Here is a 71718-nt window from a genome sequence, read left to right on the forward strand (position 1 = left end):
GATAGGGGTTGAGGGGGTCATTAGGCGTGAGGGGGTGAGGATGGGCGAGGTGGGGTCAGTGAGGGGGGGGGGGTCAGTGAGGGGGGGGGAGGGGGTCAGTGAGGAGGGGGGTCAGTGAGGGGGGGGCTCAGTGAGGGGGGGGCTCAGTGAGGGGGGGTCAGTGAGGGGGGGTCAGTGAGGGGAGGGTCAGTGGGTGGGGTCAGTGAGGGGGGATGTCAGTGAGATGGGGGTGTCAGTGAAGGGGGGTCAGAGGGGGGGGTGTCAGTGAGGGTGGGGTCAGTGAGGGGGGTCAGTGAGGGGCGGGGTGTCAGGGGGGGGTCAGTGAGGGAGCTGTCAGTGAGGGTGGTGTCAGTGGGGGGGGTCAGTGGGGGGGGTGTCAGTGAGGGGGGGGTCAGTGGGGGCGGGTGTCAGTGAGGGGGGGGTCAGTGAGGGGGGGGTCAGTGAGGGGGGGGGTCAGTGAGGGGGGGGTCAGTGGGGGGGGGGTGTCAGTGAGGGGGGGGTGTGTCAGTGAGGGGGGTGTCAGTGAGGGGGGGGTCAGTGAGGGGGGGGTCAGTGGGGGGGGTGTCAGTGAGGGGGGGTCAGTGAGGGTGGGGTCAGTGAGGGGGGGTCAGTGGGGGGGGGTGTCAGTGAGGGGGGGGTCAGTGAGGGGGGGATCAGTGAGGGGGGTCAGTGGGGGGGGGGTGGTCAGTGAGGGTGGGGTCAGTGAGGGGGATCAGTGAGGGGGGGGTCAGTGAGGGTGGGGTCAGTGAGGGGGGGGGTCAGTGAGGGGGGCATCAGTGAGGGGGGGGTCAGTGAGGGGGGGGAACGAACACCTTCTCCACCACCGCCAGACAGTGTAGTTGCGGCCCGGACCGGCCTCCGCTCCGCTCCAAGCGCCGACCCCAGTGGCATCGGGCGGGCGGCCAGTGAGTGAGTGTCTCCCGGTGCGAGGCCGGAGACTGGAGCCGCCGCCGGCTCCCGATCCCCAGCTCCGCCCGCGGCCCAAACCGCCCTGATCCACCGGAGCCTCTCACTCACTCAACGGGTAACGGATGGATCACCCCGCGCCCACGCCTGGAGGACCAGCGCCGCTCGGCTCACCCCGCCTGGAGGACCAGCGCCGCTCGGCTCACCCCGCCTGGAGGACCAGCGCCGCTCGGCTCACCCCGCCTGGAGGACCAGCGCCGCTCGGCTCACCCCGCCTGGAGGACCAGCGCCGCTCGGCTCACCCCGCCTGGACCAAAGATCCTATAGCGTTCACCCTCCCATTGGGAGACGAGGCCGAAGCAGGGCCACAGCCCGGAAATGACATCACAGCCGCGCTGCCTTCCACAAGATAGACCAATGGACTGACGTGTAGTGTGCAACGGAACGTCACTCCGCCATTTTAGGAATCAGACCCCGATCCCCGTTCTGCCTCTCGCAGTTTAATCCACGTCAGTCCATTGGATTTTGCAGTTTATCTTGGTCTATGATGCGACCATTATGATCTGTGTTTATAATAAATAAGATGCTTCTTTTAAAAAACGTTTTTTTAACTAAACTGCGTATAAAATGGGCGACAATGCGCAATGAAAGGTCTCTGGACCATATGCATTCTATAATCTTTGGTTTAATTAGTGTTGTGGGGGAACGGTATGTGTGTGTTTCTGTGTGTGAGGGGCAAGATAGAGATAATAGATTTCAAAGTTCCTCATGGATTAGAAGCAACTTTGATTTACAGCAACTCATGATGTACATAAGCCATAAAGGCAATTATATTTGCCTTTATATTTTGTTTTTGCCTATAAGATATAAGGAACATAAGCAATTAAGGCAAATATATTTGCCTATATTTATATATTAGAAACACGTATATAGATAATATTAGACTAAGTGGGACCCGTTGGGTCCCTGCATCACACGGGAGGGCTGGTCACCAACTGAATATTACACCTCTCCACCAATTCCAATATTGCTCGCCAGTGGGGGGGGGGGGGGGGGGGGGCTGTCTGTTGCGCTAGTATGGGTGTTGCGGGCCGAAGGTACTGGTTTCCAGAGGGCTAGTATAGACATTGTGGGCCAAATGGATTCTTGGGCTGGCAGCCAACTGTTGCAACGATTGTAAAAGCCAAGGCGAGGCAAACAATTGGGCTGCAGCCACCTGACAACCAACATTCATTTTGTGAACACAAACTTGTTAAAAGGGCGAGGCAAACAATTGGGCAGCAGCCACCTGACAACCAACATTCATTTTGTGAACACAAACTTTAAAAAAAGGCGAGGCAAACAATTGGGCAGCAGCCACCTGACAACCAAAATTCATTTTGTGAACACAATTTTTTTAAAAAGGCGAGGCAAACAATTGCGCAGCAGCCACCTGACAACCAACATTCATTTTGTAAACACAAACTTTTAAAAAAGGCGAGGCAAACAATTGGGCAGCTGCAACCTGACAACCAACATTCATTTTGTAAACACAAACTTGTTAAAAAGGCCAGGCAAACAATTGGGCAGCTGCCACCTGACAACCAACATTCATTTTGTGAACACACACTTTTTAAGGATTTAGTGTACCTTCACACACTTTTTAAGGATGCCTCATAATTTTACATGCTTCTATCATGTCATGTCAGCCTCCTTTACTCCAGAGCATATAGAATACAGCCTGTCCAATCTCTCCTGATAACTCAAGCCATCCCAAGCAGGCAACATCCTAGTGAATCTTTTCTTCACCCTCTCCAGCTTAATCACATGCTCTCTGTGGTGTGATGACCATCACTGCACACAATACTCCAAGTGCAGCCTAACGGACCATTAGTACAACTGTAACATGGCGTCCCAATCCTTGTACGGTGCCTCGGTTGATGAAGGTGTTCCTGCCCACTCTTTCAGCGAATCCTCTTCAGATCCTTCTCACTTCTCACATCCAGCCTTGATTCCCTTCATCTATTGAGCTGGGGTCAAGGAAAGAGCGTTCACGTCGCGGCCCTGTTTCCACCAATCTTTCCACCACCACGCACACGAAGCACAAGACAGACACCATTGTATGCAGTTACCTAGAATCACTACCAGGTAAGGAAGGCGAGAATTACACTCAGAACGTGGTTGCAATATGGGACATGGTGCCTGGGAATGTGGTGGATGCAAGAACACTCACACTAGTGAACAAGTATCTGGAAAAGCACTTGAAGCTTTGAAGTGTGGAAGGTTATGGACCAAGTGTTGATAAACTGGACTGGTACAGTGGGGCTCTTGATCGTCAGTATGGAGGGCCACATGGGCTGTCTCTGTACTGTACAATCCCATTACCGAGAGGTGTGTTCAGCTCTGGCTGAACAACTTCTAATCTTGTGTGTGGACTCGATAAGAAGATCTATTGAGCTGGGTTTCGAGTGACATCAGTGACAGAGCCTCCACACTCTCAAGGTGGACAGTCATAAAGATTGAAAGAGTCAAAGAATCATAAAAGAAACAGGCCCTTCAGCCCAACACGTCCATGCCGACCAAGATGCCCCTCCTGAGCTGGTCCCATATATCCACATTTGATCCATATCACTCTGAACTGTCCAGACCTACGTACCTGTCCAAGTGTCTTTTTAAAGTTGTTATTGTCCCTGACACTTCCTATGCAAGTACCCACCAACCTCTGTGGGGAAAATCAGTGCACTCCTGGTGAGGCGATTGTACACCAGTCCAAAATGCCTGCCCCTTACTCTGAACGTTGAATCCAGACATTTGACCTGGGGAAATGCTGGGTCTGCAGCTATTCACAATATACATCAATGATTTAGATGAAGGGATTCAAAGTAACATCAGCAAATTTGCAGATGACACAAAGCTGGGTGGCAGTGTGAACTGTGAGGAGGATGCTATGAGGATGCAGGGTGACTTGGACAGGTTGGGTGAGTGGGCGGATGCATGGCAGATGCAGTTTAATGTGGATAAATGTGAGGTTATCCACTTTGGTGGCAAAAACAGGAAGGCAGATTATTATCTGAATGGTGTCAAGTTGGGAAGAGGGGAAGTACAAGGAGATCTGGGGTTCAACACTCACTGAAAGCATGCAGGTACAGCAGGCAGTGAAGAAAGCTAATTGGCCTACATAACAATAGGAGTTGAAAATAGAAGCAAAGAGGTCCTTCTCCAGTTGTACAAGACCCTAGTGAGACCACACTTGAGGCAGGAAACTTGTTCCCAATGTTGGGGGAGTTCAGAACCAGGGCCACAGTTCACGAATAAGGGGTAGGCCAGTCGGATCGAAGATGAGGAAAAACTTTTTTACCCATAGAGTTGTGAATCTGTGGGGTTCTCTGCCTCAGAAGGCAGTGGAGGCCAATTTTCTGGATGCTTTCAAGAGAGAGTTAGATAGAGCTCTGAAAGATAGCGGAGTGGCGGCGGCGCGGGCACAAGAATGGGAAAAATAGCGACAATTCCCCTACCTGTTTCAAGGCTGCTCACACGGAGCAGTCTTGTATCCATTTCGTACAGCCGACAGGAACTTCTGTACTTCGATTCCTGCGGCTGCAACAACTTTCTGGGCGATCTCCGTCTTGCTCCTGAGCTCGTCAGAGCAACGGAGCACTGGAGCTGCGGGGCTGGAGACCGCCAGCAGAGCCGCGGGGCTGGAGATCGCCACCGGAGCCGTGGGGCTGGAGACCGCCAGCAGAGCCGCGGGGCTGGAGACCGCCAGCAAAGCCGCGGGGCTGGAGAACGGCAGCAGAGCCGCGGGACTGGAGATCGCCACCGGAGCCACGGAGCAACGGAACGGCAGAACACCAGCGCGCACCAAGCCAGTTCGGCCGACCGGAAGCACCAACAGACGGCGATGCATAGGAAAGCACCGCCGGGGACGCAGAGGTGGGTTAAAGGCCAGGTTAGAGCTAGCCCCACACAGGCTAGCGATTCCTAGCCTTTTCCTCGCCAACGTGCGCTCACTGGCAAACAAAATGGACGAACTTCGGCTAAGGATCACCTCCCAGAACTGGATCAAAGACTGCAACATCCTGATCTTCACGGAAACTTGGCTCAACATCGACGTTCTTGATAGCGCCATCCAGCTAACGTGGCGTCATTTACTCCGAGCGGACAGGACAACAGACTCCGGTAAGACCAGAGGTGGGGGTCTGTGCATTTATGTAAATAAAGCATGGTGCACGGACTCCACCATCATCGAGTGTCACTGCTCAGCTAACCTTGAGTTCCTCTTGGTTAGATACAGACCGTTCTATCTGCCCAGAGAGTTCACCTCCACTGTTGTGACTGCAGCCTATATCCCTCCTGATGCTAATGCCAAGCTTGCAATGAAAGAGCTGCATACTGCCATTAGCAAACAACAGACGCAAAACCCCGAGGCAGCCTTCATTGTTGCGGGTGGCTTCAATCACTCCAACCTGAAAACTGTACTCCCCAAATTCCACCAACATGTATCCTTCCCCACTAGAGTAGACAAGACACTGGACAAAGTCTACACTAACATGGCTGAAGCTTACAAAGCCGTCCCCCTCCCCCACCTTGGTCAGTCTGATTACCTCTCATTGTTCATGCTCCCTAAGTACTCCCCACTCATCAGATGGGTTAAACCCACTGTGAGGACAGTTAAAGTTTGGTCAGAGGAAGCGGACTCCACACTTCAGCAGTGTTTTGGAAACACTGACTGGAAGGCGTTTGCAGCCCAGGCCACCCTTGACTCCCACACGGATATTGATTCCTACACATCCTCTGTTCTGGACTTTATAAACTCCACCATCAATAGTGTCACCTCCCTCAAACGGGTGACCATATTCCCGAATCAGAAGCCATGGATGAACAGCGAGGTCAGGCTACTGCTGAAAGCACGGGACGCCGCTTTCAGGTCAGGCGATGCTCGAGCCTACAGTTCATCCAGGGCTAACCTGAAGAGGGGCATCAAGAAGGCCAAGCACTGCCATAAGCTCAGGATTGAGCTCTATTCCCTCTTCACCTACGACTGCACACCTGTACATGGTACTAACACCATCATCAAGTATGCAGATGATACAACGGTGATTGGCCTCATCAGCAACAACGATGAGTCGGCCTATAGGGAGGAGGTCCAGCTCCTAGCAGCATGGTGCGCTGACAACAACCTGGCCCTTAACTCCAAGAAGACCAAGGACCTCATTGTAGACTTCAGGAAGTCTAGGGGCGGCACGCACACCCCCATCCACATCAACGGGACGGAGGTGGAACGTGTTTCCAGCTTCAGGTTCCTGGGGGTCAACATCTCCGATGACCTCTCTTGGACCCACAATACCTCAACTCTGGTCAAGAAGGCTCACCAGCGTCTCTTCTTCCTGAGGAGACTGAAGAAGGTCCATCTGCCTCCTCAGATCCTGGTGAACTTTTACCGCTGCACCATCGAGAGCATCCTTACCAACTGTATCACAGTATGGTATGGCAACTGCTCTGTCTCCGACCGGAAAGCACTGCAGAGGGTGGTGAAAATTGCCCAACACATCACCGGTTCCTCGCTCCCCTCCATTGAGTCTGTCCAAAGCAAGCGTTGTCTGCGGAGGGCGCTCAGCATCACCAAGGTCTGCTCTCACCCCAACCATTGACTGTTTACCCTCCTACCATCCGGGAGGCGCTACAGGTCTCTCCGTTGCCGGACCAGCAGGTCCAGGAACAGCCTCTTCCCTGCGGCTGTCACACTACTCAACACTGTACCTCGGTGACTGCCAATCACCCCCCCCCCCCGGACACTCCTCCCACAGGAAAACCACTATGTCTGTATACATGTAAATAGTTTTATTTATTGAAATCATATTCTATGTCGCTCTTCCAGGGAGATGCTAACTGCATTTCGTTGTCTCTGTACTGTACACTGACAATGACAATTAAAGTTGAATCTGAATCTGAATCTGAATCTGAATCTGATCTGAGTCAGGGGACATGGTGAGAAGGCAGGAACGGGGGTACTGAATGTGGATGATCAGTCGATGTGGCTCGAAGGGCCGAATGGCCTTCTCCTGCACCTATTTTCTATTGAAACCCCTGGGTCCCTCAGAATATCGACATAGAATGATCCAGCTGGAAAACAGGCCCTTCGGCCCAACTCACCATGCTGATTAAGAATATCATCCAACCAAATCCCATTCCCTCTTATTTGACCCATATCCCTCTAAACCATTCCCATCCATGTACACATCCAAATACATAGATACATAGACAATAGATGCAGGATAATTTTATATGCTTCTATAACATCCCCTCTAATCCTTCTAAATTCCAGTGAATACAAGCCCAGTTGCTCAATTCTTTCATCAGATGACAGTCCCGCCATCCCGGGAAATAATTTTGTGAACCTACGTGGCATTCCCTCAATAGCAAGTATGTCCTTCCTTAAAATAGGAAATGTCCTAATGTCTTAAATCTCCTAAAATGTCTTTAAATATTGTGATCGTGCCTGCCTGAACTATTTCCTCAGTTAACTCGTTCCATATACCATCACCCTCCATGTGAAAACAATGGCCCTTGGGTGTCTATTAAATCTTTCCTGTCTCACCTCAAATCCATGCCCTCCAGTTCCCGATTCCCATACCCTGGCAAATGGACTATGTGGGATCACCCTCTCTACGTCCCTCAGAATTTTATAAACCTCGAAGACCAATTCTCAGATTTCCACGATCTAAGGAATAAAGTTCCTGTCCAATCTCACCCCATAACTTCAGGTTCAGACAACATCCATGTCAATCTCCTCTGCACTCTTTCCATTTTACTGGCATCTTTCATTCACCTTGGTGACTAAATCTGAACACAATACATATGCAGCACCACCAACATTGTGAACAACATCAACATCAACGAGCAGAGATTTCAGGGGGTCACTAGAAATGGAGGAGATTACAGGCAGAGTGAGGGGAGAGGGTGAAGGAGGGGTTGCTGCACAAGGATGAGAATGGTAAAAGTGAGGGAGGGAGGGAGGGAGCCGATAGAGTGAGGCACTAACACACACTCACTGTTCACTGCCCGGCAAGGAGGAAGAGAAGACCCCGATGGATGTCCACAGTGGAGGAGCAGTTAGGCCCACAAGACTCCACCAGTCAGGCCGCAGATCCACACGAGAATGGCAGAGAGCAAGGACCAGCTCGTCTGATACAATCGCCGCCTTCTCTATCTCTGCAAACCACAAGAGCATCCGTGCGATCACCTCTCATTCGTCTAAACACCACAAGTACCGAGCGAGCGAGCGAGCGAGCGACCCCACTTCAGTTCCGTCCTTAACCTCAGGCTCCATCCCCGGGCCCAGGCCGCTCCCCCTCCGTGGGCCTCGTCGCCGACCCGCGCCCGGACCGGCCGGTTGCCGTGGCAACGACGTCAGTGACGGGACGCGGCCTCTGTGAGTGACGTCAACGCGCAAATTGCTTAGTGAATGTGGACACAAAAAGATGTAGCAACTCAGCGGGACAGGCAGCAGCATCTCTGTAGAGAAGGGATGGGGGACGTTTCTGGTCCACACCCTTCTTCACACTGGTTGGGGATAAGGGAAACGTGAGATATAGACGGTGATGTGGAGAGGTAAAGAACAATGAATGAAAGATATGCAAAAAAGTAACGATGATAAAGGAAACAGGCCATTGTAAGCTGTTTGTAGGGTGAAAATGAGAAGCTAGTGTGGACTTGGGTCGGGGAGGAATAGAGAGAGAGGGAATGCTGGGGCTACCTGAAGTGAGGGACATCAATATTCATGCCACTGGGCTGGGCTGGAATATGAGATGCTGCTCCTTCAATTTGCTTTTAGCCTCACGCTGACAATGGAGGAGACGAAGGACTGAAAGGTCTGTACAGGAATGGGAAGGAGAATTAAAGTGTCCAGCAACCGGGAGATCAGGTTGGTTCACGGCGAGCTGAGCGAAGGTGTTGCGTAAAACGATCACCTAGTCTGCGTTTGGTCTCGCCTATGTATATGAGTCCACATCTTGAAATACGGATACAGTAGATGAGGATGGAGGAGCTGCAAGTCAACCTCTGCCTAACCTGAAAGGACTGTCGGGTCCCTGGACAGGGTCGACGGAGGAGGTATAGCGACAGGTGTTGCATCTACTCTGGTTGCATGGGAAGGTACCTGGGGAAGGGGTGGTTTGGGTGGGAAGGGATGAGTTAACCAGGGAGTTGCAGAGGGAATGGTCTCTGCAGGTCGGTAAGTGATGGAGATTGGAAAATGTGGCTAGTGGTGGGATCCCGTTGGAGGTGGGGGAAATTTCGGAGGATTATGTGTTGTATGCAACGGTTGATGTGATGGAAGGTAAGGACTAGGGATATCTGTCTCTTGTCACTAGGAGAGGGGGAGCAAGAGCGGAGAAAGGGGTACTGAGGAGACAGGAATGTGGGCCTCGTTTATGATGGGAGAGGGGAACCCCATTCCCCAAAGAATTAGGACATCTCACATGTTCTAGTATGGAACACCTCATCTTGAGCACAAATGTGGTGTAGACGGATGAATTGAGAGTAAGGGATAGAGTCTTTGCAGGAAGGTCCCACATAATTCTTAAGGGTTTGGGCAGGCTAGATGCAGGAAGATTGCTCCCGATGTTGGGGAAGTCCAGGACAAGGGGTCACAGCTTAAGGATAAGGGGGAAATCCTTTAAAACCGAGATGAGAAGAACTTTTTTCACACAGAGAGTGGTGAATCTCTGGAACTCCCTGCCACAGATGGTAGTCGAGGCCAGTTCATTGGCTATATTTAAGAGGGAGTTAGATGTGGCCCTTGTGGCTAAGGGGATCAGAGGTTATGGAGAGAAGGCAGGTACGGGATACTGAGTTGGATGATCAGCCATGATCATATTGAATGGAGGTGCAGGCTCGAAGGGCCGAATGGCCTACTCCTGCACCTAATTTCTATGTTTCTATGTTTCTATGTTTCTAAGAGATTAGTATACAAACTTAAAGCACATGGTATTGGGGGTTCAGTATTGATGTGGATAGAGAACTGGCTGGCAGATAGGAAGCAAAGAGTAGGAGTAAACGGGTCCTTTTCACAATGGCAGGCAGTGACTAGTGGGGTACCACAAGGCTCAGTGCTGGGACCCCAGCTATTTACGATATATATTAATGAGTCGGACGAGGGAATTGAATGCAACATCTCCAAGTTTGCGGATGACACGAAGCTGGGGGGCAGTGTTAGCTGTGAGGAGGATGCCAGGAGGCTGCAAGGTGACTTGGATAGGCTGGGTGAGTGGGCAAATGCATGGCAGATGCAGTATAATGTGGATAAATGTGAGGTTATCCACTTTGGTGGCAAAAACAGGAAAGTAGACTATTATCTGAATGGTGGCCGATTAGGAAAAGGGGATATGCAACGAGACCTGGGTGTCATGGCACGCCAGTCATTAAAAGTAGGCATGCAGGTGCAGCAGGCAGTGAAGAAGGCGAATGGTATGTTAGCATTCATAGCAAAAGGATTTGAGTATAGGAGCATGGAGGTTCTACTGCAGTTGTACAGGGTCTTGGTGAGACCACACCTGAAGTATTGCGTACAGTTTTGGTCTCCTAATCTGAGGAAATACATACTTGCCGTAGATTAGGAAGATTCACCAGGCTGATTCCTGGGATGTCAGGACTTTCATATGAAGAAAGACTGGATAGACTCGGTTTGTACTCGCTAGAATTTAGAAGATTGAGGGGGGATCTTATAGAAACTTACAAAATTCTTAAGGGGGTTGGACAGGCTAGATGCAGGAAGATTGTTCCCGATGTTGGGGAAGTCCAGAACAAGGGGTCACAGTTTAAGGATAAGGGGGAAATCTTTTAGGACCGAGATGAGGAAAACATTTTTCACACAGAGTGGTGAATCTCTGGAATTCTCTGCCACAGAAGGTAGTTGAGGCCAGTTCATTGCCTATATTTAAGAGGGAGTTAGATGTGGCCCTTGTGGCTAAAGGGATCAGGGGGTATGGAGAGAAGGCAGGTACAGGGTACTGAGTTGGATGATCAGCCATGATCATATTGAATGGCGGTGCAGGCTCGAAGGGCCGAATGGCCCACTCCTGCACCTATTTTCAATGTTTCTATGTTTCTATGAAGCAGGGTGGGAAGAAGAAGTTGTGGGAGTCAGTGGGTTTGTAATAGATGTTAGTCAATAGTCTATTTCTTGTGATGGAGTGTGTGACATCAAGAAAGGGGAGGGAGTTTTTGGAGGTGGTCCAAGTGAATTTTTTATTTTTATTAGATTAGATTAGATCCTTTATTTGTCATTCAGACCTTTCACACAAAACACACAATAAACACAAATTAACATCCAAATTAACATCCACCACAGTGAGTTCACCAGGCAACTTCCTCACTGTGATGGAGGCAAAATCTTAAAGTTACTGTCCCTTCCTTCCTCGTTCTCCCTCTCCGCTGAGGCGATACCCCACCGGGCGATGGTATCAGTCCCGCGGCTCAACCGAGCTCCGCGAACGGGCCGGTTCAAGCTCCGCGGCCCGGGGTGGTCGAAGCTGCCGCCCTCCAGTCCAGCGGATGCAGCTGTTGCCGCGGGAGCTCCAGAAAACAGGCACCAGCCTGTGACCTGCGAGCTCCACGACGATGTCGTCCACTGGCCCGCGGCCGAGCCCCGGATTCAGGTCGCCGCCGCCAGAACGCCTCCTGAGCCACCGGAGCGCCATCCCAGCCCCGCGCCGGGCCGTCCTCACCGGAGCGCCGTCCCAGCCCCGCGCCGGGCAGTCCTCACCGGAGCGCCGTCCCAGCCCCGCGCCGGGCAGTCCTCACCGGAGCGCCGTCCCAGCCCCGCGCCGGGCAGTCCTCACCGGAGCGCTGTCCCAGCCCCGCGCCGGGCAGTCCTCACCGGAGCGCTGTCCCAGCCCCGCGCCGGGCAGTCCTCACCGGAGCGCCGTCCCAGCCCCGCGCCGGGCAGTCCTCACCGGAGCGCTGTCCCAGCCCCGAGCCGTGCCGCTGCCGCCGGAGAGCCGCCGCAGCTCGAAGATGGCCAGCCTCGCTGTTGGTGAGTCCTGGCTGGCTCGGTTTCCGGAGCCTCGAGGTCGGTCGCAGGTTGGAGGCCGCCAGCTCCGCCATTAGGCCTCAGCGCAGATGGAGGCAGAGAAGGGGGATACGACAAGAAGAGTCGCATTACCCCGAAGGGAGAGAGCAGAAAACCATGTTTCAGCCCCCCCCCCCCCACACATAAAACAGCCTAATAACTAAAATTCGACTAAAACAAGACAAAAAAAAATTTGAGTGCAGGATAAAAATTGGTGGTGAAGTTGATGAAGTCCATGAGTTCTGCCTGGATGCAGGGAATAGCACCGATGCAGTCATCAATGTAACGGAGACAGAGTTCGAGGACAGGGCCAGTGCACGACTTGAGCAAGGATTGTTCAACGTACCCTACAAAGAGACAGGCATAGCTTGGGCCCATGCAGGTGCCCAGAGCTACGTCTTGGACTTGGATTCTTCAGTGAAATTGTAGAAATTGTGTCATGTCTCTCATTCCATGACAGGCGCGGCCGCAGCCCGGGGGGAGGGGCAAAGAGAGCTGTCCATCAGAGGCACAGGCACGGGCAGTCACTGCGCACAGACAAATCACAGAGACGTTTCGCTGTAAAATCTGCAACTGGAGAAATGAACTAGAAACTGTAACTGCGATAGAAAAGTGAACAAAATATAATATCGTTTCCGAGCCAATGAAAAAGATAATCGAAAATTCATGAATGAGACAAAGAACAAAGAAAGAGGTGAGAGATGCAGCCAGTCAGAATTGTGTAAACAGTAAACGTCAGATAAAATAAAACTGATCTGATTATGGGGGCAGAGTTAGTGTAGATAGTGAGAAATGTCCCTACAGACAAAGTCACCTGAAACCAGTGGAAATCAGGTAAGGAAGGCGAGGGTTAGATGGAACCTAAGGGTTGTATTATATTCAGAAAGTGATTGAAATGTGGGATATAACAGAATATGCTGAAAGGGAATCCAGTTTTGACCATTTTGATCCATTAAAGGCCATCGGGATGAGGGAACATGGGTCCACAAGGGATATTTGGGCTCTCAAGACTCAAGAACGTTTAATTATCATATGTATCCGCAATGGAAAATGACATTGACACTTGCTGCAGCTACACAGTAGCACGCAGATCATCAGGGCTGGCGTTAAGCCGATTTGACCGATTGCTCCCAATTGGGCCCCGCGCCTAATGGGGGCCCCGCACTAATGTTCAGTATTTCGTACGGAAATACGAATTCTCTTTGTTAAATAAAGATTTTTTTTAATTCGCCATCCGGATTTTTTTTAAACGAACATGTATAACAACCGCTGCACGGCCATCATACACAAACGATTTGTTAACTAGTGCTGTTATCACTTCTTAACGGTAAGTAGTTAACACCTTGTTATGCGATGTCATGAATCTGCATCTATCCACATTCCTCAGTAAATGTTATAGTGTTTTGAACAAGTATTAATGACGCCGTGTTCAAAAGGGAACTGCAGATGCTGGAATATCGAAGGTACACAAAATTGCTGGGGAAACTCAGTGGGTGCAGCAGCATCTATGGAGCGAAGGAAATAGGCGACGTTTCGGGCCGAAACCCTTCTTCAGACTCATTTAATGACGCCGTGTTCCTTTGAATAAAATTCACGCGGCGTCATTAATACTTGTTTAAAACACAATTACATTACTGAGGAATGTAGATCGATGACACGTTGAGAATTTCATTTAACTCACCATCATGAGTGAGGGCCCCGGACCGCGAGAAGGGGCTTCTTCCTGGTGTGCAGGTTAGTCATTCACCTACCGACCCACGTTGTGTCTCTCTGTCTTTTGCTCACTCCCTCCCTCCCTCTTTCTCTCGCGCTCTCTCTCCCGCTCCCCGTCTCGTCTCTCTCTAGCTCTCCTACTCCCTCTCTATCACCCTGTCCCCTCAGCATTCCCGGAACCATTGATGTTTAGCGGTAGACAAAAATGCTGGAGAAACTCAGCTGGTGAGGCATTCGCCTGGCCCGCTGAGTTCCTCCAGCACTCTGTGTTTTTTGTTTGGCTCTGAAGTTGAAGGTGGCTCAGCGGGACGGGCAGCGGCTCTGGGGAGAGGGTTGTGTTTCTGGTCGAGACCCTTCTTCAGACAATCACAAGTACTCTCACCGACGCGAGTTCAGTTCGGTTTGAAGAAGGGTCTTCCCTCCAGAGTCGCTGCGCTGCCTGTCTGCTGAGTTACTCCAGCTTTATGTCTATCTTCAATTTCAGAGAAATACAATTTCTCACGGGGGGCTTATAACGTTTCTAAACCCCTCTGAACACCTCTAAACCCCCTCTAGCCCCCCTATTTCCCTCTATTCCCCTCTAAACAATTGTAAACACACCTGAACCCATCTGAAGCCCTCTAAACATCTCTAAACCGTTTAAACCCCCTAAGGCCGGCCATGCACGCACACACACAGACGCATACACACAAACACACACACTCAGTCACACAGACACAGAGACACAATCGCATACACTCATAAACACACACACACACACATTCAATCTTTCAAAGTGCCGCTCATTTTATTAGATGTGTGACACTTTCATATAGTTTTTCAAAATTTTAGTATATCAAGCATTTAATGTTTTTTTTGGTTAAAGACGAGCATACTACACGAAATATAAACATACATAAATTTTTACTTTTCTAGAGTAGGGGCCCCGCCATCAATTTTCTAATTGGGCCCCGCAATTCCTAGCACCGGCCCTGCAGATCATAATTAATAATTAAACATGCATTAAATTAGTAACCACATTACGAGGTAACCAAAATTGTGCAACAACTGAAATCCATAGTGCTGCCAAAAACTTGGTGCACAGGAAATCACTGAGGTTGTGTCATGTTTAAAAGCACTATAATTACTGGAAAGAAGCTGTTCTTGAAACTGGTGACCATGATTTTCAGATTCGTCAACTTTCATTCTGTTAGTAGGAGCAAAATGTGTTCACAACCAGGGTGCAGTGGGTTTTAGCAATATTAGCTGCCTTTTAAAGCATTGCCTTCTACAGATCACTCAGATGTTGGAGAGGTTATACCTGTGGGTGACCTGGTAGTGTCTCCCCTGTAGTTTTCTTTGTTCAAGGGCATTTGATTTGCCAAACCAGACCGTGATGCAACTGTACACCTGTAAAAGTTAAATAAAGTATTTGTCAACAAACTGAATTGATCAATCCTTTTAGGAAATAGAGGAAGGAAAAAAGAGGTATATATCATGTGTAGACAGCTGAGATGAAGCATATCTAGTAACTTAAGTGGAAAAGCAAAAGACCAAAAAGAGGACACTAGATATCTTTGGCAGAGAAGGTTATAAAAGGGGTGGATTTGTGTATATTAAGAGCTAAAAGTAACTCACGAGAGATTAAGGTCGCTGAAGGATCAATGTGGATGGCTATATTTGGAGCCATGGAGAATGGTACATGAACTGAGGGATTCAGTGAAGAGAACTACGATGTCTGGTAACATATCAACGTTGAGAGGCATAGATAAGGTAGACAGTCAAACCATTTTTGCAGGTTGCAAATGTCCTGTACCAGCGGGCATAGCTGAAAGATGAGAGGGAGAAAGCATAAAGGACTCTGTGGGACAGGTTTTCTACTAAGAATAGTGGGGGTCTTGTTTGCATTGCCTGCATTGGTGGTGAGTCTTCTTTGGAGAGTCGTAGCGTCAACTCAATGAGACTCAACTTGGCTCAACACCGAGGTTCCTGACAGCGCCATCTAGCTAACGGGGCGTCATTTACTCCGAGCGGACAGGACAACAGACTCCGGTAAGACCAGAGGTGGGGGTCTGTGCATTTATGTAAATAAAGCATGGTGCACGGACTCCACCATCATCGAGAGTCACTGCTCAGCTAACCTAGAGTTCCTCCTGGTTAGATGCAGACCGTTCTATCTGCCCAGAGAGTTTACCTCCACTGTTGTGACTGCAGCCTATATTCCTCCTGATGCTAATGCCAAGCTTGCAATGAAAGAGCTGCATACAGCCATTAGCAAACAACAGACTCACAACCCCGAGGCAGCCTTCATTGTTGCGGCTGACTTCAATCACTCCAACCTGAAGACTGTACTCCCCAAATTCCACCAATGTACTCCCCAAATGTCTCCTTCGCCACTAGAGATGACAAGACACTGGACAAAGTCTACATTAACATGGCTGAAGCTTACAAAGCCGTCCCCCTCCCCCACCTTGGACAGTCTGATCACCTCTCATTGTTCCTGCTCCCAAAGTGCTCCCCACTCATCAGACGGGTTAAACGTGCTGGATCTCCCAGGAACAACGGAGCTGGAGCTGCCGACTTTGAGGGAACCCCCGTTCGTTACGGAGCTGGAGCTGCCGTCTGTGAGGGAATCCCCGTTCCAGCGCAGCTCCGCAGAAACAGCAGGTACAGCAAGTACAGTACCTGGAAACAAAGGGGAAGCCTCCATTGTGTCCGGAAACGTGGCCGACGGGCAGGACTCCAGGTCAGAATGAAGCGCAGGGGACTTCGGCCCCCTCTCCCTACTATCCTACTGGCTAATGTACAGTCCCTTGAAAACAAAGTGGAGGACTTAAGGGCAAGACTGCTTTATCAAAGGGAGCTGAGGGAATGCTCTGTGTTCTGTTTCACAGAGACATGGCTCACCCCCAGCTCCCCAGACTCTGCGGTCCAGCCTGAAGGGTTCTCCATCCACCGTATGGACCGTACCCTGGCATCTGGGAAAGGGAGAGGTCTGCCTCATGTTCAACTCTGCGTGGTGTTCCGACGTGGCAGTCCTGTCCAACTCCTGCTCTCCACACCTCGAACATCTACCTCCCAAGAGAATTCACCTCCGTTATCCTACCCGCGGTCTACATCCCACCCCAGGCAGACGTCCGTCTGGCACTGGAAGAGCTGCACGCCGTGGTCAACAAACACCAGACGTCTTACCCCGAGGCATTTACCACCATTGCTGGGGACTTCAATAAGGTGAACCTCAAGAAATCACTCCCCAACTTCCACCAACATGTCTCCAGCTGCACCAGAGGACCTAACACCCTTGACCACTGCTACACCACCATCAAGAATGCCTATCGTTCTATCCCTCGCCCTCACTTCGGTAAGTCCGACCATACCGCGGTGCTGCTTTTTCCTGCCTACAGGCAGCAATTGAAGAGCGCACCCCCAGAAGTGAGGACAGCACAGAGCTGGTCGGGGGGGGGGGGGCAGAAGAACAACTCCAGGATTGTTTGGAGTCTGTAGACTGGGCAATGTTCAAGGACTCGGCAACGGACTTGAACGAATACGCCACAGTCGTTACAGACTTCATAAAGAAATGTGTGGAGGACTGCATCCCTACAAAAACCTTCCGAGTGTTTCCCAATCAGAAACCTTGGATGAACTTTGAGATCCGCACTCTTCTAAAGTCCAGACACAGGGCATTCATGTCCGATGATACAGTGGCCTACATGAAGTCCAGATACGACCTTGGTAAGGCCATCAAAAAGGCCAAAAGGGACTTCTGCTCCAAACTGGAGGATGAGACAGATGTTCGGCAGCTGTGGCGGGGCCTGAATGCAATCACCTCCTACAAGGCGAAACCAGGAGGCAGCTCGAATGTCGGTGAAACATCACTCCCTGACGAGCTCAATGCGTTTTACGCACGCTTTGACAGGGAGAATACTGATGTGCCTTCCCGATCCCCCATTCGCTGTGATGGCATTTCAGTCTCAGTCACAGAGGCCGACGTCAGGAAATCCTTCAGAGGGGTGAACCCCCGAAAAGCACCTGGTCCTGATGGTATACCCGATCGTGTTCTAAAAACCTGTGCGGACCAACTGGCGGGAGTTTTTACTGACATTTTCAACCTCTCACTTCTGACGTCTGAGGTCCCCACCTGCTTTAAAAGAGCATCAATTATACCGGTGCCCAAGAAGAGTAAGGTGACGTACCTCAATGACTATCGACCAGTGGCACTAACGCCGGTGGTGATGAAGTGCTTTGAGAGCTGATCATGGAGCAAATCAACTCCTACCTCGACAAAAACCTGGACCCACTGCAGTTCGCTTACCGCCACAACAGATCAACGGTGGATGCGATCTCGCTGGCCCTCCACTCCGCACTGGACCACTTGGACAACAAAAACTCATATGTCAGGCTGTTATTCATCGATTACAGCTCGGCATTCAACACAATCATCCCCTCCAAACTGGTTACCAAACTCGCAGAACTGGGTCTCTGCGCATCCCTCTGCAACTGGATCCTCGACTTCCTCATCCACAGACCACAGTCTGTTCGTATTGGTGGAAATGTGTCAGCCTCGATAACAATCAGCACGGGAGCACCTCAAGGCTGCGTGCTCAGCCCCCTGCTGTACTCACTCTTTACCCATGACTGCGTAGCCAACCACAGTGCGAACTCCATCATCAAGTTCACTGACGACACCACTGTTGTGGGACGTATCACTGATGGGGATGAGTCAGAGTACAGAAGAGAGATCGAGCAACTGTCCATATGGTGTCAAGGAAGACTCTCTCTAACTTCTACAGGTGCACAGTAGAGAGCATGCTGACCGGTTGCATCGTGGCTTGGTTCGGGAATTTGAGCGCCCTGGAGAGGAAAAGACTACAAAAAGTAGTAAACACTGCCCAGTCCATCATCGGCTCTGAACTTCCTTCCATCGAGGGGATTTATCGCAGTCGCTGCCTCAAAAAGGCTGGCAGTATCATCAAAGACCCACACCATCCTGGCCACACACTCATCTCCCTGCTAGCTTCAGGTAGAAGGTACAGGAGCCTGAAGACTGCAACAACCAGGTTCAGGAATAGCTACTTCCCCACAGCCATCAGGCTATTAAACCTGGCTCGGACAAAACTCTGATTATTAATAACCACTTTCTGTTATTTGCACTTTACCAGTTTATTTATTCATGTGTGTATATATTTATATCATGGTATATGGACACATTTATCTGTTTTGTAGTAAATGCCTACTATTTTCTGTGTGCTTAAGCAAAGCAAGAATTTCATTGTCCTATACAGGGACACATGACAATAAACTCACTTGAACTTGAACTCTCCCACCTCAACAACAGAGACACATACGTAAGAATGCTGTTCATCGATTACAGCTTAGCATTCAACACCATTACACCCTCTAAACTGATCACCAAACTCGGTGACTTGGGCATCGACCCCTCCCTCTGCAACTGGATACTGGACTTTTTAACCAACAGACTCCAGTCTGTTAGGTTAGACAAGCACATCTCCTCAACCCTCACCCTGAACACCGGCGTCCCACAGGGCTGTGTGCTGAGCCCCCTCCTCTACTCCCTCTTCACCTACGACTGCACACCTGTACATGGGACTAACACCATCATCAAGTATGTAGATGATACAACGGTGATTGGCCTCATCAGCAACAACGATGAGTCGGCCGATAGGGAGGAGGTCCAGCTCCTAGCAGCATGGTGCGCTGACAACCTGGCCCTTAACTCCAAGAAGACCAAGGAGCTCATTGTAGACTTCAGGAAGTCTAGGGTCGGCATGCACACCCCCATCCATGGTATGTTAGCATTCATAGCAAAAGGATTTGAGTATAGGAGCAGGGAGGTACTACTGCAGTTGTACAGTGTCTTGGTGAGACCACACCAGGAGTATTGCGTACAGTTTTGGTCTCCTAATCTGAGGAAAGACATTCTTGCCATAGAGGGAGTACAGAGAAGGTTCACCGGACTGATTCCAGGGATATCAGGACTTCATATGAAGAAAGACTAGATAGACTCGGTTTGTACTCGCTAGAATTTAGAAGATTGAGTGGGGATCTGATAGAAACTTACAAAATTCTTAAGGGGTTGGACAGGCTAGATGCAGGAAGATTGTTCCCAATGTTGGGGAAGTCCAGAACAAGGGGTCACAGTTTAAGGATAAGGGGGAAATCTTTTAGGACCGAGATGAGGAAAACATTTTTCACACAGAGAGTGGTGAATCTCTGGAATTATCTGCCACAGAAGGTAGATGAAGCCAGATCATTGGCTATATTTAAGAGGGAGTTAGATGTGGCCCTTGTGGCTAAAGGGATCAGAGGGTATGGAGAGAAGGCAGGTACAGGATACTGAGTTGGATGATCAGCCATGATCATGTTGAATGGCGGTGCAGGCTCGAAGGGCCGAATGGCCTACTCCTGCACCTATTTTCTATGTTTCTATGTATGACCGGGCTAAACCTCACTCGGACTGGGCATACGTTTGGCTTCAAGCTGAGTTCAAAGCCGTTTCCTTGTCAGTGAGACAATAACACTGACAAAATCCCCGCCTCAGAGCCCATGCATCAACAGTAATATTGCCAAATCATCCTGCTGCATAAAAGCTGCTGAAAGCTGTGGGGTGGGCGATATCGGCAGAGGGAACGGGCTCCGAGGAAGAACCGGAAGGAGACAAATTAATTTGACAGCGACAATATCACTGACTGACTTTTACCACGGAATGTCTGTCTGAAAGTTTGGCCGGAGCGCTAAATTTCGGGTGGTTTGTGGGCAAACCGTTTGAAAAATGTTTTCATGAATCTGGGGCGTGGAGCTGGAATATGAGAGGAAGCTGTCTGTCACTTTGTCTCCTCCTCTCCCCGCCTCGCACTCTCTGCGTATCTCGGGCAGGTCGGGGAGCTGCGTATAAAAAGAGACAGCACCAGTTAGATTATCACTGAGCAGCGACTCGAGTGAAGCAGCATCATGTCTGGTCGAGGGAAAGGAGGCAAAGGATTAGGCAAAGGCGGAGCAAAGCGGCACCGCAAAGTGCTTCGCGATAACATCCAGGGCATCACCAAGCCAGCTATCCGCCGCCTGGCTCGGCGTGGTGGGGTCAAGCGGATCTCGGGTCTGATCTATGAGGAGACCCGCGGGGTGCTGAAGGTTTTCCTGGAGAATGTGATCAGGGACGCGGTCACCTACACCGAGCACGCCAAGCGCAAGACGGTCACTGCCATGGATGTGGTGTACGCTCTGAAACGACAGGGCCGCACTCTCTACGGGTTCGGCGGCTAAATAACTACCCCCTTTATTCCAACACAAAACAAAGGCTCTTCTAAGAGCCGCCCACAACATCACAGAAAGAGCAGAGACTAGGGAATTAGAGTAGATGCAGATTTAAATGTGTTTTATTAAACTAGTTATTCCCCCACTGAACATAACAGATTTTAGCTTGATCACCGCGGTCATTAGAATGCAAAGCCGACAGTAAAAGATCATAAACAAGACAAGGCGATGTCAGTTTCCCTTTTACCGATATACCTCATGATTAATGCAGCAACAGGAGGGTCGACTCCAAACCGTTCCCTGGGTAACAGTCGCTTATTTCCAGGCACGAGCAGAGCTGAATTCAGTCTGCACCGGGATCCGGTCTGTAAATCCGCGCCGCATATTCAGTCATGATTTAAGCGAGAAGTTAAAGTGGATTTGATATTAAGTTGACAGAAACTGAATTCATTCAGAATAATAAATAAAATCCAGCCACACCCCCCACCCCGGCCTCAGACCTTCTGAAACAGCCGCCTGGTGCTGACAAACCTGCAGCCACTCGCAGGGATGGGACACCGTGAGTGACATCTCTGCTCCATCCATTCAGAGGCTGTGGGCCGGCCCTTCATCAACGCTACAAAAGCGGGTCCCAGAGCCGGCTCCGTCATTCAGTCCCTGTATTTCACACCAAAGATCTTAGAGCAGAGCAAGATGGGTTACTCTCACGCAAACGTGTTGTCCGCTCATGGGCGGATTCATGGGTGATTATTGGACCCATTTTAGCGACCAGTCCCGCCATCTTGCTTCCGGCCAAAGTTCGGATCTTTGTTTCCGCAGCGGGGAGAGGGAGTGCGCGGCCCGGGGCAGCGGGGAGAGGGAGTGTGGGGCAGCGGGAAGAGGGAGTGCGCGGCCCGAGGCAGCGGGGAGAGGGAGTGTGGGGCCCGGGGCAGCGGGAAGAGGGTGTGCCGGGGGGGAATAAGGCCTAGTGTTTGTGAAGTTGCGGGGAGGTTTACAATGTTTCTTATTTAATGTCCCTTGTCTAGTCTGAAATAAAGTTCATCATTGGATCAGAAGAAATATAATTGTGTTTGTTATATGATTATATACATTTATATCACATTCATGTATGTGTGTTTATAAACATTTTATTCCTTAACAAGAATTAACAGAATTATGAACTAACAGAATCCAGAGCTCGGCCGTCATGGCCCTGCAGGAGGCCAGCGAGGCTTACCTGGTGGGGCTCTTTGAGGACACCAACCTGTGCGCAATCCACGCCAAGCGAGTCACCATCATGCCCAAAGACATCCAGCTGGCCCGCCGCATCCGCGGGGAGCGCGCCTAAACTCCACCTCTCCACCAACAACAAACGGCTCTTTTAAGAGCCACTAATCCGGCAGGAGAAAGAGCTGGGGCTTTCTAATGTCCTTTTACATCAATGTTCTCTTCTTTCTGCGGGCTTTTATCTGAATTGATGCCGCAGAGGCTGCTGCTGAGTGGAGTCTGACTTTTCACACAGAGAGTGGTGAATCTCTGGAACTCCCTGCCACAGAGGGTAGTCGAGGCCAGTTCATTGGGTATATTTAAGATTTAAGAGGGAGTATATTTAAAAGGGAGTTAGATGTGGCCCTTGTGGCTAAGGGGATCAGAGGGTATGGAGAGAAGGCAGGTACGGGATACTGAGTTGGATGATCAGCCATGATCATATTGAATGGCGGTGCAGGCTCGAAGGGCCGAATGGCCTACTCCTGCACCTAATTTCTATGTTTCTATGTTTCAGTCATTCAAGTGTAACTGGTTTCGATGTAAATGCCAACACGGCTCATAATGGTGTGTACACGACCAGCCCCTGTTCGCTCTGCGCCCCCTTTTCTCACGCGCTCCGGGTTCTAGGACAACAAACGCCTTTATTACGCACTTTCCACGCGCGCCCCTCAGTCGCTGATCAGTCCTTCCACAGACACTGAGTTACACCATCTCCATAATGATGAGGCCGGTTGGAGGGACAAAGGCGGCGACCACATACTCCAACTCCAAGTAACGACCCACACAGCGCTGACGCTGGGCTTGTGGACTCTGGAGTTTAGAAGGATGAGAGGAGTTCTTATTGAAACATATAACATTGTTAAGGGTTTGGAAACGCTGGAGGCAGGAAACATGTTCCCAATGTTGGGGGAGTCCAGAACCAGAGGCCACAGTTTAAGCCATTTAGAACGGAGACGAGGAAACACTTTTTCTCACAGAGAGTTGTGAGTCTGGAATTCTCTGCCTCAATGGATAGTTCTGTGGAGGCCAGTTCTCTGGATACTTTCAAGAGAGAGCTAGACAGGGCTCTTAAAGATAGCGGAGTTTAAATTCTCGTTTAATAGTTCTGCCATTTCCTTGTTTCCCATTTTCAAGTTATCTGACTCTGATTGTAACTCTGATATTTGTCTTCATTAATCTTTTCCTTTTTCCATATCTAAAGATGCTTTTAGTCCATTTTTATTTCCCCACAAGGTTTCTTTCATGCTCTTATTTTTATACCTCTTAATTAACCCCTTTATCGTGTTGAGTTCTATAATTTCTCCCAGTCCTCCAGTTTGCAGCTTCCTCTGGCCAATTCTCAACTTATTCCTTGTTTTAACACTATCCTTGATTTCCCTCATAAGCCACAGTTGAGACCCCATCCCAGTTTTATTTTTTTGCCTGATAGGGTTGAACAAATGTTGGAGTTCATCCATGCGGTCTTTAAATCTTTGCCATTGCATCTCCACCGTCAACCCGTTAAGTATAATTTGCAAATCCATCCTAGCCAATTCCCGTCTCATACCTTCAAAGTCTCCTTTCTTTAAGTTCAGGACCATAGTGTGAATTAACCGTGTCACTCTCCATCCTAATGCAGAATTCCACCATATTATGGTCACTGTTGCCCAAGGGGCTTTCCACAACAAGATCACTAACTAATAATTCCTCATTACACAATACCCAGTCCAGGATGCCCTGCCCTCTTGTCGGTTCCTCAACATATTGTTTTAGAAAATCATCCCGTATACATTCCAGGAAATCTCCTCCTCAGCTCAGTACCAATTTGGTTGGCTCAACCTGTATGTAGATTAAAGTCATCATGATAACTTCAGTACCTTTACTACATGTATCCCTAATTTCCTGATTGATGCTATCCCCAACCTCTGTACTGCTGTTTGGTGGTCTGTATACAACACCAACAAGCGTTTTCTGCCCTTGGCTATTTCGCAGTTCTACCCATACCGATTCTACAGCATCCAAGCTAATATCTCTCCTTGCTAGTGCATTAATCTCCTCTTTAACAACCGATACCACCCCACCTCCTCTTCCTTTCTGTCTTTCCTTCCTGAATATTGAATACCCCTGGATGTTTAGCTCCCAACCTTGGTCACCATGGAGCCATGTCTCTGTAATTCCAACTATATCATATCCCTTAACTACTAACTGCGCATCCAATTCATCCACCTTATTACGAATGCTCCTCGCATTAACAAACAAAGCTTTCAGGTTTGTTTTTCATATCTCCCTTCTACATTTTGCTGCTGTCCTCCTTTCAAGGCCCTCTGTCTCCTTGCATTGGTTCCCATCCCCCTGCCCTGTTAGTTTAAACGTGACTTTTACTGTACTTATTCTCGTTAACAGCACTCATACGCTGCACGTTGTTGACCCCCCCACTGTTTAGTTTAAACTCACCCGTGTCGCACTAGCAAACCTGCCCGCCAGAATGTTGGTCCATACCTCCATTAAGGTACAACCCATCCCTTTTGTACAGGTCACCCATGCCCCAGAAGATATCTCAGTGGTCTAGAAATCCAAATTCCTGCCCCCTGCACCAACTCCTTCTCCCTGTTTAAGAAAGAACCGCAGATGCTGGTAAAATCGAAGGTAGATACAAAATGCTGGAGACACTCAGTGGGTGAGGCCGCATCTATGGAGAGAAGGAATAAGCGACATTTTGCTGTTGAGACCCTTCTTCAGACTGATGTCAGGGGAGGGGGTAGGACAAAGAAACAAAGTTTGCTGAGACAATGGGACAATTGGGAGGACTGGGAAGGAGAGAGAGAGCAAGGGCTACCTGAAGTTCTCTAACTTCAGGTAGCCAACGTTCATACCGCTGGTTTTAAATTACCCAAGCAAAATATGTACTGGTGCTCCAATTTGCACTGGGACTCACTCTGACAATGGAGGGGGCCCAGGACAGGAAGGTCAGATTAGGAATGGGAGGGGGAGTTGAAGTGCTGGGCAACCGGGAGATCAGCTTGGTTGAGACGGACTGAGCGGAGGTGTTCAGCGAAATGATCGCCGAGCCTGCGCTTGGTCTCGCCGATGTAGAGAAGTCGACACTTGGAACAGCGGTTGCAGTAGATGAGCTTGGAGGAGGTGCAAGTGAACCTCTGCCTCACCTGGAAAGACTGGTTGGGTCCTTGGATGGAGTCGAAGGGGGAGGTAAAGCGGCAGGTGTTGCATCTCCTGTGGTTGCAGGGGAAAGTACCTGGGGAGGGGGTGGTTTGGGTGGGAAGGGACAAGTTGACCAAGGAGTTACGGAGGAGCGGTGGAATGTAGAAAGGTGTGGAGATGGGAAGATATAGCCAGTAGTGTGATCCCTTTGGAGGTGGCACCAGGGAGACAACATACCATCCTCGAGTCTCGCCTGTCACCACAGAATCTCCTGTCCGCTCCTGACAATGGAGTAACCCACCACCGTTGATCGTCAATAGTCTAATGTCCTTTATGCAAAGAGCGATCTCTAACATTTCTATGATTAGAGTTTGTACCCATAAGTTAGGAGTTTAAAATGGTAAGAATGCGCTCTTAAGAATCTCTCATGTAATTAATTCACATTGGGTGTGTCATGTTGGTGGGTTAGGATAGAATAATTGGGATGCGGGGATCCAGTATCGCACACAGATGTGTAATTATTTTTATTTTTTTGCCTGAAAATACATTTTCTTTTTGGGCGGGCTTTTCAAACCTGTTATTTTAGGGCCAGGCGGTTATTTTCCGCGCAACTCCGGTTGTTGTCTGCTCATTGGAGAAAGAGGCAGCTGTACGATTGGCCTATTTGAAATCACCAATGAGATGAAGCACTGCGCCACCAATGGGAAGCGCTCCACCGCATTCCTCTAGAAACTACAAGAAGGGCGAGTGCGGGAGGATTTCCTCATTCTTTGTGCGTAGAGGTTTGTGGAAATGACTGGACGAGGGAAAGCCGGCGGCAAAGCCAAGGCTAAGCCTAAGTCACGCTCGTCCCGGGCCGGACTGCAGTTCCCGGTGGGTCGTGTTCATCGGCTCCTGAGAAAGGGCAACTATGGTTAGCGGGTGGGTGCCGGAGCCCCGGTCTATCTGGCTGCTGTGCTCGAGTATCTGACGGCTGAAATCCTCGAGCTGGCCGGCAACGCGGCCCGGGACAACAAGAAGAGCCGCATCATCCCCAGACACCTGCAACCAAAGATTATAGAGGCTATAAGATCTTTGCCTGCAACTGGCCGTCCGCAACGACGAGCCATGATCAGCCACAAATCCCACATCTACAGCAAACAACGACCCACTACTGTCCGGGTTCCAGAATCACGGATGTATAGATATGTGTTTATTGTTTGATATTCTGTTTAGAGCCTTATTATACTCCTGTTCCGATGTCAGTACTTATGTGATTCAGAACAGTTAAAGAAATGAGGACAGAAGTTAATAAACCGCAATACCTTCAACAAATATAACAGCAACAATAGCACTAATCGGCTCCCCGTGGACACAACTAATGATGACTGGCACAAACTGATTCGAAGGGGATGAAGCTTCATGTCTGGATAAGGGGGGTGGGGTGTCGAATGGGATAGTGGAGGATGGAGTTAAAGGGAAAGGGTTTCTTAAATGTGTGAGCGTAGAGACAGAGGGGTGTAAAATGAGGGTAGAAGCAATAGGTAGCAAGGTGAAAAGTAAAAGTGGCAGGCAGACAAAACCAGGGCAAAAATTAAAAAGGGCCACTTTTCAACATAATTGTATAAGGGGTAAGAGTGTTGTAAAAACAAGCCTGAAGGCTTTGTGTCTCAATGCAAGGAGCATTCGTAATAAGGTGGATGAGTTGAATGTGCAGATAGCTATTAATGACTATGATATAGTTGGGATCACGGAGACATGGCTCCAGGGCGACCAAGGCTGGGAGCTGAACATCCAGGGATATTCAATATTCAGGAGGGATAGAGAGAAAGGAAAAGGAGGTGGGGTAGCGTTGCTGATTAAAGAGGAGATTAACGCAATGGAAAGGAAGGACATTAGTTTGGAGGATGTGGACTCGGTATGGGTAGAGCTGCGAAACACTAAGGGGCAGAAAACGCTGGTGGGTGTTGTGTACAAGCCACCTAACAGTAGTAGTGAAGTTGGAGATGGTATCAAACAGGAAATTAGAAATGCATGCGACAAAGGCAAAACCGTTATAATGGGTGACTTCAATCTACATATAGATTGGGTGAATCAAATTGGCTGGGGTGCTGAGGAAGAGGATTTCTTGGAATGTATGCGGGATAGTTATCTAAATCAACATGTAGAGGAACCAACGAGAGAGCAGGCTATTTTAGACTGGGTATTGAGTAATGAGGAAGGGTTAGTTAGCAGTCTTGTTGTACGTGCCCATAATATGGTTGAGTTCTTCATTAGGATAGAGAGTGACATTGTTAATTCAGAAACAATGGTTCTGAACTTAAAGAAAGGTAACTTTGAGGGTATGAGACGTGAATTGGCCAAGATTGACTGGCAATTAATTCTAAAAGGGTTGACGGTGGATATGCAATGGAAGACATTTAAAGACTGCATGGATGAACTACAAAAATTGTTCATCCCAGTTTGGCAAAAGAATAAATCAGGGAAGGTAGTACATCCGTGGATAACAAGGGAAATCAGGGATAGTATCAAAGCGAAGGATGATGCGTACAAATTAGCCAGAAAAAGCAGCATACCGGAGGACTGGGAGAAATTCAGAGACCAGCAGAGGAGGACAAAGGGCTTAATTAGGAAAGGAAAAATAGATTATGAAAGAAAACTGGCAGGGAACATAAAAACTGACCACGACTGCATCCCTAAGTACGGATCCAACGCCATCATTAAGTTTGCTGACGACACCACGGTGGTAGGACTGATCAGTGACAACGATGAGTCAGCCTACCGAGAGGAGGTCCAGCACCTGACAACCTGGTGTGCCAATAATAACCTCGTCCTCAACTCCAAGAAGACGAAGGAACTTATTGTCGACTTCAGGAAGGTCAGAGGAGGCAGACATACCCCCATCCACATAAACGGGACTGAGGTGGAGCGCGTCTCCAGCTACAAATTCCTCGGGGTACACATCTCGGAGGATTTGTCCTGGTCCCTCAACACCTCCAAGCTGATCAAAAAGGCACAGCAGCGCCTTTACTTCCTGAGGAGGCTCAAGAAAGCCCACCTGTCCCCCCAGATCCTGACCAACTTCTACAGGTGTACCATCGAGAGCATCCTGACCGCCTGCTTCACGGTATGGTACAGCAGCTGCACTGTTGCGGACAGGAAGGCACTACAACGGGTGGTGAAAACCGCGCAGCACATCATCGGCGCCCCGCTCCCTGCCATGGATGCCCTCCACCGAAAATGGTGTCTGAAACGAGCTGGGAAGATCATTAAAGACCCCTCCCACCCCAATCATGGACTGTTTGCCCTCCTCCCATCAGGGAGGCGGTACAGGAGCCTCAGGTCTCGTACCAGTAGGATGAGGAACAGCTTCTACAATCATACCGTCGCATTGCTGAACTCGGAGTCCCGCCGATAGATTCCTCCGATCCCTCCGTCCCCATTGTTTAATTATTCTGCATTTTTTATTGTTCTGTATCCTCTTTTTTTAAAATTTCTATATTGCACTACTACGGACTGACGCAAAACTGCATTTCGTTGTACCGATACTCAGTATTTGTGCAATGACATTAAAGTTGAATTGAATTGGTGTTGGGTAAATTGAATGGATTAAAGGCCGATAAATCCCCAGGGCCAGATAGGCTGCATCCCAGAGTACTTAAGGAAGTAGCTCCAGAAATAGTGGATGCATTAGTAATAATCTTTCAAAATTCTTTAGATTCTGGAGTAGTTCCTGAGGATTGGCGGGTAGCAAACATAACCCCACTTTTTAAGAAGGGAAGGAGAGAAAAAATGGGGAATTACAGACCAGTTAGTCTAACATCGGTAGTGGGGAAACTACTAGAGTCAGTTATTAAAGATGGTATAGCAGCACATTTGGAAAGTGGTGAAATCATTGGACAAAGTCAGCATGGATTTACAAAAGGTAAATCATGTCTGACGAATCTTATAGAATTTTTCGAGGATGTAACTAGTAGCGTGGATAGGGGAGAACCAGTGGATGTGGTGTATCTGGACTTCCAGAAGGCTTTCGACAAGGTCCCACATAAGAGATTAGTATACAAACTTAAAGCACACGGCATTGGGGGTTCAGTATTGATGTGGATAGAGAACTGTCTGGCAAACAGGAAGCAAAGAGTAGGAGTAAACGGGTCCTTTTCACAATGGCAGGCAGTGACTAGTGGGGTACCGCAAGGCTCAGTGCTGGGACCCCAGCTATTTACAATATATATTAATGATCTGGATGAGGGAATTGAAGGCAATATCTCCAAGTTTGCGGATGACACTAAGCTGGGGGGCTGTGTTAGCTGTGAGGAGGATGCTAGGAGACTGCAAGGTGACTTGGATAGGCTGGGTGAGTGGGCAAATGTTTGGCAGATGCAGTATAATGTGGATAAATGTGAGGTTATCCATTTTGGTGGCAAAAACAGGAAAGCAGACTATTCTCTAAATGGTGGCCGACTAGGAAAAGGGGAGATGCAGCGAGACCTGGGTGTCATGGTACACCAGTCATTGAAAGTGGGCATGCAGGTGCAGCAGGCAGTGAAGAAAGCGAATGGTATGTTAGCTTTCATAGCAAAAGGATTTGAGTATAGGAGCAGGGAGGTTCTACTGCAGTTGTACAGGGTCTTGGTGAGACCACACCTGGAGTATTGCGTACAGTTTTGGTCTCCAAATCTGAGGAAGGACATTATTGCCCTAGAGGGAGTGCAGAGAAGGTTCACCAGACTTATTCCTGGGATGTCAGGGCTGTCTTATGAAGAAACACTGGATAGACTTGGTTTATACTCTCTAGAATTTAGGAGATTGAGAGGGGATCTTATAGAAACTTATAAAATTCTTAAGGGGTTGGACAGGCAAGATGCAGGAAGATTGCTCCCGATGTTGGGGAAGTCCAGGACAAGGGGTCACAGCTTAAGGATAAGGGGGAAATCCTTTAAAACCGAGATGAGAAGAACTTTTTTCACACAGAGAGTGGTGAATCTCTGGAACTCTCTGCCACAGAGGGTAGTCGAGGCCTGTTCATTGGCTATATTTAAGAGGGAGTTAGATGTGGCCCTTGTGGCTAAGGGGATCAGAGGGTATGGAGAGAAGGCAGGTACGGGATACAGAGTTGGATGATCAGCCATGATCATATTGAATGGCGGTGCAGGCTCGAAGGGCCTATGTTTCTATATTGATGGCCGGGAATGTAACCGAGACACCAGGAATGTCCGGGGTACTGAAACCAAATTTAATCAGTAAACAGCATCTGAAATAACTAAGATAACATTCAGAAAGTATTCTGCTGTAATTCAATGTCGAAATATTACTGCAGCAATTTTAAGTGAAAATATGAGTGGCTCTTAAAAGAGCCTTTGGGTTTTCGGTGTTTCGTCAGCATTGAGTGGATGTTTACTTGGAGCTGGTGTACTTGGTTACAGCCTTTGTCCCTTCCGACACGGCGTGCTTAGCCAGTTCCCCGGGCAGCAGCAGGCGCACGGCGGTCTGAATCTCCCTGGAACTGATGGTCGCCCGTTTGTTGTAATGGGCCAGGCGGGAAGCCTCGCCCGCGATACGCTCGAAAATATCGTTCACGAACGAGTTCATGATGCCCATGGCCTTAGAGGAGATGCCGGTATCCGGGTGAACCTGCTTCATCACTTTGTAGATGTAGATGGAGTAACTCTCCTTCCTTGACCTCCTGCGCTTCTTGCCCGCCTTGCCTGCAGCCGGTTTCGCCAATGCTTTCTTGGCGCCCTTCTTGGCTGTTGGTTTCGGTTCAGGCATTTCCTCGGTGAATTTCAAACACAAAAGTAACCAAAGATACTTCGCTCTATGATCCTCTATGAAGTGACCAGAAGCCGTTCGGAGCGCGAATTAAATAGGCAGCGGCGTCACCCTATGCTAATGAGGGATGGAGCAGGAGCGGATCGTCATTGGGTGGTCGGTGACATGAATCACACTTCGCTATAAACCTTCTGATTGGATATCTGCGGTGAAACATTGCAATCCCTCGCTCCCCCAATCAGAAGCCGCTTCCACTGCCCCGTTCGCGTCACACCAAGCTCCAGTATCTTTGGCGTGACACTACATTTACATGGATAGGAAAGGTTTATAGGGATACTATACGAAGTGGGACCCGTTGGGTCCCATGTTCACACTGGAGGGCTGGTCCCCCAACGCAATATTCCACCTCTCCACCAATTCCAATATTGGTGGCCAGTGGGGAGGGGGCTTTCTGGAACGCTAGTGTTGTGGGCCGAAGGGACTGGTTTCCAGAGGGCTAGTATGGTAATTGTGGGCCGAATGTATTATTGTGCTGGCAGCTCAGTCACTCAGGCCTGGTGGGCTGGCAGCTCAGTCACTCAGGCCTGGTGGGAAACTGCTGGAAATTCTGCCCAAAACAGGTGAGAGACTCTGAGAGAGAAGGGGCATTCTTTTCCGCTGCTGGATGCTCAAGTTGCCGAACCAGGCCACGATGTAACCAGTCGGCATGCTCTCTACTGCACACGTTTAGATGTTAGAGAGAGTCCTCTGTCACATACCGACTCTCCGTAATATTCTCAGGAAGTAGAGGCGCTGATGTGTTTTCTTTATAATTGCATCAGTGTGCTGGGAACAGGAAAGATCTTCGGAAATATGCACGCCTACGAATTTGAAGTTGTTGACCCTTTTCACCATCGTCCCGTTGATATAAACGGGATTGTGGGTCCCTATCCTACCCCTCCCTAACTCCACAATCAGTTCCTTGGTTTTGCTGGTGTTGAGAGCCAGGTTATTGTGCTGGCACCATTTGGTCAATAGGTCGATCTCACTTCTATACTCTGACTCGTCACTATCGGTGATTCCTCCCTCAACAGTGGTGTCATCGGCGAACTTGATGATGGGGTTCGCACTATGTCCGGCTACGCAGACATGAGTATAGAGTGAGTAAAGCAGGGGCTGAGCACGCAGCCTTGAGGTGCTCCCATGCTGATTGTTATCGAGGATGACACATTTCCACCAATATGGACATTCCGTGGTCTGTGGTTGAGGAAGTCGAGGATCCAATTGTAGAGGGATGCGCAGAGACCCAGATCTGAGAGCTTGGTAACCAGCTTGGAGGGGATGATGGTATTAAATGCCGAGCTGTAGTCAATGACTAACAGCCTGACATATGAGTTTTTGTTGCCCAAGTGGTCCAGAGCAGAGTGGAGAGCCAGTGATATCGCATCTACCGTTGATATGTTGTTGCGGTAAGCGAACTGCAGTAGGTCCAGGTTCTTGTTCAGGTAGGAGTTGATGTGCACAATAATCAACCTCTCAAAGCACTTCATCACTACACACGTCAGTGCCACTGGTCGATAGTCATTGAGGCACATCAATTTGCTCTTCTTGGGCACCGGTATTATTGATGCCCTTTTAAAGCAGGTGGGAACCTCAGACCCCAGAAGTGAGAGGTTGAAAATGTCCGTCAAAACTCCAGGCAGTTGGTCCGTACAAGTTTTTAGAACACGACCGGATATGCCATCAGGCCCAGGCGCTTTCCGAGGGTTCACCCCCCCTGAAGGATCTTCTAACATCGGCCTCTGTGACTGTGACTGAAATACCACCACTGCGAATGGGGGCTCGGGAAGGCACATCAGTGTTCTCCCTATCAATCCGTGCGTAAAACGCATTGAGCTCATCAGGGAGTGATGCTTCGCTGACAATTGAGCTGCCTCCTGATTTTGCCTTGTAGAAGGTGATGGCATTCAAGCCCTGCCACAGTTGCCGAACATCCGTCTCATCCTCCAGCTTGGAGCAGAAGTCCATTTTGGCCTTTTTGATGGTCTTACCAAGGTCATATCTGGACATCTTGTAGACCTCTGCATCTCCAGACCTGAATGCCCGGGATCTCGACTTCAGAAGAGTGCGGATGTCATGGTTCATCCAAGGCTTCTGGTTAGGAAACACTCAAAAGGTTTTTGTTGGGATGCAGTCCTCCACACATTTATTTATGAAGTCTGTAACGACTGTGGCGTATTCATTCAGGTCCATTTCCAAGTCCCTGAACATTGCCCAGTCTACAGACTCCAAACAGTCCTGGAGTTGTTCCTCTGCGGCATCTTGTATGTTATGTCCAGGTCCATCATAGGAAGAATGTATGTGCAATAGAAGGAGTGCAGTGACTGTTCATACAGTGGGTCTGGTCTGTGAGGTTGGAAATTGAAGGGGTTTGAAGGACAGTTGATCTGAAGAAATCTGAATATTTTATGATGTTTGTGCATCCAAGATGGTTGATTTGCACATTGGCGCATAGTGTGACAAATCAGGTTGATCTGAGGAGTGAAAACATGGCATCTGTGTGACCTGCAAGTTTATCCCAAGACTGTGTCAGTGACAGGATTGAGTACAGTTGTTGACAAATGCTTTAGTGCCCGACGGCTGCTGGCAGTGGGACTCACTGGGAACTTGTGTCATGGCCGTGCTGTTGATGAGAAGTGACAACTCTGATGTCAATGTGAAGAAATGTTGGACATGGTGGAAAACTCAGCAGGTCAGACAGCATCTGTGGAAAGAGAAATGGCTGACATTTTAACTCTGACATGCTTGATTGGAACAGAGGAAGAAAGAAATGTGTCTCAGCAGCAGAGAGGGTTGGGGAGGGCAGTGGGTGGAACAGAGTGAAGTTCACTGATAGTTGCACCAGGGCTACTCAGTAGTTAATCTAGTGATGCAGGGGGCTGGGATCCACAGTGACTCTGATCAGGTGGGCTATGTAGAAAATGGGACAGTAAAATCCAGTGGGATGAGTAGACAGAGACAGGAGGGGAATCTCGCGAAGGGCCGGTGGGGTTAACTGCATTTACTTGAATGAAAGGAGCCTCACGGGTAAGATGGGTGAGCTGAGAGTTTGTGGATCAGCACATGGGAGAATACCTTTGTTGCAATCACAGAAACATGACTGAATGAAGGGCAGGACTGGCAGCTCCATGTCCCTTTGAGGAGAAGTTAAATTCTCCCCGGGTGAATTCAGAGCCGGGTGCAAAAGGGCAGAAGCTTTGCATTTCTAATCAGGGAGAGCATTACAGCAGTACTGGGGATATCCTGGAGGGATCGACTCATGGGACTGTATGGTTACAATTTAGGAATAAGAAATGGACAATCTCTATGATGGGATTATACTGTCTGCCTCTCAATAGTCAGCATGCATGAGGAGACCAGACATGTAGGCTGAATGAGGAAGGATGTGAAATCAATGTGTTTGTAGTCGTGGGTCATTTTAACTGTTGGGGAGGGAGAACCAGTGATGTTGCAACAGAAAGCAACATCCAGGTCTGTGCTACTAGGACTGGCTCTGTGGCACAGTGGGGATGAATGAGACCATTCAGGCGACAGTGATAGGATACTTGATCATTACTGGTGGCCGACTAGGAAAAGGGGAGATGCAGCGAGACCTGGGTGTCATGGTACACCAGTCATTGAAAGTGGGCATGCAGGTGCAGCAGGCAGTGAAGAAAGCGAATGGTATGTTAGCTTTCATAGCAAAAGGATTTGAGTATAGGAGCAGGGAGGTTCTACTGCAGTTGTACAGGGTCTTGGTGAGACCACACCTGGAGTATTGCGTACAGTTTTGGTCTCCAAATCTGAGGAAGGACATTATTGCCATAGAGGGAGTGCAGAGAAGGTTCACCAGACTGATTCCTGGGATGTCAGGACTGTCTTATGAAGAAAGACTGGATAGACTTGGTTTATACTCTCTAGAATTTAGGAGATTGAGAGGGGATCTTATAGAAACTTACAAAATTCTTAAGGGGTTGGACAGGCTAGATGCAGGAAGATTGCTCCCGATGTTGGGGAAGTCCAGGACAAGGGGTCACAGCTTAAGGATAAGGGGGAAATCCTTTAAAACCGAGATGAGAAGAACTTTTTTCACACAGAGAGTGGTGAATCTCTGGAACTCTCTGCCACAGAGGGTAGTCGAGGCCAGTTCATTGGCTATATTTAAGAGGGAGTTAGATGTGGCCCTTGTGGCTAAGGGGATCAGAGGGTATGGCGAGAAGGCAGGTACGGGATACTGAGTTGGATGATCAGCCATGATCATATTGAATGGCGGTACAGGCTCGAAGGGCCGAATGGCCTACTCCTGCACCTAATTTCTATGTTTCTATGTTTTGATAGTCAGGGGAAAAGAAGGAAATTCTGTGAGGATGGGACAGATGAATGCATGGTGGAAAAATTGGAGCAGGAAGTCAGATTATTGGATTATAGCATTTAAGTAGGAACTGCAGATGCTGGAATTGGATTATAGGGATCTTTTCTGCGGCACCAGTGACCTGCACAAGAGGGACGGGTTACACCTGAACTGGAGGGTGACCAATATTCTGGCGGACAGATTTTCTCACGATACCAGGGAAGATTTTCAATTGATTGGCGGTGGTGTGGGATCCAAAGCAATAGTGAGGCAAGTGGAAGCTGCAAGTTGATTGCAAAGTCAGCAACACCAAGTTCAGTATATGTGTCATGCAGCAACAGGGCAGGGAGTGAGCAAAGGGTGTCAGATTAAATGACATTTACTTCAGTAAAAGTGGCCGGACAGGTGAGGTCATCGAACACTGGACGTGAATAAGTACATGGGATTGGGATATTATAGCTCCTGCAGAAATATAGTTAATGGAGGGTCAGGTTGGTAGTTTAATGTTCCAGGGTACCAGTGCGACAGGCTAGATGGAGCAGGAGAAAGAGAGGCGAGGTAGTTGAGTTTTTGATGAGGGGGAACATCACGCAGTCATCTAAAATGAAAATATTGAGGATTAATGAATGGAGCATTGAAATATAGGAGTGATCTTGTTGGGAATTAGAGGAGCAAAGATACAGAATGATTGGAGAAAGTTGCAAGAATAACAAGGCTGTGAAGTGGATTTTACGTTTCTGGATATAGACCTGGACAGCCATGGTGCAAAGGGCTCAGATGGGGTCAGCAAAGCTTAACCTATTCTTGTTAAAACTATAGATGGGGAGGCACTTTAGTTCTATTTGTGTTGATACAGTTATGGTAAAATGCAGAACTGCTCCTCAAGCTAAAGTTATAAACTGCAGCTAGACAAATGTGAACAGTATATGACAGAATCTTACAAAAATGATAGGAGTATGTTGTTTGAGTATAAAGGAACGTCCAGCAAGTGAGATAGTGAGCGGTCAAGTTCTGAATATTCCTGTTGGTGTGAAGGGCAGGGCCAGCAGGAGGAGGGAGCTCTGGGTCACAAGAGGTATGGAGGCTCTGGTCAGAAAAAAGGAAGGTGTGTTCAGGTACAGCCAGCTGCTATCAAGTGATCGCTGGATATGTACAGGAGATGCAGAAGTATTCATGGGAAGGAATAAGGAGGTTAAAAATGGGGAATGAGATGGCTTTGGCATAGAAGTTAAAGGAGAAAAATGGAAAAAGTAACTGGAGAGAATATGGCTCCGTCAAAGACCAGTCTATGTGTGGAGCTGCAGGAGGTTGGCAAGGGCCTTGGAGAGTATTTCTCCTCTGTTTTGAATATATATAAAAATACATAGAAAATAGGTGCAGGAGTAGGCCATTCGGCCCTTCAAGCCTGCACCGCCATTCAATATGATCATGGCTGATCATCCAACTCAGTATCCTCTACCTGCCTTCTCTCCATACCCCCTATCCCCTTAGCCACAAGGGCCACATCTAATTCCCTCTTAAATATAGCCAATGAACTGGCCTCAACTACCCTCTGTGGCAGAGAGTTCCAGAGATTCACCACTCTCTGTGTGAAAAATGTTTTTCTCATCTTGGTCTTAAAGGATTTCCCCCTTATCCTTAAGCTGTGACCCCTTGTCCTGGACTTCCCCAACATCGGGAACAATCTTCCTGCATCTAGCCTATCCAACCCCTTAAGAATTTTGTAAGTTTCTATAAGATCCCCCCTCAATCTCCTAAATTCTAGCGAGCAAAGCCAAGTCTATCCAGTCTTTCTTCATATGAAAGTCCTGCCATCCCAGGAATCAGTCTGGTGAACCTTCTCTGCACTCCCTCTATGGCAATAATGTCCTTCCTCAGATTTGGAGACCAAAACTATACGCAATACTCCAGGTGTGGCATGTTGGCCTTCATCCAAGAGGAGTTGAGTATAGGAGCAAAGTAGTCCTTCTCAAATAATTTAAAGATTTAGAAGTTACAAAATGGATTCTGCTGTAGATTTAGAAGTTAGAAAATGAAAACCTAACCTTTCTCCTACTACACTAGCGACATTACAGCACAATAACATGAATGTTTTGCCCTTCTATTGCACAAGCGAGATGTTCAGACAAGTTCTTTCCCTCTGCTCTATAGATTGCAATGTACAAACAATTAATCAACAAGGTAAAAAAAACAAGAGTGCTTGAATCTGCAAAAAATAGCACCTTCAGCATAACCATATATGGGTTAACCTTTCCTCTATTGGAAGAACCTGTCAATCTTCTGATTTTATCCGTGTATGGACAAGGCAAGAGGCTGTACAATGCTAAGTAAGATAAATAATTGCTGAATTGCTGATTATTAGGGTGTAAATATATCTGATTGAACATTACCTCTGTGTGTGTAGAGAGAAACTCTGTAGTGTGTATTTTACATACTGTGAGAGTTGACTCCCACACCCACCTGGCGAAGTAAAGTCGTTATTGTATTACTAACTTTTGTGTTGTTATCTATTATAATCAAAAATAACTTTAACAATTCTGCAGTTGTACAGGGCCCTAGTGAGACCACACCTGGAGTACTGTGTGCAGTTTTGGTCTCCAAATTTGATGAAGGACATTCTTGCCATTGAAGCAGTGCAGCGTAGGTTCACAAGGTTAATTCACGGATGGCGGGACCGTCATATATTGATATAATGGAGCGGCTGGGCTTGTACACTCTGGAATTTAGAAGGATGAGAGGGCATCTTAATTAAACATAAATGATTATTAAGGGATTGGACATGCTAGAGGAATGAAACATGTTCCCGATGTTGGGATAGTCCAGAACCAGGGGCCACAGTTTAAGAATAAGGGGCATGCCATTCAGAATGGAGATGAGGAAAAACTTTTTTACACAGAGAGTTGTGAATCTGTGGAATTCTCTGCCTCAGAAGGCAGCGGAAGCCAATTCTCTGGAGGCTTTCAAGAGAGTTAGATAGAGCTCTTAAAGATAACAGAGTCAAGGGATATATGGAGAAGGCAGGACAAGGGTACTGATTATGGATGATCAGCCATGATCACAGTGAATATCGTTCTGGCTCGAAGGGCCGAATGGCCTACTCCTGCACCTATTGTCTGTTGTCTATTGTCCAATTTGGCTCCAGTCCCCTCGCAGCTCTTCTCTTCTCCTGCGCGCTAATGTCCAGGCTCCATCCGCCCCTTCTCACCCTTGCTCCCTTCAGTGCGGCCCCGGGACAAGCTGGACCCGCGCTTGGGCACCGAGGACACGGGCCCACGGTCGTTCAAACACCTCCGGCCTGGGGGAACTCTCGTCCACCCCCGGCCCCAGGCCGGTCCTCTTCTGTGGGCCTCGCCACCGGTTGCCGAGGGAACGACGTCAGCGATGCTGCAAGATCTTCGTGACGTCAGATCGCAATTGGCTGGGTGAGGTCGTCTCGCATTACGTGACAGGCGCGGCCGCAGTCCGGGCGAGAGCATAATTTAGAATATTGTGATATACTTTAGAACTGTATTGTATCGAATGCTTATTAATTGAATGTTTGTATTTTATATTGCAGTGTGTTTTGCATGATAATAATAATAATAATAATAAATTTTATTTATGGGAGCCTTTCAAGAGTCTCAAGGACACCTTCAAAAATTTAGCAGCAAGAGGAAAAACATGTAAGGGGAATGAAATAAATAGTAGAGACATGACAAGTACACAAAGTAAAGACAGAATTCAATTCAAAACACAATATGAGGCAATTAATGCACAGATGAAAAGGGAGGGGGACGTGGGGCTAAGGATAGGCAGAGGTGAAGAGATGGGTCTTGAGGCGGGACTGGAAGATGGTGAGGGACACGGAATTGCGGATCAGTTGGGGGAGGGAGTTCCAGAGCCTGGGAGCTGCCCTGGAGAAGGCTGTCCCCAAAACTGCGGAGGTTGGACTTGTGGATGGAGAGGAGACCGGCTGATGTGGATCTGAGGGACCGTGAGGGTTGGTAGGGGGAGAGGAGGTCAGTGAGATATGGGGGGGCCAGTTGGTGGAGGGCTTTGTAGGTGAGGACCAGGATTTTGTAGGTGATCCGGTGGGAGATGGGAAGCCAGTGAAGTTGTTTGAGGACTGGAGTAATGTGATGCCAGGATTTGGTGTGGGTGATGAGTCGGGCGGCTGCGTTCTGGACCAGTTGGAGTCGGTTGATGTAGGTGGAGCTGATGCCAAGGAGAAGTGAGTTGCAATAGTCCAGTCGGGAGGAGATGAAGGCATGGACGAGTCTTTCAGCAGCGGGAGGTGTGAGAGAGGGTCTGAGTTTGGCGATGTTGCGGAGATGAAAGAAGGAGGTTTTAATGACATGGCGGATGTGAGGCTCAAGGGAGAGGGTGGAATCAAAGATCACGCCAAGGTTGCGGGCCTGGGGAGATGGGGAGACAGTGGTGCCGTCGATGGTGAGAGTGGGGTTATTGATTTTGCTGAGTATTAGTATTAGTATTATGATAGGTATTAGTAGTATTATTTCTTGTTTAAATGCGATTTTGCTTGCGTGTTGCAACCTTATCTGCTTTTGTTTGACAATAGACAATAGGTGCAGGAGTAGGCCATTCAGCCATTCGAGCCATTCAATGTGATCATGGCTGATCATCCCCAATCAGTACCCCATTCCTGCCTTCTCCCCATATCCCTTGACTCCGCTATCTTTAAGAGCCCTATGTAGCTCTCCCTTGAAAGCATCCAGAGAACCTGCCTCCACCGCCCTCTGAGGCAGAGAATTCCACAGACTCACCACTCTCTGTGAGAAAAAATGTTTCCTCGTCTCCGTTCTAAATGGCTTACTCCTTATTCTTAAACTGTTTGGATTGAAGTGTGTAAGTGTAGGAGATTTGCTGCTGAAGTGTGTTTGATTGTTCCGTTGAGAAGGTGGTCCCCACCTTGAGCTGAGAGTGTTTACCGATTTAAAAGCTGTGTGATTTCTGTGTGTGAGATTTGCGTGAAAAATTCTTCGGTACCAGGTTGAAAGGAGATAGATTGATTGTGCGAGAGACATACTGCTGCGTTGAAGAACTTTTGGCCATTGTTTTGTGAGCGAACTTGTTCAGTCATGTGTTAAATTTGTAAAATTTTGGGAGTGAAGTGTGAATAGCTTGAGCTATTGTTTCCATTGTAAGTTGGTTAGCTTTGGTTTGGGAGATGAAGAATATTTGGAAGATTGGGAGAGTATTCGAATTAAGAGAAGTTTGCAGCCTCCACCAAATGCCCCTTGCACTCCCTATATGCCACCTCCACATCCAACACCTCATGTGCCTCACAGACCAACTCCTGTGCCTGCAGCACCACTCACATTCCCTACTGATCCTATAGTATCACCTGCTCACCAGACAGCAGCACCAGCACAGAGTTCTTTGACCCCAACAGCTCCAGCACTAACAGATATTCCAGTAGTGCTCAGTACAAGGAGCAAGACAAAGAAAATAGCTCCCGTGTTTAAAGACAGAGTGCGATCACCAGAACCATTTTACGAACCTAAACCTAGGAGAATAAAACGACCACCTAGAGAGACAAGATATGCCTTTAAAAAATACCGCCTTCCCCCTAGTGATGAGGATGATACATCGAGGGTAAAGTAGTCCCTGGGGACACAGAGAGTGAGTCAGACATAGGAAAAATTATGAAGGAAGGGTAACTAACCCGTCATCAGTTCCCAGTTGCATGTGGGAGGAGGGTGCCTTTTGAAATTTGATGTATTAAACTCTTGTTTTTGTGAATTGTAGAAGTATGATTTCAATGTTGTGTTTAAAGCATTTTTAAGAGGTAACTTTTTAAGGGGTAACTTTTTCCACACAAAGGATTGTGGGGGTATGGAACAAGTTGCCAGAGGAGGTAGTTGAGACAGAGACTGTCCCAACATTTAAGAAACAGTTAGACTGATGCATGGATAGGACAGGTTTGGAGGGATATGGACCAAAAGCAGGTAGTGTAGCTGGGACATGTTGGTGGGTGTGGGCAAGTTGCGCCAAAGGGCCTGTTTTCACACTGTATCACTCTATGACTACATTATACCTCCACCATGCATGAATGCTTCAAAATCAAGTGGTCGAGTTTTATTGCCATATACTCAAGCAAAGAAACATAGAAAGTAGGTGCAGGAATAGGCCATTTGGCCCTTCGAGCCAGCACGGCCATTCAATATGATCATGGCTGTTCATCCAAAATTAGTAACTCTTTCCTTCCCCATAGCCTTTCAGTATTCAGTATTTATTTAATATCATTTTAACGGAGTACTTGCATACACAGATGAAACGAAAAAAAAGTTTCTCGATCAGTTTCCATTCAGTGTAGTTAATAAAAACAAGATAAATACATAGAGCTTTAAAAAATTTAAATGACCATATCTAAAAACAAAAAGTAGTCCTAAAAATTACAATAAAATAAAAACAGACATTCCGACTGACAGTGGCTTTGCTTTGACAGGTGCCTAGCTGTCAAAGTATGGGCGAGGTTGAATGTGTTGGTGAACGATATATGGGGAGGGGACACAGTCCGTTAACCAGTCTTATTGCCTGTGGGAAGAAGCTGTGTAGCATCCTGCTGGTTTTGCAGCTGATGCTCCTGTACCTCTTCCCAGATGGCAGAATGGAGAAGATGTGGTGTGATGGATGATAAGGGTCCTTGATAATGGAGAAGGCTCTGCTGATGCTCCGCTTCTTATAGATCTCCAACAGGAAAGGGAGTGGGGCACCAATGATCCTGCTGGCTGTCTTCACTATCCTGTTGAGTTGATTTTGCTCATAAGCCTTGCAGCTCCCAAACCAGGAAGTGATGCCGTAGGTCAATATACTCTCGATGGTGCCCCTGTAGAAGGTCCTTAGATGAACAGTAGGGAGACCTGCTTTCCTTAGTCTCCGGAGAGGGTGGAGCCGCTGCTGAGCTCTTTTGATCACTGCTGTGGTGTTGGTCGTAGAGGTCAGGTCATCCGCCAGGTGGAGTCCCAAGAACTTCACACTGCTGACCCTCTCCACAGCAGCTCCATCAATATGCAGCGGAGTGTGATGTTGTTTTCCAGCCCTCCTGAAGTCGATCACCATTTACTTGGTCTTTTCCACATTGAGGGTGAGATTGTGAGATCTACACCACTCTGTAAGCAGCTCCACCTCCATCCTGTACGCCGACTCATTGTTGTCGCTGATGAGACCCACCACTGTTGTGTCATCAGCGAACTTGTTGATATAATTATTGCTGAGTCTGGCAGTACAGTGCAAGTGCCAGTGTCCACCTTTAACAGCTTCAGCTTCTCCACCAGCTGCTGTGGGATGATTGTGTTAAAAGCGGAGCTGAAGTCTATAAAGAGGATCCTGGCATAGGTATTCTTCCGGTCGAGATGTGATAGTGCAAGGTTGAGTGTTGTAGAGACTGCGTCCTCTGTGGACCGGTTGGCTCTAAAAGCGAACTGCAGTGGGTCTAGGTCAGCAGGGAGACAATTTTTAATGTGCTGCATGACCAGCCACTCAAAACACTTCATTAGTGTGGGTGTGAGAACCACTGGACGAAAGTCATTGAGACAGGCTGGGTTGGGTTTCTTCGGGACAGGAACGATGGTGGCACTTTTGAGACAGTTGGGCACTACTGCCTGGCTGAGTGAGATGTTAAAAATGTCTGTAAAGACATCTTTTAGTTGCTCACCACAATCCCTTAAAACGCATCCAGGGATGTTATCCGGCCCTGCAGCTTTGCGTGGATTGATGCTGGCAAAGGCCTTTTTAACTCCGGCTGTGGACAGCCTGAGTGACTGGTCGCTGGGTGATGGCAGGAGTGCTTGTATCTGGGTGGTATTTTTAACCTCAAAACTTGCGTAAACCTTGTTCAGTTCATCTGGTAGAGAGGGGTCGTTTTGGCATATCCGCAGCGGGGGGGGGGGGGGGGGGGGGGGCGGCTTGTAGCCCTTGATTTAGCTAACCCCAATATCCAGCGAATTGGCCTCCACTGCCTTCTGTGGCAGAGAATTCGACAGATTCACAACGCTCTGGGTGAAGAAAGTTTGTCCTCATCTCAGTCCTAAATGGCTGACCCCTTATTCTTAAACTATGTGTGGCCCCTTGTTCTGGACTTCTCCAACAGCAGAGAAGCCGCGAGTCAAATTTAGTGTTGCTGCGTTAATTGTTCTGTAGGTGAGAGGGAAACGGAGTTGGTTTCAAGGAGGATCTCTTACTGCAAGTCGTCGCCAATCTTTGTTTCGAGGAATATCTGCCTAAACTTACCCTTCCGCATCAGTCATCTGCTGTTTCATGTTTATATAACCATATAACAATTATAGCACGGAAACAGGCCATCTCGGCCCTTCAAGTCCGTGCCGAACCCTAGTCCCATCTACCTGCACTCAGACCATAACCCTCCATTCCTTTCCCGTCTATATACCTATCCAATTTATTTTTAAATGATAAAATCGAACCTGCCTCCACCACTTCCACTGGAAGCTCATTCCACACAGCTACCACTCTCTGAGTAAAGAAGTTCCCCCTCATATAACCATAAAATAATTACAGCACGGAAACAGGCCATCTCGGCCCTTCTAGTCCGTGCAGAACACTTATTCTCCCCTAGTCCCATCTACCTGCACTCAGACCATAACCCTCCATTCCTTTCCCGTTCATATAACTATCCAATTTATTTTTAAATTATAAAATCGAACCTGCCTCCACCACTTCCACTGGAAGCTCATTCCACACAGCTACCACTCTCTGAGTAAAGAAGTTCCCCCTCATGTCACCCCTAAACTTCTGTCCCTTAATTCTCAAGTCATGTCCTCTTGTTTGAATCTTCCCTGCTCTCAATGGGAAAAGCTTATCCACGTCAACTCTGTCTATCCCTCTCATCATTTTAAAGACCTCTATCAAGTCCCCCCTTAACCTTCTGCGCTCCAAAGAATAAAGACCTAACTTGTTCAACCTTTCTCTGTAACTTAGTTGCTGAAACCCAGGCAACATTCTAATAAATCTCCTCTGTACTCTCTCTATTTTGTTAACATCCTTCCTATAATTAGGCGACCAAAATTGTACACCAAACTCCAGAATTGGCCTCACGAATGCCTTGTACAATTTTAACATTACATCCCAACTTCTATACTCAATGCTCTGATTTATAAAAGCCAGCACACCAAAAGCTTTCTTTACCACCCTATCTACATGAGATTCCACCTTCGGGGAACTATGCACAGTTATTCATAGATCCCTCTGTTCAACTGCATTCCTCAATTCGCTACCATTTACCATGTACGTCCTATTATGATTTGTCCGGCCAAGATGTAGCACCTCACACTTATCAGCATTAAACTCCATCTGCCATCTTTCAGCCCACTCTTCCAAATGGCCTAAATCTCTCTAGACTTTGAAAATCTACTTCATTAACCACAACACCACCTATCTTAGTATCATCTGCATACTTACTAATCCAATTTACCACACCATCATCCAGATCATTGATGGACATGACAAACATGTACATCAATTTAGTTTAGTTTAGAGGTACAGCGCGGAAACAGACCCTTCGGGCCAGCGACTCCACACGGAACAGAGATCCCAACACATGAACACTATCCAACACACAAAGGATTTCTTTGTACCTTCTTATCAAACCAATTAACATACAACGTTGGACATCTTTTGAGCGTGGGAGGAAATGGGGAGAACGAACAAACAGCGTACAGATAAGTACCCGTAGTTAGGATCGAACCCAGGTCTCTGGCGCTGTAAGGCAGTAGGTCTACCACTGTACCACTGTGTAGACAACCTGCACATCCCCAATCATTTCCACTCGTAATTTTAATTTCATGTTTCAAGTATTTTATAATTCTATGACTAGTGGCAGATCAATTTCCTTCCTGGGATGAATAAATTTATATCGTATCATTTTGTAAATGCATCTGAAATGTTGTTACAGTTCTGGCTCCGCCCTGGCAGCTCATTCCAGATGCCAATTAACCTTTATGTGAAAAATGTTTCATTTAATCCTCCTCTCTCTCACTTTAAACTGATGCACGTTTAGACCTACCATAGGAGGCAGATCCTGGCCATCTAGTTTGTTTATGCCTCATAATTTTACATGCTTCTATCATGTCATGTCAGCCTCCTTTACTCCAGAGGATATAGAATACAGCCTGTCCAATCTCTCCTGATAACTCAAACCATCCGATGCAGGCAACATCCTAGTGAATCTTTTCTTCACCCTCTCCAGCTTAATCACATGCTCTCTGTGGTGTGATGACCATCACTGCACACAATACTCCAAGTGCAGCCTAACGGACCATTAGTACATCTGTAACATGGCGTCCCAATCCTTGTACAGTGCCTCGGCTGATGAAGGTGTTCCTGCCCACTCTTTCAGCGAATCCTCTTCAGATCCTTCTCACTTCTCACATCCAGCCTTGATTCCCTTCAACTATAAGCGATTTCAGTATTCTGACTGCACATGCCCAGGTCATAGGTCACAAGAGGAAAACATTCTCGGCATCCGCAGCCAGGATCGATCCCGGGCCTCCGGCGCCGCTATCTCTGCCGAACCTCCACTGGAACATCCCCGTCCCCTCCCGAGTGACCCCTCCCCCATCCAGGAGCGGCGCCCCCAGGCTCACAGCCAGCGCGGAGAAGCAGCGCTAAATCCAGCTCAACTCTGCCTGTCTCGCCGGGTTTACCTACCAGCCCTGCCTGGACTGACGGGAACGACGGCCCAGGCTTACAGGCAGCTCGTATAAGCAGCGCTAAATCCAGCTCAACTCTGCCTGTTAACCTAACAGCCCTGCCTGGATTTACGGGAATGACGGCCCAGGCTTACAGCCAGCGCGGAAAGGCAGGGCTAACTCCATGGCTCCGGGCTAATGTCCCATCAGTCCAGGCAGGGCTGTAGGTTAACCCGGTGAGACAGGCAGAGTTAAGCTAGATTTAGCATTGCTTCTCCACGCTGCCTATAAGCCTGGGCCATCGTTGCCGCAAGTCCAGGCAGGGCTGGTAGGTTAACGCGCAGAGTTGTGCTGGATTTAGCACAGCTTCTCCGCGCTGGCTGTAAGCCTGGGGACGCAGCTCCTGTCTGACTTCCGACGTCTCTAGCCGCCCCCGGACGGACGGGGGAGGGAGGCACTCGGTAGTGGACAGGGATGGTCCATTGGCGGTTCGGCAGCGATTGCTTCGCTGGAGAACTGGGATCGATCCTGGCTGCGGATGAGGCACAGGTCTATGTCCATGCCGCAACACAGCTGCCGAGAGTTTTTATCGCTTGTGATCGTCGACAAATCCCATGACTCCTTGCGCTTTTCGGAATACCAAACTCACTTTTTGAGCTGGGTTCAAGGAAAGAGCGTTCATGTCTCGGCCCTATTTCCACCAATCTTTCCACCACCACGCACAAGAAGCGACAAGATAGACACCATTGTCTGCAGTTGGCGAGACGGGTGTTCAGCTCTGGCCGAACAACTTCTAATCTTGTGTGTGGACTTGATAAGAAGAAGATCTATTGAGCTGGGCATCCAGTGACATCAGTGACAGAGGCTCCACACTCCCAAGGTGGACAGTCGTAAAGATTGAAAGAGTCAAAGAATCATAAAAGAAATAGGCCCTTCAGCACAATTATTAGGGATCCAGGGTCGGCAGTAGTTCACCATACCGAGCCACTGTAACATTTGCTTCGCCTCTTTTGGAATAGGAAATTCGCTAATTGGTTCCAGTTTGCTCTTTTCTAAACTTCTCTCCGTCGCCTAAATTATTACTCCGAAAAACGTTATTTTTGTTGAGCCATCAATAGTTTGGACTGAGAGACCACATATCCTACATTTGCCAGATGATTCAATAATTAAGCAGTGTCCTCACGATGCTCTGCTGATCTACATCAGCCACCAGCAAATCGTCCACATACTGTACTAAAGTGGGTTTCCTTTTAAAACTCAAAGTGCTTAACTGTTCTTGAAAACATCGAGAAAACAAGGTAGGCGAATTAATAAATCCCTGCGGTAGTCTTGTCCACATATATCATTGTCCCCTGTGAGTAAAGGCAAATAGATACTGGCTGTTCTTTTCCAGAGGTAATGAAAAGAAGGCATGTTGCAGGTCCACAATAGAAAAAATCTTAGCTTCCGCTGGAATCAAAGCTAGAATATGAGCCGGATTTGGCACCAAGGCATGGAGCAGCTCTATTACTGCATTTGGTCCATATCACTCTGAACTGTACATAGATTAAGTACATACATCACAGCCGAGATGGCCTGTTTCCGTGCTGTAATTGTTATATGTTTATAAAGACAGTTCGGGAAAGGCAGGGAACTACAGACCAGTGAGCCTAATGTTAGTGGTGGGAAAGTTACTGGTGGGGATTATGAGAGGATCCACTTGCAATTGGGAAGGCATGGACTGAGGAGGAACAGTCATGATGGTTCTTTGCATGAGAAATCATGCCTCAAGAATTTGACTGAGTTTTTCGAAAAAGGTACCATGGAAATTGGCGAGGGAAGGGCAGTAGATGTTGCCACGTGGACTTCATCAAGGCCTTTGACATGGTCATGTATGGTACACAGGTCCAGAAGTTAGACCATAAGGGATCCAGGGTGAGCTATTCAATCAATAGAAAACTGGCTATAGACGTGGTTGTGTCGAGCTGTTTTAGAGTTTGGCCTATGACCAGTGGGGTGCTGCAGGGGTCAGTGCTGGGTCCACTGATTTGCATGAGTATGCGATTGCCTTGGTTGATGAATAATAAATTAGTGGTACAGTCGACTGTGAATAAGGTTATCTAAGATTGCCACAGGATTTAAATCAGCTGGGACAGGGGCCCGAGGAATGGCAGATGGAACTTAACTTGGACAAGTGCACAGTGTTTTATTTTGGCTGAACAGTAAATGTCACTAGACTGCAGGAGGGATGTGGTTTTGCTGGAGAGAGTACAAAGGAAATTCAGCAGGATGTTGCCTGGACTGGAGGACATGAGCCATGGGGGGAGCTTGGAGAGGCTGGTCTTGTTGTCCTTGCAGCGAAGGAGACTGAGGAATAACCTGATGGCTGTATGTATATGAGGTTATGAAACACATGGAAGGGTAAATAGTTCAATAGGTAAATAGTCATTATTGTTTTCCCATGGCCGGTGTTTCAAAAACATGAGGGGACAGGTTTGAGGTAAGGCACGTGGATTTTAAAGGAAATCTGAAGGTTTTTTTTTACACAGGGATTGATTGATGTCTGAATCATGTGCCAGAGAAGGTGGACTCGGATACAGTCACCGTGTTTAAGAGACATTTAGACAGATGGATAACTAAGTAAGGCATAAACGATGAAGTCCCAATGCTAGCAAATGGGATTAATATACATGGGCAAAAAGATCAGCATGAATGTGGTGGGCCAAAGGCTCCATTTATTGGCTGGATGACTCTGTCCATCTGAATATAAAATGATCATATTTAGTGGGGAAAAGAAGCAGATTCTCCAAACATATCACCAACTATTTGTCCTGGTACAACCACATTGTTACTAGGGCTAAGGTGCCACACCAGCGCCTCTACTTCTTCAGAATAACAAAGCATTTTAGCAGCTCTCCAGTGACTATCAATTTCTGCTTATGCACCACTATAGACATCATTTATCCAGCAGCATCATAGCTTGCTGGTCTGTCCGGTATCGCAAAAAATGCAAAGAGTTGTGGAAACGGTCCAGTCCAACACAAACCAGCCTGCTCCATCAACTTAATCTACAGCTCATGCTACCTCAGGAAAGCACCCAACATAATCCAAGGACCACTCACAACCTGGTCATTCTATTTCCTCTCTTCTGCTGTCAGGTATAAAATATGACAGTTTCAAATCACGTAGCAACAGATTCAAGAACAGCTATTTGCCCGCTGTTATCAGACTGTTGACACCTTTCATATGTTTCCAATCTTCCAATTCACCTCGGTGTGGCCCCTTGCACTTAATTTGAATTTTGCAATAATGTATTGTATGAGTGAACGATCTCCCAGCATTACATGCAAAATAACTTTGTCACTGTACATTGCTACATTTGACAATAATAAATCTACTCCAAAAACCAAGAGATGACAAAGGCCTGAGGTTCACAGAGATCTTAGGGTTCTGGTGCATGATTCTCGCATGCAGACGCAGACAGAATTAGTGAACTTAACAGGTTACCTGATGTAAGGGAGTGGGGTTGCAGAAGGCTGTATGTATAACAGGTAGGTGATTTCAACTTCCGTTACACTGACTGGGTCTGCCATAGATTCGAGGCTATGTGGACGGGGTGGAATTTGTTAAATGCGTCCAGCAACGATTTCTCAAGTAATATGTGGAAGGGCCTGACAGAGAGGAGGCGACCCTGGGCCTCCTATTGGTAAATCAGGCAGACCAAGTGACTGAAGTGTCAGTGGGGAGCCAGTGACCATAATTATATCAGTTTAATAAAAAACAAGTAAATACATTATATTTCAGACATACAGTGAGTTGATACCACAACTGGAGTCTGTGTCGGGTGTTGGACTGTTTAAAATAGAGGGTCGCTCATGTATGAAAGAGGCGAATCCGATTCCAGGGATCAGAGACTCTGAGGAGCGGCGGAGTCAGCGAGTTTAACAGTTACTGAGCTGGGAAACTACACGTAACCCCCGAGAATCCACAGCACGAGTCAATCGTCGAGGTAATTCCACCCTGGGAACTGTGCAACGGGCCACCTGTCTGAGCTGTGAATGTGCAGACGTGAACATTGTGTCAGAGAGTGTGTTGAAGGGGCGGGCGGCTCAGGCTGATGTCACTGTGTTTGTGGGTCCGAACACTTTGCCGGATTTCCCAGCCCCTCTGGTGAAAAATGTAAAGCTATCAGTGGCACGCGATCGCCCCATTTCCCAGCTCAGTCCTGAAGTTGGAATTAACCGGATAGTTTACGTTGGTTTCGACATTTCTGACGATAAGCAGCGAGCATGTGAGCGATCGGGGCAGAGAACGCCCTCAGTGCAGCAGTGAAACCGGGCGAAATGGAAAGCGCTGACTTTAATTCCTATCAAATCTACTGGACAATAAACATTCCGGTCTCAGAGATGTACCGAGACCAGTTTAGGTCTCCGAGCTATCTGATTTTAATTGGAATCGGAGAGTTTTTGAGGACAGAGAAACACAGCGAGGCGAAGGGGCCGTGATCTGAGAGCAGGATGTCTCCGCCCCGTCCGCTCGCTGCCTTTAAGTTGCGCTGTGCCGCCGCCTCTCGCTTCATTTCTCACTCAGTCCTGAGTGTCAGAGAGAGTTTGTGCAGAGTCACCGACATGACCGAGACCACAGCCGCTGAAGCGGCTCCTCAAGTCGTCCCCGCCGCCCAAACCAAGGCTCCCAAGAAGAAGAAGGCGCCCGCCTGGAAGAAGGCAGCCGGTCCGAAGCTGGGCGACCAGATCGACAACATTGTGGCGGATTGCCACGATCGCCGAGGGATGTCTTTCTATGCGATAAAGAAGGGACTGGCAGCCAAGGGTGTGGATGTGGAGAAGTGCCGCCACCTGATCAAGACGGGCATCAAGAGGAAATTAGTAAACGGCTCCCTGGTTCAGATCAAGGGCGTGGGCGCCTCTGGTTCTTTCAAGACCGGCCAGGGAGAAGGCGCCGTGAAGTCGGCAAAGAAAGCGGTTCCAGCAGCCAAAACCTCTAAGAACAAGAAATCAACGTCCAGGAAAACCCCGACCAAGAAATTACTGGCAAAAAAATCTACCACCAAAAGATCATCGAAATCTCCCTACAAGAAAATTGTGGCCAAGAAACCAGCGCTTAAACAAATGGCGGCGAAGAAATCATCGCCCAAGAAGGCGGCGCCGAAAAAACAAAAAAAGGCCGTAGTCAAAAAGGCGAAGGCGGCCAAGAAGCCGGTAAAAGGCCAGGCGAAGACCAAATCGGCGAAACCCAAGAAGGCAGTGACCAAAATGTGAATTATAAAGCGCACATTGTAAAGACCTGAACCCAACGGCTCTTCTCAGAGCCACCCACATCTCTCAGGAAAGAGCTGATCCAGACTCAAACGATCCCTGTCCCAAGACAAACTCAGTGCCATTGGGGACTCGTTTAAATTACCGGGGGTTCCTTGTAACTCGCTGACATTCGCTGCACCCCCCGGTATCCAGTATATGGAATACAACTAAATGGTATGTCCCGGCTAAACCTCACTCGGACTGGGCATACGTTTGTCTTCAAGCTGAGTTCAAAGCCGTTTCAATTAATTTGACAGGGGTAATATCACTGACTGACTTTTACAACGGAATGTCTGTCTGAAAGTTTGGCCGGAGCGCTAAATTTCGGGTGGTTTGTGGGCAAACCGTTTGAAACATGTTTTCAGGAATCTGGGGCGTGGAGCTGGAATATGAGAGGAAGCTGTCTGTCTATAAATTGCGTATAAGCTGCGTATAAAAAGAGACAGCACCAGTTGGATTATCACTGAGCAGCGACTCGAGTGAAACAGCATCATGTCTGGTCGAGGGAAAGGAGGCAAAGGCGGAGCAAAGCGGCACCGCAAAGTGCTTCGCGATAACATCCAGGGCATCACCAAGCCAGCTATCCGCCGCCTGGCTCGGCGTGGTGGGGTATAAGATCTTTGGTGGGGTCAAGCGGATCTCGGGTCTGATCTACGAGGAGACCCGAGGGGTGTTGAAGGTTTTGCTGGAGAATGTGATCAGGGACGCGGTCACCTACACCGAGCACGCCAAGCGCAAGACGGTCACTGCCATGGATGTGGTGTACGCTCTGAAACGACAGGGCCGCACTCTCTACGGGTTCGGCGGCTAAATAACAACCGCCTTTATTCCAACACAAAACTAAGGCTCTTCTAAGAGCCGCCACAACCTCACAGAAAGAGCAGAGACTGGGGAATTAGAGTAGATGCAGATAGAAATGTGTTTTATTAAACTAGTTATTCCACCACTGAACATAACAGATTTTAGCTTGATCACCGCGGTCATTAGAATGCAAAGCCGACAGTAAAAGATCATAAACAAGACAAGGCGATGTCAGTTTCCCTTTTACCGATATACCTCATGATTAATGCAGCAACAGGAGGGTCGACTCCAACCCGTTCCCTGGGTAACAGTCGCTTATTTTCAGTCACGAGCAGAGCTGAATTCCGTCTGCACAGGGATCCGGTCTGTAAATCCGCGCCGCATATTCAGTCATGATTTAAGCGAGAAGTTAAAGTGGATTTGATATTAAGTTGACAGAAACTGATTTCAATTTGAAATTCAACCCACAACCAATGATACTGCAGTCCGTGCTCTCTGGTTGGCCGAGCTTCCCCCACCCCACCCGGCCGGCCCCCCTCAGACCTTCTGAAACAGCCGCCTGGTGCTGACAGACCTGCAGCCACTCGCAGGGATGGGACACCATGAGTGACATCTCTGCTCCATCCATTCAGAGGCTGTGGGCCGGCCCTTCACCAACGCTACAAAAGCGGGTCCCAGAGCCGGCTCCGTCATTCAGTCCCTGTATTTCACACTGTGCTCCCACTGTTGAAGGAGAATGGCCCGGACCAAGCAGACAGCGCGTAAATCGACCGGTGGGAAAGCTCCTCGCAAACAGCTGGCGACCAAAGCGGCGCGGAAGAGCGCTCCAGCCACGGGCGGAGTGAAGAAGCCTCATCGCTACAGGCCCGGCACCGTGGCTCTGAGGGAGATCCGGCGCTACCAGAAATCCACCGAGTTGCTCATCCGCAAACTGCCCTTCCAGCGCCTGGTGCGGGAGATCGCTCAGGACTTCAAGACCGACCTGCGCTTCCAGAGCTCGGCCGTCATGGCCCTGCAGGAGGCCAGCGAGGCTTACCTGGTGGGGCTCTTTGAGGACACCAACCTGTGCGCAATCCACGCCAAGCGAGTCACCATCATGCCCAAAGACATCCAGCTGGCCCGCCGCATCCGCGGGGAGCGCGCCTAAACTCCACCTCTCCACCAACAACAAACGGCTCTTTTAAGAGCCACTAATCCGGCAGAAGAAAGAGCTGTGGCTTTCTAATGTCCTTTTACATCAATGTTCTCTTCTTTCTGCGGGCTTTTATCTGAATTCATGCCGCAGAGACTGCTGCTGAGTGCTGACTTCAGTCATTCAAGTGGAACTGGTTTCGATGTAAATGCCAACACGGCTCATAATGGTGTGTACACGACCAGCCCCTGTTCGCTCTGCGCCCCCTTTTCTCACGCGCTCCGGGTTCAAGGACAACAAACGCCTTTATTACGCACTTTCCACGCGCGCACCTCAGTCGCTGATCAGTCCTTCCACAGACACTGAGTTACACCATCTCCATAGTGATCGGCGGGCGGCGCGACTCACCTGTTGCAGCGGCCCCTACTGTCTTATGTCTTTTTTTTATTTTTTGTCTAGTTAAATGTAGTTGTTCGTGTTTTTAATAGTGTTTTTAACTGTGTATATGTGGGGGGAGGGGGAAACTTTAAAAAAATCTCTTCCCTGCACAGGAGACCCGACCTTTTCCCTGTCGGGTCTCCGTTGTAGTTGCGGCCTAGCAGCGTGGAGCGGCCTCCAGCCGGAACGACCTGGGGGCTCCAGTCACGGAGCCTGCGGAGCAGCGGACTTACCATCGTGGGGCTGGCCGGCCTCGGAGCGTGGGGAGCGGTGGTGACTCGCTGCTGCGGCCCGACTCTGGATCTCGGAGCCTCCAGCAATGCAGCTTCTGTGGACTGTCGGGATAGCGGGAGCTCGCGGGCCCGGGTGGAGACCGCTTTCCGGAGCTCCCATAACGCAACTTCTCCAGCCCGTGTCGCGGGGTTGGAACGACCCGGAGCGGGGCCGTACATCACCCGGCGCGGCTTGATGGCCGCGGGATATTCCAGCGTCCGCCGGGGGCTCCAACTTTGTGACATTTAGACCGGGAGCGGGGCCGTACATCGCCCGGCACGGCCTAAAATGGCCGTGGGACTTATCATCGCCCGCTTGGGGCTTCGACATCAGGAGAAAAATGGAGAACAGGGGTGAGAAAAGACTGCCTTCCATCACAGTGAGGAGGAGGTTCACTGTGATGGATGTTTCTGTAAATTGAATTGTGTGTATGTCTGTAGGAAATTGTCTTTGTTTGTATGGCTGTGGAAACGGAGTTTCGTTTGAGCCTCACTGAGGTTCAAATGACATGTAATAAATATTGTATTGTATTGTATTGATGAGGCCGGTTGGAGGGACAAAGGCGGCGACCAGATACTCCAACTCCAAGTAACGATCCACCCAGCGCTGACGCTGCTGAAGGAAATCCTAATGACTCTGCTCACGCACCGTCTCACTGAAAGTGTTGTGTTGATATTTGGACACCGCATTGATGCAACTGGTTCGATATTTCATTCGCAGGCGATAGTTCTCATTCTGTGTAATTTGATCAAATTAGCCGTCCAAACCACGGTATAATCTACATGCGAGTACATTCCTGCCCACCTGATTGAAACAGAAACTTCACCCTCGCCTTTCTCGTTAGTTTGTTTCAATCTTCATACACTTCTCTCAGTGATCCATCCCTTCAGATTGAATTAACGTAAACAAGATGTTTGTGTGTTTGTTGCTGCTGCTGTTTTAATTGTGACGTGACTGACTTTTAGTGACTGCATTCTGTTGTTTTGAACGTGTGAGTCCCGCTTTCTATTCGAGAAACATTGCTGCGACGGCTCCGAGAGTCATTCGACAATTGATCGTCAATAGTCTAATGTCCTTTATGCAAAGAGCGATCTCTAACATGTTCTATGAATAGTGTTTGTACCCATAAGTTAGCAGTTTAAAATGGTAAGAATGCATTCTTAAAAATCTCTCGGGTAATTCATTCACATTCGGTGTGTCTTGTTGGTGGGTTCGGATAGAATAATTGGGATGCGGGGATCCAGTATCACACACATATGTGTCATTATTTTTATTTTTTTGCCTGAAAATACATTTTCTTTTTGGGCGGGCTTTTCAAACCTGTTATTTTGGGGCCAGGCGGTTATTTTCCGCGCATCTCCGGTTGCTGTCTGCTCATTGGAGAAAGAGGCAGCTGTACGATTGGCCTATTTGAAATCACCAATGAGATGAAGCGCTGCGCCACCAATAGGAAGCGCTCCACCGCATTCCTCTAGAAGCTACAAGAAGGGCGAGTGCGGGAGGATTTCCTCATTCTTTGTGCGTAGAAGTTGGTGGAAATGACTGGACGAGGGAAAACCGGCGGCAAAGCCAAGGCTAAGCCTAGGTCACGCTCGTCCCGGGCCGGACTGCAGTTCCCGGTGGGTCGTGTTCATCGGCTCCTGAGAAAGGGCAACTATGGTGAGCGGGTGGGTGCAGGAGCCCCTGTCTATCTGGCTGCTGTGCTCGAGTATCTGACGGCTGAAATCCTCGAGCTGGCCGGCAACGCGGCCCGGGACAACAAGAAGAGCCGCATCATCCCCAGACACCTGCAACTGGCCGTCCGCAACGACGAGGAGCTCAACAAGCTACTGGGAGGGGTGACCATCGCTCAAGGCGGGGTGCTGCCCAATATCCAGGCCGTGCTGTTGCCCAAGAAAACCAGCGCAGCCTCTGGCACCAAGAGCAAGTAGTTCAGCGAAACCTCAATCTAACGACCCAAAGGCTCTTTTCAGAGCCACCTACAGTGTCTATCAAAGGGCTGAGCACCGGCCGGGTATTTCCGTTCAGAGGACCGCTTCGTATTTCTTGTGGACGCGCCTCCACTCGCGCGTCTTGTTATAAACCACCCGGGCTAACTCTCGCTCCCCGTTACGTCCTCATGAATAAAACCATAATCTACAGCAAACAACGATCCACTACTGTCCGGGTTCCTCCACTGTCCCCCATTCTCATGTTCGCCAATTACATGTTTAGTTCAGAGATACAGCGCAGAAACAGGCCATTCGGCCTGGCGATTCCACGCCGACCAGTGATCCCCGTACACTAACACAAGCCTATACTCACTACGGACAATTTACACATTTTACGGGATTAATGTAGGAAGGCACAACATATGCTGGTTTACACCGAAGATAGACACAAAATGCTGGAGTAACTCAACGGGACAGGCAGCATCTCTGGATCGAAGAAACGGGTGACGTTTCAGGTGGAGACACTTCTTCAGCCAGTATCATGTTCTCTCCCAACGGGTTCAATGGGGCCCGAGTGGGGAACTGGGGAATTTCAGAAAGGCCGACAGTTCCAGACTATCAATCCGCAGAGAGTTAACATTTAATCTACAGTAATCTGTGTTACAACGCCAAGTACTCAATACTCTGACTGATGAAGGCCAAAGTGCCAAAAGCCTTTTTGACCACCTTATAACCATATAACCATATAACAATTACAGCACGGAAACAGGCCATCTCGACCCCTCTAGTCCGTGCCGAACACATAGTCTCCCCTAGTCCCATATACCTGCGCTCAGACCATAACCCTCCATTCCTTTCCCATCCATATAACTATCCAATTTATTTTTAAATGATAAAAACGAACCTGCCTCCACCACCTTCACTGGAAGCTCATTCCACAGAGCTACCACTCTCTGCGTAAAGAAGTTCCCCCTCATGTTACCCCTAAACTTCAGTCCCTTAATTCTCAAGTCATGTCCCCTTGTTTGAATCTTCCCTACTCTCAGTGGGAAAAGCTTTTCCACGTCAACTCTGTCTATCCCTCTCATCATTTTAAAAACCTCTATCTACCTGCAACTCGACCTTCAAGGAACCATGCACTTGTACTCCGAGATCCCTCTGGTCTACAACACTACCCAGAGGCTTACCATTTACTGTGTAGGTCCTGCCCTTGTTCGACTCCCAAAATGCAACACCTCACACTTCTCTGTATTAAATTCCATCAACCATTCCTCTGCCCACCTGGCCAATCGATCATCAGCAAATTTGCTAATCTTGCCCTGTATGTTCTCATACAAATCATTGATGTAGATGACAAACAGTAAAGAGCCCAGCACCGAACCCTGTGGCACACCACTAGTCACAGGCCTCTATTCTGAGAAGCAACCTTCCACAATCACCCTCTGCTTCCTTCCATGGAGCCAATGTGCTATCCATTCAGCTATCTCTCCTTGGATCCCTATAGATCTAACCTTCCAGAGTAGCCTACCACCTTTTTCGAATGCCTTACTAAAGACCATGTACACAACATCTTCAGCTCAGCCTTCATCAACCTTTTTGCTCACGTCTTCAAAAAAATCAATCATATTTGTGAGACACGACCTCTCATGTACAAAACCATGCTGACTGTCCCTAATCAGCCCTTGCCGATCCAAATGCCTTTATATCCTATACCTCAGAATACTCTCCAGTAATTTACCAACTACAGATGTTAAGCTCACTGGCCTAGAGTTCCGAGCATTTTCACTGCTGTTATTCTTGAAAAGAGGCACAACATGTGCCACCCTCCAATCCTCTGGTACCTCTCCTGTATTTAAGTACGACTCATACATTTCAACTGGGCCTCCCGCAATTTCCTCTCTAGTTTCCTGCAATGTCCTCGACTATATCTGATCAGGCCTCGGAGATTTGTCTACTTTCAAACACGACAGTACCTTCAGTACTTCCTCGACATTACCTGGAGTATTGTGTGCAGTTTTGGTCCCCTAATTTGAGGAAATACATTATTGCTATTGAGGGAGTGCAGCGTAGGTTTACAAGGTTAATTGCTGGGATGGCGGGACTGTCATAGGCTGAGAGAATGGAGCGGCTGGGCTTGTATACTCTGGAGTTTAGTAGTGTGAGAGGGGATCTTATTGAAACATATACGATTATTAAGTGTTTCGACACGCTAGAGGCAGGAAACATGTTCCTGATGTTGGGGATGTCCAGAACCAGGGGCCATAGTTTAAGAATAAGGGGTAAGCCATTTAGAACGGAGACGAGGAAACACTTCTTCACACAGAGAGTTGTGAGTCTGTGGAATTGGCTGCCTCAGAGGGCGGTGGAGATCGGTTCTCTGGATACTTTCAATAGAGAGCTAGATAGGGCTCTTAAAGATATCAGAGTCAGGGGATATGGGGAGAAGGCAGGAACGGGGTACTGATTAGGGATGCTCAGCCATGATCACATTGAATGGCGGTGCTGGCTCGAAGGGCTGAATGGCCTACTCCTGCACCTATTGTCTATTGACAGTAACCCTGACTGCTCTCATGACACTACCAGTGACTGCTCCAATTTCCTCCATCCTACTGTCTTTCTCCTCGGTAAATACAGAGTTTTTAGTTCCCAAAACTCCTACAAGGATGCACTTGATCCCAGCTGCCCGGCACATATGTTCTTCTAATTCCCGTTGACTATTTGAGGGTCAGTAATACACCCCCAACATGGTGATCATCCCTTTCTTGTTCCTCAGCTCCATCCATATAGCCTCACTAGACAAAATGTCCATAATGTCACCTCTGAACACTAACTGTGACATCCTCCTTAACCAACAATGCAACTCCCCCAACTCTTTTTTCCTCATCCGTCTCTCCTGAAGTTCCTGTACCCCGCAACATTGAGCTACCAGTCCTGCCCCTCCCTCAACCAGGTTTCAGTCATGGCTCCAACGTCCCAGTCGCTCGTACGTATATCCACGCCCTAAGCTCATCTGCCTTACCCGTCAAGCCCCTTGCATTAAAATACCTGCAGTTTAAACCAACCCTCCTTCCTCACTCTCCAGATTTTTGCCTATTCTGTCCATTAACCTTTCCCACACCACCATCCATACCAAACTATAGCCTCTCCTGTGCCTCTGTCCTGCATGAGATCCCACCCCCCTGCCAATCTAGTGTAATCCCTCCCTCCTGTGTATGGAGTTGGAATCATTATGTGCCACTTCTGGTCATCAGACTACAGGAGGAACTGGAATACGCAGGGGAGATTCACCAGGGGAGATTGTTGCCTGGGATGAGGCGGAACCTGATAAAGATATAGTAAAAGATTATAGGGACAGAGATAGCATGGATAGTGAGAAACCTTTCCAAGCCTTTCCTGATTAGTTAGGATGTCAAAGATTATGGGGAGAAAGCAGGAGAATGTGGCTGAGAAGGAAAGGTAGATCAGCAAGGATTGAATGGTGGAATAGTCTCAATGGGCTGAATGTTTTAATTCTGCTGCTATGACATAAACAAAGGCATGTGAAACTAGTGAGCATCGCTTCCATGGGAGGACGGAGAGGTTTAGAGGGTACGTGAGGATTATATTTTCATCCATTGGCTGATTGCAATGTGAGACACTGCCTGAGAATGTGGGGGATGCAGGTACACTTTAAACATGTGTAAAGTATCTGGATGAGTGCTTGAAGCATTACGGTGTAGATTGTTACAAAACAACAGATGATAAATGGGATTGGTGCAGAGGGTCCTTGATGGCCAGCATACTGGGCCACACAGACTGTCTCTGTGCTGTACAACTCCATCAGATGTCATTACAGAGGATGCAAGGAACCTCTTAAAATGGCTGTTGATCAGGAACTGGAAGTGAGGGGAATTCAGGAAAATTACACTAATCATTTAATTGATAGTAATCTGATGCGACACATGAGCAAACATAACATTCTTGCTGACAACCAACATGCATTTAGGAGGCATAGATCATGTGAGTCTTAGCTTATCCTGATGACAAATGACCTGGCCAAGCACCTTGATAGTAACGTAATCACGGATTTAGTTGTGCTGGACTTTTCTAAAGCATTTGATGTCATCCCACACCAGAGACTGCTTCGGAAGCTTGACTTCAATGGTATTCGTTCCAACACGAAACAATGGATTTCCGGTTTCCTGACAAAACGTCTTCAGCGTGTGTGTGTGAACAGAAAGAGCTCCAATTGGCATCCAATGTTGAGTGGTACACCTCAGGGCACAGTACTTGGCCCACATCTATTTTTGCTTTACATAAATGACATCCATGAAAAAGTCACAAGTACGACCAGACTATTCGCTGATGATTGTTTGCTGTACCATCCAATTAAGTCAGCTGATGATGAAGATGCTCTCCAAAAGGATCTCGATACTATGGTTGAGTGGTCACAACAATGGGGCATGCAGTTCAACACTTCCAAATGTGAAACCATAGAAACATAGAAATTAGGTGCAGGAGTAGGCCATTCGGCCCTTCGAGCCTGCACCGCCATTCAATATGATCATGGCTGATCATCCAACTCAGTATCCCTTACCTGCCTTCTCTCCATACTCTCTGTGTGAAAAAAGTTCTTCTCATCTCGGTTTTAAAGGATTTCCCCCTTATCCTTAAGCTGTGACCCCTTGTCCTGGACTTCCCCAACATCGGGAGCAATCTTCCTGCATCTAGCCTGTCCAACCCCTTAAGAATTTTGTAAGTTTCTATAAGATCCCCTCTCAATCTCCTAAATTCTAGAGAGTATAAACCAAGTCTATCCAGTCTTTCTTCATAAGACAGTCCTGACATCCCATGCGTGTCACCAGAAAGAGGAATCCAGGCGAAACATCTTACAATATACTTGGTGCCACCCTTGAAGAATCCAAACAAACCAAGTATCTTGGCATCAAATTGCAGAATGATCTGCGTTGGAATGCTCAGACTCATCATGCAACGGTGAAAGCAACAGGTGTCCTAAATTTTCTGAGGCGCAACTTTCATCATTGTTCAACTTCTATCAAGGAGAAGCTGCACTTCACCCTCGTTAGACCTCATTTGGATTACGCAGTTGCAGCATGGGACCCATACGCAAATAAAAACATTTCTTCCATCGAACGTGTCCAAAGACAGGCAGCTCGATTTGTTACTAACACCTATGAGAGAGAAGCAAGTGTCACCAAACTTCTGAATTCTCTGGGGTGGAACACTCTCCAAGACAGACACGAAGCTCACCGTTTGACCTGTTATTACAAAATGTTAAATGGTCAGTTCGACATAGATTACAAGACCTACACCAAACCCAAACCAATTAGGAGCAGACAAGGGCATTCAATCCAATTTGTGATCCCAGCTACAAAGACAGATGTGTACAGCAATTTGTTCTTCCCCCGCACAATTAAAGCATGGAATAATCTCCACCCTACTATAGTTACCCAACCAGATGCAACTAAATTTAAAGTAGCTTTTTCTTCCCAATAACCCTTTCTGGCTTAAGTCCTCCCTCCACCACCTCCAGTTTAAATTCCATTTGGAATATTTTGGAGGACCAAGAAACAAAGAACCAAGAACCAAGGGAATTGTTTACAAACCCCATATTGGAGCTGACGCTGACAGGTGATTGGGTCATCTTCTCTTCATCCCAGTGGTGTACAAGAAGCACCTGGTGAGTGTAGACTAGTGCATGTTCCTTTAACATGTGCGATATTCCCACCAACTGCATTCTAGAGCAGTTTAAATGTTTCAATCGGCGTCAGGCACCCGGTGAGCACATTGACACCTACATTGCCGCGCTACGGCATCTAGCACTGTGTTGCCGCCTGGGCGCGTTGACCCCCGATCATATGACCCGGGATGTCTTGATGTTTGGTCTACAGGACGAGAAACTGCGGGCTGAACTCCTAAGGAAGCCAGATCTGACTTTGAACGAGGCTCTGCACGCCTCTCGCATGGCGGCGGCTGTCGCCTCCGTGCAGCCTGCAGCTCAGGACGTTAACGTTGCCGTTGTTTCTGGACGCCAGCAGGTAGATGGCCCGCAGCGCCAGCGTGGTTCCCCCGCCCCCTCGGGTGGCAGCCCGCGTCGTTGCCCCAACTGCAACTTTGCATCACATCAGTTTAATGTTTGCCCCGCGCTGGGGAAGACTTGTAATTTCTTCAAAAAACTAAATCATTTCTCTGCCGCTTGCCGCTCCCGTGGGAAACCTGTTCCTGCTCCCAGGAGAATGCTAAACAACCTTGGGGAGGCTGATAGCGCGCTCGGTTCACAGTACCAGTCGGACGAACTCCCTGATTCTGATACCAGTTCTTCCCATGATGATTCAAGCATTTTTTCACTGTTGAGTGCACCTGCGCTGATAACGGATCCTTCAGTGCATGTTACTGTGAATGGGGTGACCTTCCCAGCAAAGGTCGACACGGGGGCGGTGGCCAATGTTATGTCAGTGAGCCTCTTCAAACAGATAAGGTCTGGGGAGAAGGTCACTCCCGGCAACTCCCGTCTACATGCCTACGGGGGAGGCGTGCTCGTACCAGTCGGGAAGGCAACTCTTATCTGCAAGGTTTTGAAGGCCGCTCGGCCCCTCACTTTTTATCTGCTGGACACTGAGAACGTCACGCTGTTGGGCGCCCGTGCGTGCCAGGACCTCGGTTTGGTCTCCTTTCACCGCGATATCCACCAGGTGCGGACCCTCCTGGACCCCCTGTGTGAGTACCCCGATCGTTTCGACGACGAGCTGGGCAGGCTGCCCTGCAGTTACAGGATCGTTGTCGACCCGGGTGTCGAGCCTGTGGTCCACCCTCCACACCGCGTCTCCTTTGCCATGAAGGACAAGGTGGAGTCAACTCTGCGCCACATGGTGGCCATGGGCATCCTCAAGGAGGTGAGTGATCCCACCTGGTGGGTCTCCACCATGGTTGTTGCTGCAAAGAAGGATAAGAGTGAGCTTCGCATTTGTATAAACCCCAAGGACCTGAACTTTGCCATCAAGCTCCCGCACTACCCCATGCGGGCGGTGGAGGACGTCGCTGCACAGGTTGGCCCGGCCATTGTCTTCTCAGTCCTCGATGCCAAAAGCTCTTTCTGGCAGATACCGCTGGATGAACGTTCCTCATACCTTCAGCACGCCTTTCGGCAGGTTCCGTTTCCTTTGCATGCCATTCGGGATAAATTCTGCCAGCAAAGTCTTCCAGCGCACCATGGAACAGCTGTTTGCCGGTCTGCCGTATGCTATCATAGTCGATGACATCCTGGTATACGGGAAGGACGTCGCTGAGCACGACCTCCACCTCCGCCAAGTCCTGGACAGGGCTCGTGAGATCAACCTTAAGCTCAACCCTAAGAAGTGCCGTTTCCGCATCCCAGAGGTCACGTACGTGGGCCACGTCTTCACTGCTGAGGGGCTGAAGCCCGACCCGCAGAAGACGGCTGCGGTCTCTGGGATGTCTGCACCCGCCGACGTGCCCAGCCTGCAGCGCTTTCTGGGCATGGTGAACTACCTGGGGAAGTTCATTCCTGACCTCAGCGAGCTGAGTGCACCCCTGAGGGAGCTGATCAAAAAGGACACTGCCTGGGCTTGGTTCCCGAAGCACCAGAATGCGTTTGACATTCTGAATTCTAGACTGGTCAGTACCCCCACTCTCAAGTTCTTCGACTTGCAGCGACCAATTGTCCTCACCTGCGATGCCTCGAAGTTCGGTCTTGGTGCCGCCTGCCTGCAGCTTTACGATGGACTGCAGCTGCCTGTCTCCTATGCTTCTCGCACCATGACCCCCGCTGAGCAGCGTTATGCTCAGATCGAGAAAGAGCTCCTCGCCGTAGTGTTTGCCTGCTCGAAGTTTAGGGATTACATTCTTGGCAACACTTTCACTGTCGAAACCGATCACCAGCCGCTGGTCACGATCCTGAATAAACCGATCCACGTCGTCTCATCCCGCTTGCAGCGAATGATGCTGCAGCTCCAGCGGTTCACGTTTCGGGTCGTGTACCGCAAGGGCAAAGACATGTTCGTGGCCGACACGCTGTCCCGCGCACCGCTGACGTCCACTGCCCGACACCCGTACGAATCGTCTGACCTGATGGTGTTAAACATTAATATTGTGCCTTCACAGCAGATGCAGTCCCTGGTCCAGCACACTGCCAAAGATCCTGCCCTGCAACAACTTGCCGACGTCATCCGGCGTGGTTGGCCTGACCGTCCCTCATCCTTGCCGGCCGGTGCCGTGCCCTACTTCCTGGTCCGGGATGAGCTTGTGCTGCACGACGGAGTGGTGGTGAAGGGCCACAAGGTTGTGGTGCCTGCGGCGCTGCGGGACCACTACTTTCAAACCGCCCACAGCGGCCATCCCGGGGCCGAGGCCACTCTGTCCCAGGCCCAGAGCCAGTTCTATTGGCCCGGCATGGCCACGGACATCCGGGAGAGCGTCTCCGCCTGCTCCACCTGCAATAGCCTCTCTCCCCATCAGCAACGGCAGCCGCTTCTGCAACAGCCTGCCCCCGATCTGCCATGGATGGCGGTCGCCATTGACATCTTCGAGTGGCGTGGCAAGCACTTCCTGGTCCTTGTGGACTCCTACTCCAGCTGGTTCGAGGTGGACCAGCTGACCTCCCTCACATCTGCTGCTGTCATTGGCAAGCTGCGCCGCCACTTCGCAACCTTTGGCTCCCCTGCGAGTTTGCAGTCGGACAACGGTGGCCAGTTTTCCAGTGCGGAGTTCCGCGATTTCGCTGCCACCTGGAACTTTCGTCACTTCACCAGCAGCCCCGAGTACCCGCAGAGCAACGGCCTTGCTGAGCGCGCCGTCCGCAGTGCCAAGGAGCTGCTGGAGCACTGCAGACTTTCCCGGTCGGACTTTTACCTGGTCCTCCTTAACCTCCGCAACATCTCCCGTGACCCTGCCCTGGGCTCGCCTGCTCAGCGGCTCATGTCCCGCACCACGCGCCCTCCGATTCCTGTGTCCCAACGGTCCCTGGTGCCTTCTGTCCTCCGCCCTGATGCCGTCCAGGAGCGCATTGCCCAAAAGCAAGATATACAAAAACGCTCCCACGACAAGTCCTGCCGCCCCCTTCCGCGTCTGTTCCCTGGTCAGGTCGTCGGGATGCAGTCCGCCTCCGGCCACTACCGTCTGGCGGTTGTCGTCGGCTCTGCCGGCTCACCGCGGTCTTACCTCGTCGACCACGAGGGTACCATCTACTGCCGATCCCGCCAGCATTTGCGGCTGGTCAATGAGCCCGCTCCGCCTCCTGCTGCCCCTTTCGCCCCCCCGATTTCTTCCTCTCTGCATGCCCCGAACTCTGCCCTCTCAGCTCTATGTGCCCCGCTCCCCTGCTGCCAGCCTGCCGTCGCCTATCCGCGTGCCCGGCCCTGTGCCAGCTTCCCCTCCCCGGTCTCCGCACCTTCCCTCTCCTGCCCGTTCTCCGGCTCGTTCGCCCGCTCCTGCTCCTGCTGTTCCTGCGGAGGAGGGGGAGGGCGGGTTGCGTACGCGCTCCGGGCGGTTAGTCAAGCCGCCTGTACGTTACGGGGAATTTGTTCAACTGTTGCCTGACTGTGTTTAACTGCTTGTAGCGTATGAGTCGTGGTCGCCCTGTCACTGCTGTACTGCTTTGTTTCCAAGGGGAAGGATGTAGACTAGTGCATGTTCCTTTAACACAGTGACCTCACCACTACTAACCACTCCCCATATCACCAGTATAATTGTAACCTCCCCACCTCTAGATCTCTCTCTAGCTCCGGTGACAGACCACGGACAGCTAGGGCAGGAATGTGTATGAATAGTAATGTGTGTGTGTTTAGTAATAAAACAGTAGTGAAGACTTAGTGCGTTTCCACTCGTCTTTACAGTGAGTAGATGGGTGCCTTGTTTTTTGTTTAAATAACCAAGCATACACAGATTGGGGGAAGGTTTCCCCCCTTAAGATAATGAAGGAGGACAATGTTTCCTAGGTTTTCTGAAAGGCAATACCTGTACATGTTTGACCAACTTCATCAATTCTTTGATAAGCAACATGTATTGTCGTTCATGAGGCAGCAGTGGGTGTACTCAGCAGGCATTTGATCAGATGCCAGATCAAAGGTTATTGTGGAAAATAAAAGTTCAGAGATTGGGAGATGATGTGGGTGTGAACAGAAGCGAGTGAACATGAATTAATCTTTCTCTGGTTGCCCACTGACATGAGTGGTATGTCACAGTGATTAATGCCCAGGCCCAAACTTCTTTCAATTAATGTGAATGACTTCTCTGACAACCAAAGTTTTGATAACTGAATTACTGATAATATAAAGAGAGCTAGGAAAGTACTTTGTGAAGGGTACATAAGGAGGATACAATGATCTATATATGTGTCAGGTAAATGGGCCGAGATCTGGCATATTTTATCATCCCCACGTCCCCTTCACTACGTACTTTCCTACTTTGTACCATCCGTAAATTCAATAATCCAACCTTCATTCTTCAGTGAAGTAATTGAGAGGAATTGCAAGAGGTTTGAGCCCAGACATTGATATATTTCTGTTGGAACATGGGTAGAGCATTGGCAGATGGAATGAAATCCTGACAAATGCATTTTAGGATGTAAAATAAAGATGGGTCATTGGCAGGATGCTAAGTTATGTTGATGCATAGACAGACCGAGGGGTTAAAATCCAAAGTTCCTTGAAAATTCCAATGCAGTAGATAGGCTGATGAAGAAAGTATATGGCATCCCTGCCTTCCTATGTCATGGCATAGAATATAATGGATAGGATGTTATGCAGCAACTTTACAAAACACTAGTTAATCCACATTTGGAGTATTTGTGCCATTCTGCCTCTCTTCTCCATCTGTGGCACGAGAAAGGATGTGGTTGTACTGGAGAGAGTGTAGAGGACATTCCCCACGATCTGGCATGGACTGGAGAACCTTATCTATGAGGAATTATTGGAGCCGCTGGTCTTGTTTTCCCTGCAGTGAAGGAGATTGATTACTAACCAGATAAAAGTATATAAACCAGTGAGAGGCAATGACAGGGTAGAACATCAAAATCTATTTCCCATGCCAGGTGTGTCAAAAACAAGAGAGCAGAGGTTTTCTAGACAGGGAAAGGTTGACATTTGAATCATGGCACCAGAGAGGTTGTGGAATCAGGCACGGTCTGCATGTTGAAGAGGCATTTAGACAGGCAGTCTGAAGAAGGGTCTCGACCCAAAACGTCACCCATTCCTTCGCTCCATAGATTCTGACTCACCCGCTGAGTTTCTCCAGCTTTTTGTCTACCTTAGACAGATAGTTAAATAGGCAAGACCTACAGGGCACAGTCAGATGGGATTTATGTAGATGGGCAAAGATGTGGGGATGGACGGAGAGGGCTGAAGTTCCTATTTCTGGGCTGTAGCACTCTATCGCTCTGCAATTGTCCAATTTTGGAAAACGGAAGCATGTTGTCTGAATTGTGAGACATGACAGAGATCTGGGATTCAGAGAGTTCTTGGGTTCCTGGTGCCTGATTTTCAACGGCTCATTCGCCAGGTACAGAACCAATCTGGAAACCAAACAGAATGTTATCTGATGAAGGATCTCTGGCCTGAATCATTAACACTGTTTAATCTTTCACAAGGACTGCTTCCCCAGAAACTATGCAGACTGAAGGGCTGACCTCAAAGTTACAGAAAATCATGAGGGTCGGAGGGAATGTGGATACACAGTCTTTGTCCGAGGGTTTCAGAATCTAAAAGTATTAGGCAAAGGTTTAAGGTGAGAGGGGACAGAGTTAAGGGACACATGAGGGGCAAGATTTTTCAACAGAAAGGGATGTGGGCGTATGAGACAAGCTGACAGATGAGACGATAGAGGCAAGTAGAATTAAGGGCCAAAGGTTGGCAAATGTGACACCCTCACGAAGGCCCTTGCTCAGTATGGACGTTGGGCTGAAGAACCGGTTTCTGTGCTTCACAACTCCAGTAAATGCTGCCTGACCTGCTGAACGTTTTCAGTTCTCTCGGAAAGTTTTCGGAAAAAATCCCACACAGTCACGGGGAGAAGGTACAAACTCCGACAGACAGCTCCCGTAGTCGTGATCGAACCCAGGTCTCCGGCGCTGCAAGCGATCTACCTCTACACCCATTTCCTTATTATTCTGAATAATCAGTTTCTTTCAACTTTATATTAAATCCACTTTAATTCTCCCCCCTCTATATAAATCATATGCGGTGCGGATTTACTGCCGAAGCTAAGGTAATTCAGCTCTTCTACACACTGCTTTATCGAGATCTGAATATTTTATGATGTTTGTGCATCCAAGATGGTTGATTTGCACATTGGCGCATAGTGTGACAAATCAGGTTGATCTGAGGAGTGAAAACATGGCATCTGTGTGACCTGCAAGTTTATCCCAAGACTGTGTCAGTGACAGGATTGAGTACAGTTGTTGACAAATGCTTTAGTGCCCGACGGCTGCTGGCAGTGGGACTCACTGGGAACTTGTGTCATGGCCGTGCTGTTGATGAGAAGCGACAACTCTGATGTGAATGTGAATTGTAGGACGGTGGAAAACTCAGCAGGTCAGACAGCATCTGTGGAAAGAGAAATGGCTGACATTTTAACTCTGACATGCTTGATTAGAACAGAGGAAGAAAGAAATGTGTCTCAGCAGCAGAGAGGGCTGGGAAGGGCAGTGGGTGGAACAGAGTGAAGTTCGCTGATAGTTGCACCAGGGCTACTCAGTAGTTAATCTAGTGATGCAGGGGGCTGGGATCCACAGTGATTCTGATCAGGTGGGCTATGTAGAAAATGGGACAGTAAAATCCAGTGGGATGAGTAGACAGAGACAGGAGGGGAATCTCGTGAAGGGCCGGTGGGGTTAACTGCATTTACTTGAATGAAAGGAGTCTCACGGGTAAGATGGGTGAGCTGGGATATCCTGGAGGGATCGACTCATGGAACTTTATGGTTAAAACTTGGGAATAAGAAATGGACAATCACTATGATGGGATTATACTGTCTGCCTCTCAATAGTCAGCATGCATGAGGAGACCAGACATGTAGGCTGAATGAGGAAGGATGTGAAATCAATGTGTTTGTAGTCGTGGGTAATTTCAACTGTTGGGTGGGGAAAAGCAGTGATGTTGCAACAGAAAGCAACATCCAGGTCTGTGCTACTAGGACTGGTTCTGTGGCACAGTGGGGATGAATGAGACCAGTCAGGTGACAGTGATAGGATACTTGATAGTCAGGGGAAAAGAAGGAAATTCTGTGAGGATAGGAAGAGGAAGAAGGGACTGATGAATGCATAACTGAAAAGTTGGAGCAGGGAGTCAGATTATTGGATTATAGGGATCTTTTCTGCAGCAGCAGTGACCTGCACAAGAGGGACGCGTTACACCTGAACTGGAGGATGACCAATATTCTGGCGGGCAGATTTGCTCACGGTACCAGGGAAGAATAAATCACATTTATTTCAGTAAATGTGGCCGGACAAATATGATCGTCGAACACTGGACGTGAATAAGTACATGGGATTGGGATATTACAGCCGCTGCAGAAATATAGTTAATAGAGGGTTGGGCTGGTAGCTTAATGTTCCAGGGTACCAGTGCGACAGGCGAGATGGAGCAGGAGAAAGAGAGGAGAGGTAGTTGAGTTTTTGATGAGGGGGAACATCACGCAGTTATCTAAGATGAAAGTATTGAGGATTTATGAATGGAACATTGAAATATGGGGGTGATCTTGTTGGGAATTAGAGAAGCAAAATGCAGAAAGATTGGAGAAAGTTCCAAGAATAACAAAGGCTGTGAAGTGGATTTTATGTTTCTGGATATCGACTAGGATTGAGGCTTAGAGGGGGTGGGCAAAGCTTAAACTATTCTTGTGAAATTGGGCAAGTGTCTGAAATGTAGGTGGGGAGGCACTTTAGTTCTATTTGTGTTAATACAGTTATGTAAAAACACAGAACTTCTCCACAAGCTAAAGTTATATAGTTATTCTGTTGTGCTGCAGCAAGTAAGAAATTCATTGTTCTTTCTGCGACATCTATACTATTACTAAAATTCTCAAAATGAGTTGTTGGCCTGCACTGTACTTGAAATGGAAATGAAATGAGTTGTTGGCCCGCGCTGTGCTTGAAATGGAAATGAAATGAGTTGTTGGCCTTGCACTGTGCTCGAAATGGAAATGCAATGAGTTGTTGGCCTTGCACTGTGCTCAAAATGGAAAGGAAATGAGTTGTTGGCCTTGCACTGTGCTTGAAATGAAAATGTAATGAGTTGTTGGCCTGCTCTGTGCTTGAACTCAGTTGTTGGCCTGCACCGTGCTTGAACTCAGTTGCTGGCCTGCATCGTGCTTCAACTCAGTTGTTGGCCTGCACTGCGCTTGCTCCAAAGGTCACGCTCATTTCGGAAGTCCCGCTCACTCCAGACTTCCTGCTCAGTGGAGAGGTTAACCATATAACCATATAACAATTACAGCACGGAAACAGGCCATCTCGGCCCTACAAGTCCGCGCCAAACAATGTTTTTCCCTTAGTCCCACCTGCCTGCACTCATACCATAACCCTCCATTCCCTTCTCATCCATATGCCTATCCAATTTATTCTTAAATGATACCAATGAACCTGCCGCCACCACTTCCACTGGAAGCTCATTCCACACCGCTACCACTCTCTGAGTAAAGAAGTTCCCCCTCATGTTACCCCTAAACTTCTGTCCCTTAATTCTGAAGTCATGTCCTCTTGTTTGAATCTTCCCTATTCTCAAAGGGAAAAGCTTGATCACATCAACTCTGTCTATCCCTCTCATCATTTTAAAGACCTCTATCAAGTCCCCCCTTAACCTTCTGCGCTCCAGAGAATAAAGACCTAACTTATTCAACCTATCTCTGTAACTTAGTTGTTGAAACCCAGGCAACATTCTAGTAAATCTCCTCTGTACTCTCTCTATTTTGTTGACATCCTTCCTATAATTGGGCGACCAAAATTGTACACCATACTCCAGATTTGGTCTCACCAATGCCTTGTACAATTTTAACATTACATCCCAGCTTCTATACTCAATGCTCTGATTTATAAAGGCTAGCATACCAAAAGCTTTCTTTACCACCCTATCTATATGAGATTCCACCTTCAAGGAACTATGCACGGTTATTCCCAGATCCCTCTGTTCAACTGTATTCTTCAATTCCCTACCATTTATCATGTACGTCCTATTTTGATTTGTCCTGCCAAGGTGTAACACCTCACATTTATCAGCATTAAACTCCATCTGCCATCTTTCAGCCCATTTTTCCAAATGGCCTAAATCACTCTGTAGACTTTGGAAATCCTCTTCATTATCCACAACACCCCCTATCTTGGTATCATCTGCATACTTACTAATCCAATTTACCACCCCTTCATCCAGATCATTGATGTACATGACAAACAACAAAGGACCCAACACAGATCCCTGAGGCACCCCACTAGTCACCTGCCTCCAACCCGACAAACAGCCATCCACCATTACCCTCTGGCTTCTCCCATTCAGCCACTGCTGAATCCATCTTGCTATTCCTGCATTTATACCCAACAGTTTAACCTTCTTAACCAACCTTCCATGAGGAACCTTGTCAAAGGCCTTACTAAAGTCCATATAGACAACATCCACTGCTTTACTCTCGTCAATTTCCCTAGTAACCTCTTCAAAAAATTCAAGAAGATTAGTCAAACATGACCTTCAAGTCACAAATCCATGTTGACTGTTCCTAATCAGACCCTGTTTATCCAGATGCTTATATACATTATCTCTAAGTATCTTTTCCATT

At 48.5% G+C, this 71718-nt stretch overlaps 4 protein-coding genes and 1 pseudogene across 4 annotated transcripts; 4 read left to right on the top strand and 1 right to left on the bottom strand.

Moving 5' to 3' along the window:
- Positions 1-20572: 20572 nt before the first annotated feature.
- Positions 20573-20983, top strand: LOC116968583 (histone H4). The gene has a single exon (XM_033015352.1). The coding sequence runs from the start codon at positions 20618-20620 to the stop codon at positions 20927-20929; it is 312 nt and encodes a 103-aa protein (XP_032871243.1). The 5' UTR covers positions 20573-20617; the 3' UTR covers positions 20930-20983.
- A 9637-nt stretch (positions 20984-30620) lies between these two features.
- On the bottom strand, positions 30621-31131 carry LOC116968572 (histone H2B-like). Its single transcript, XM_033015343.1, has one exon. The coding sequence runs from the start codon at positions 31052-31054 to the stop codon at positions 30680-30682; it is 375 nt and encodes a 124-aa protein (XP_032871234.1). The 5' UTR covers positions 31055-31131; the 3' UTR covers positions 30621-30679.
- Positions 31132-50676: 19545 nt separating this feature from the next.
- LOC116968409 (histone H1-like) lies at positions 50677-51335 on the top strand. The gene has a single exon (XM_033015185.1). It carries the CDS (start codon positions 50677-50679, stop codon positions 51325-51327), a length of 651 nt encoding a protein of 216 aa, XP_032871076.1. The 3' UTR covers positions 51328-51335.
- Positions 51336-51798: 463 nt separating this feature from the next.
- On the top strand, positions 51799-52179 carry LOC116968579 (annotated as a pseudogene).
- A 3308-nt stretch (positions 52180-55487) lies between these two features.
- Positions 55488-55992, top strand: LOC116968541 (histone H2A-like). Its single transcript, XM_033015308.1, has one exon. It carries the CDS (start codon positions 55549-55551, stop codon positions 55939-55941), a length of 393 nt encoding a protein of 130 aa, XP_032871199.1. The 5' UTR covers positions 55488-55548; the 3' UTR covers positions 55942-55992.
- Positions 55993-71718: the final 15726 nt, after the last annotated feature.

This window comes from Amblyraja radiata, chromosome 45 (genome assembly GCF_010909765.2).
Source record: "Amblyraja radiata isolate CabotCenter1 chromosome 45, sAmbRad1.1.pri, whole genome shotgun sequence".
Classification (NCBI taxonomy): domain Eukaryota; kingdom Metazoa; phylum Chordata; class Chondrichthyes; order Rajiformes; family Rajidae; genus Amblyraja; species Amblyraja radiata.

Excerpts from the sequence above, each read along its gene's own strand:
- LOC116968572 (XM_033015343.1), bottom strand. The coding sequence starts at position 31,054 with ATGCCTGAACCGAAACCAACAGCCAAGAAGGGCGCCAAGAAAGCATTG.
- LOC116968583 (XM_033015352.1), top strand. The coding sequence starts at position 20,618 with ATGTCTGGTCGAGGGAAAGGAGGCAAAGGATTAGGCAAAGGCGGAGCA.
- LOC116968541 (XM_033015308.1), top strand. The coding sequence starts at position 55,549 with ATGACTGGACGAGGGAAAACCGGCGGCAAAGCCAAGGCTAAGCCTAGG.
- LOC116968409 (XM_033015185.1), top strand. The coding sequence starts at position 50,677 with ATGACCGAGACCACAGCCGCTGAAGCGGCTCCTCAAGTCGTCCCCGCC.